This window comes from Mustela putorius, unplaced genomic scaffold (genome assembly GCF_011764305.1).
Source record: "Mustela putorius furo isolate JIRA1106 unplaced genomic scaffold, ASM1176430v1.1 tig00000083_pilon_pilon_pilon, whole genome shotgun sequence".
In the NCBI taxonomy this organism is placed as follows: domain Eukaryota; kingdom Metazoa; phylum Chordata; class Mammalia; order Carnivora; family Mustelidae; genus Mustela; species Mustela putorius.
Window position 1 is genome coordinate 45613924 of NW_025421273.1, and position 60948 is coordinate 45674871.

At 38.5% G+C, this 60948-nt stretch overlaps 2 protein-coding genes across 4 annotated transcripts; both read left to right on the forward strand.

Moving 5' to 3' along the window:
• The first annotated feature begins 26377 nt into the window (after nt 1–26377).
• On the forward strand, nt 26378–27843 carry LOC101681289 (RNA polymerase II subunit A C-terminal domain phosphatase SSU72-like). Its single transcript, XM_045069367.1, has 2 exons — nt 26378–26396; nt 27473–27843. Exons 1-2 carry the CDS (start codon nt 26378–26380, stop codon nt 27841–27843), a joined length of 390 nt encoding a protein of 129 aa, XP_044925302.1.
• Nucleotides 27844–30937: 3094 nt separating this feature from the next.
• On the forward strand, nt 30938–58245 carry TMEM33 (transmembrane protein 33). Of its 3 annotated transcripts, XM_004764075.3 has the most exons (9): nt 30938–31155; nt 31266–31338; nt 35476–35570; nt 36001–36188; nt 41077–41144; nt 42096–42229; nt 47910–47993; nt 52748–52868; nt 53731–58245. In XM_004764075.3, exons 2-9 carry the CDS (start codon nt 31294–31296, stop codon nt 53734–53736), a joined length of 741 nt encoding a protein of 246 aa, XP_004764132.1. In that variant the 5' UTR covers nt 30938–31155; nt 31266–31293; the 3' UTR covers nt 53737–58245. The 3 variants fall into 3 exon arrangements, with proteins under 3 accessions (XP_004764132.1, XP_004764131.1, XP_044932835.1); XM_004764074.3 differs by having other exon boundaries at nt 52748–58245; XM_045076900.1 differs by having other exon boundaries at nt 30941–31085; nt 52748–58245.
• The last annotated feature ends 2703 nt before the right edge of the window (nt 58246–60948 follow it).

The window sequence follows — 60948 nt, forward strand, 5'->3', positions numbered from 1 at the left end:
TAGGTGTTTACGTTTGCTGTAGGTGGGAAGGATTTCAGTGTGACAAAAAAGAATTCTCAAGACTATCCACAGCTGTGAAACTAAGCTGACAACTGAACTGGCGGGAAATACCACTCTGTTGTTGCCATCACGGTTCCAGAAGAGACAGACTTCAAAATGTGGCTGTGGATGTTCAAATTGGATGAAACCATCCAACTTGCTTCCCCATGTGATGCAATTCATAGCCTCAGTTTCAAAGGTGTAATCTCCAAGCAAAATGACAGAATATATCTTAGAGCAATACATCATTTTTTTTGTCTCCCCCGTGATAATGACAGCCTCACGAAAGTCAGGTCTTTGAATATATGTTTCAAAGCACATGTATTCTCAGCACATAGAAGGTACTAGATCAGACTTGTCTAGTAGGAAGAGACCATACTCCCTTAGAATAAAAGAGAGAGTGTATGTGTGTATTACATATCATTTATTTTATTTTTTAAAGATTTTTATTCATTTACTTGACAGAGGGAAATCACAAGTAGGCAGAGCAGCAGGCAGAGAGAGAGGAGGAAGCAGGTTCCCTGCTGAGCAGAGAGCCTGATGTGGGGCTCAATCCCAGGACCCTGGGATCATGACCTGAGCTGAAGGCAGAGGCTTAACCCACTGAGCCACCCAGGCGCCCCTACATATCATTTATTATGCTGACCATATCTTTACAGCATACCCTTCTTGACAAGGAGTACTTTTTTTTTTTTTTAAAGATTTTATTTATTTATTTGACAGAGAGAGATCACAAGAGGCAGAGAGGCAGGCAGAGACAGGGGGGAAGCAGGTTCCCCGCTGAGCAGAGAGCCCGACAAGGGGCTCTATCTCAGCACCCCGGGATCATGACCTGAGCCGAAAGCGGAGGCTTTAACCCACTGAACCACCCAGGTGCCCCACAAGGAATATTTTTAAAGATCAAGCACGTTACTCTCTAGTGTCCATTCCCTTCCATTTCTGGGTAAATGAGTGCTAACCAGCAAGTCAGACCTCAGTTAGGTCTTCCTTATTCTGCACGTCACTTCTCCCTTTAGGACTCTCCACTTTCAGTATTTTTAATGGATTTTTTAAAAAATTTTATTTTTTAGTAATATCTATAACCAATGGAGGTTGGAACTTACAACCCCAAGATCAAGAGTTGTATGTTCTATTGAATGAGCCAACCAGGGCCTCCCTTCCTGTTTTCAGTATTTTAAAAAATTTTTATTTAGTGATTCATCCTTTGCATATAACACCCAGTGTTCATCGTAACAAATGCCCTCCTTAATACTCATTACCCATTTAGCCCAACCCACCACCCACTTTCCTCCATAAGTTTGTTCTCTCTCATCTCTTATCATTTGCTTCCCTCTTTCTCTTTTCTTTTCTTCCCTTCCCCTATATTCTTAAATCCCACACATGAATAAAATCTTTTTCCAACTGACTTATTTCACTTAACATAAATTGATGATCTAGCTCTATCCATCATTGTAAATACAAGATTTCGTTCCTTTTGATGGTTCAGTAACATTCCATTGTATATACAAACCGCATTTTCTTTATCCATTCATCAGTCAATGGACATTTGGGCTCTTTCCATAGTTTGGCTCTTGTTGACAATGCTGCTAGACACATCGGGGTGCAGGTATCCCTTCAAATCAGTATATTTGTAACCTGTGGATAAATACCTAGTAGTGCATTTGCAGGGTCATTGGGTAGTTCTATTTTTAACTTTTTGGGGAAATTCCATATTGTTTTCCAGAGCGGCTTTTCCAGGTTGCATTCCCACCAACATATAAAAGGGTTCCCCTTTCTCCACATCCTCATCAACATCTGTTGTTTCTGTGTTGTTTACTTTAGTCTTTCTGACAGGTGTGAGGCAGTATCTCATCATGATTTTGATCTGTTTCCCTGATGATGAGTGATGTTGAGCATTTTTTCATGTGTCTGTAGTCATCGGTATGTCTTCTTTAGAAAAATGTCTCTTCGGGATGCCTGGGTGGCTCAGTTGGTTAAGCAGCTGCCTTTGGCTCAGGTCATGATCCCAGCATCCTGGGATCGAGTCCCACATCAGGCTCCTTGCTCCGCAGGGAGCCTGCTTCTCCCTCTGACTCTGCCTTCCACTCTGTCTGCCTGTGCTCGATCTTGCTCGCTTTCTCTCTGACAAATAAATAAATAAAATCTTTAAAAAAAAAAAAAAAAAGAAAAATGTCTCTTCATGTCCATTTCTTAGCTGGATTATTTTGGGGGGGGGTGTTGAGTTTAAGTTCTTTACAGATTTTGGATACCAACCCTTTATCTGATATGCTATTTGCAAATATCTTCTCCCATTCTGTAGGTTGCCTTTTAGTTTTGATTGTTTCCTTCGCTGTGAGGAAGATTTTTTTCCCTTTGATGTTCCATTAATTAGTTCATTTTTGCTTTTGTTTCCCTTGCCTCTGAAGACATGTCTAGTAAGAAGTTGCCATGGCTGAGGTCAAAGAGGCTTCTGCCTGTGTTCTCTAGGGTTTTGATTGTTTCCTGCCTCACATTTAGGACTTCCATCCATTTTGAATTTGTTTTTGTGTATGGTATAAGAAAGTGGTCCAGTTCCATCCTTCTGTTCAATCTTCCCAACACCATTTGTTGAAGAGATGGTCTTTTTCCCATTGGATATTCTTTCCTGCTTTGTTGAAGATTACTTGACATATCACTGTGGGCCCATTTTAGGTTCTCTATTCTGTTCCATTGATCGATGTGTCTGTTTTTGTGCCGGTACCATGTTGTCTTGATGATTACAGCTTTGTAATAGAGCTTGAAGTCTGGAATTGTGATGCCTCCAGGTTTGCTTTTCTTTTTCAAGATTGCTTTGGCTATTCTGGGTCTTTTGTGGCTCCATCCAAAATTTAGGATAGTTTATTCTAGCTCTGTGAAAATGTTGGTGGTACTTTTTTTTTTTTAATTTTTAAAAAGATTTTACTTATTTATTTGACAGAGAGACAGAGCGAGAGAGGGAACACAAGCAGGGAGAGTGGGAGAGGAAGAAGCAGACTTCTCGCTGAGCAGGGAGCCTGACGTGGGGCTCAGTTGCAGGACCCTGGGGTCATGACCTGAGGCGAGGCAGACTCCTAACCAACTGAGCCACCCAGGTATCCCTGCTGGTGGTGTTTTGATAGAGATTGCATTATGTATGTAGATTGCTTTGGGTAGTATAGACATTTTAACCATGTTCGTTCTTCCATCCATGAACATGGAATGTCTTTCCATTTCTTTGTGTCTCCCTCAATTTCTTTCATAAATATTCTATAGTTTTTAGAGTACAGAGCTTTTACCCCTTTTGTTAGGTTTATTTTTAGATATCTTATTTATTTTTAGTGCAGTTGTAAATGGAATCAATTCCTTGATTTCTCTTTCTGCTGCTTCATTTTTGGTATATAGAATGCAACAGATTTTTGTAGAGTTTTGTGTCCTACAGCTTTACTGAATTCATGTATTAGTTCTAGCAATTTTTTGGTGGAGTCTTTCAGGTTTCTACATAGAGTATCATGTCATCTGCAAATAGTGGAAGTTTGATTTCTTTTTTGGCGATTTGGATGTTTTTATTTTTTATTTTTATTTTTTAAAATTTATTTATTTATTTGAGAGAGAGAGTATGAGAGGGGTGAAGGTCAGAGGGAGAAGCAGACATCCCAGGGAGCTGGGAGCCCAATGCTGGACTCAATCCTAGGACTCCAGGTCCTGGAATCATGACCTGAGCCGAAGGCAGTGGCTTAACCAACTGAGCCACCCAGGCACGCTGGATGTTTTTATTTCTTTTTGTTGTCTGACTGCTGAGGCTAAGACTTCCAGTCCTATGTTACTCTTTCCAATATTGAACATAGAGGTTATTTATACACAAAAAAACTTGACTTGAACATTCTTGGATTTTTCCACGAACATCAGTATGTTGTATTTTATGATGTGAGAGAATGTAAAGAAACATTTTAACTTAAAAAATGATTCTGGTGAAGTATAAGACTTTAGCAATCTTTGTGAATCTCCAATATTCTCCCTGTGTTTGAGGCAAGCAGTACTTCAAAGATATCTCTTAGACTTTTCACAGTGAGCAGTTTCCATTTAAATTGGCAATTTAGGGGCACCTGGGTGGCTCAGTCGTTAAGATCTAGCTTCAGCTCAGGTCATGATCCCAGGGTCCTGGGATCAAGCCCCACATCAGGCTCCCTGCTCGGTCGGAAGCCTTCTTTCTCCCTCCCACACTCCCCCTGCTTGTGTTCTCTCTCTATGTCTCTCTCTGTCAAAAAAATAAATCTTGAAAAAAAATTAAAATAAATAAATTGACAATTTATTTGTGAGTCTGCTATCCTCCACCTACTTTGCATAATTAATATTGTAAACAATCTTAATAACATTCTTTGATATTGGAGTTGGGAATGAAGATTTCATTTTAAATGTTTTCTGTAAATAATTTGATAGTTGATTCTGTAAATGTCATTTTTAATGTACACATAACTGTTTTCCCAACAACTGCTCTGGCACTAAGCCACACATTGCAGGGAATATTCTCTTTATTTTCTCAGATAAAATAAAACAAAAGGGGCACCTGGGTGGCTCAGTAGGTCAAAGCCTCTGCTTTCGGCTCAGGTCATGATCCCAGGGTCATGAGATCCAGCCCCACATCCTGCTTCCCCCGCTCTCTCTGCCTGCCTGTCTGCCTGCTTGTGATCTCTCTCTCTGTCAAATAAATAAATAAATTTTTCCTAAAAAAAATATTTCGGGGTGCCTGAGTGGCTCAGAGGTTAAGCCTCTGCCTTTGGCTGAGGTCATGATCCCAGGGTCCTGGGATTGAGCCCCATATCAGGCTCTCTGCTCAGCAGGGAGCCTGCTTCCCCCTCTCTCTCTGCCTGCCTCTCTGCCTACTGGTGATCTCTCTCTCTCTCTGTCAAATAAATAAATAAAATCTTAAAAAAATATATTTCTTAGAAGAAAATTTTGGTCTAGCAATCTGACAAGAAAGCTTGAATATGGTTCAGCAAAGCCGCAAGATGAGCCAGGATCATGTTAGTCACAGACCATGTTATACATACCAGACAAGCTGAGGTGGAGAAAGCGGGCGGGTATAGTTCTCTCCTATCTGCTCATGACCCTGCCATCATCTACCAACATTTGGAAGAAAGAAAAATCCAGTACGATGAGGGTTTCCTGATTGCTATGCACTGAATTTTGCCCCCCTCCCCCACAATTCATTAAGTGAAGCCCTACCCACCCCATGATTATATTTGGAGATGGGACCTTTGGGGATACTGAGGTTTAGATGAGATCCTGAGACCTCTTAATCACTTTGCTATGTCGCCATATAGAAAAGTTCGATACTCAAGAGTCAAGCCACTAATCTCTAAGCAACCATGGTTTTCTTCAGTAACACGATTCTTTTTGGTAATAGTATAAATACACACAATGTTTTAGCTAATGCATACCAGAATATTTGAATAATTACCAAAAAAGAACCGTGTTACTGAACAAAATTGTTATTGATGTTTCAGTTATTTTTTGTTGTGGTGGTTGTTTCCGATGTATCAAAACCAATGTCCCAATTATGTTTAAGAATGTGTCCCCCAGCGCGCCTGGGTGGCTCAGTGGGTTAAGGCCTCTGCCTTCGGCTCAGGTCATGATCCCAGAGTCCTGGGATCGAGCCCCCGCATTGGGCTCTCTGCTCAGCGGGGAGCCTGCTTCCCTCCCTCTCTCTGCCTGCCTCTCTGCCTACTTGTGATCTCTGTCTGTCAAATAAATAAATAGAATCTTTAAAAAAAAAAAAAAAAAGAATGTGTCCCCCTTATGGAGTCAGGAAGCACTGCAGGCTGGAAGGATTTTCGAGGCAGTGAGCTGTAAGTTCACTGTCACATCACATCATGACACTGAAAGCTTGACTCATCTCACTTCTTTAGTCGGTAGCTGTTGCATTTGAAAAAGGAGAGGGACTGGGCTAATTGATGTTTGAGAACTCTTTTATTCCAGCATCCTCTGAATTTTACACATGATTAACTATTGATGCTTTTCATGAGAGCAAGTGGTTGCATCATAGCTTTTTTTTTATTTTTCTGTGTTAGAATGTTTCAAATTTCTGAGATTTTATAGTAGCCAAGAAATATATTTTCCTGACGTGAGGGAATGCAGCTGGTGGAGTAATTTGTGTCCCTCTTGGGGACTTATATAAACTATTCCACATGATTGGGCTGCTTCTGAAGACATTAGTCATCTTAAAGAGACAGCGCTAAATCACGGCTAAGTCAAGACCAGACCAAGAGAAACTTCCTTTGAATCCTCAAATAAAACACATAGCATTTTAATATTTAAGGTTTTTTGACTCACCGTACTGGCTACGAATGATTTTCTTACTATTAAGTAGTATTAATTTTTTAAAAGATTAATTAATTTATTTGGGGGGAGGGGCAGAGAGTCTGCAGAGTCAGACATGGGATTTGATCTCCGGATCCTGAGATCACCATCTGTGCCAAAACCAAGAGTCTGATGTTTAACTGACTGTGCCACCCAGGCGCCCCATATAATACCTATTTTGAAGGTTAGGATTCCTGAAAGACATTTCAAGTCATGTCAACATTTGGTGTGAATGTCTCCAGGATTCTTGCCATTCTGTTCAGAATTCCTCTGCCCATTCCAGCTCCCCTGCACACACACACACACACACACACACACACACAACCGACAATGGGTAACTATTCATTACTATCCCTCTGACATACAGGCTCTGAAATGGCTAACTTTAACTCAATTCACCAGGTACTAATGGTCTAGATACTATATGCCCATGTCTGTGGTAGGTGTTACAGATATAAACATATCCAAAATAGGGACCTACCAAGATGAATTAACCACAAATCACTCCTCAGGGTTAAGTAAACACACTGACCTGCTGTGCAGTTTCATTTAACATTGAACACTTAAATATTAGGGAACAACTAGCTTAGTTTTATGTTTTCTGTGGAGTTTTTTTTAGCCTTTTTTTTTCCCCTCAGTTAATGATGATCCTTTTATCTTGTTAATGTGGAAACTTTGTCTTATAATGCTATGACTGATTCATGACTATTTTTCATCAATGGCTAGAAGGACACTCCTACTTACTATTTTAAGAGAGAAAGCAAATGTTTCTTTCCTTTCATCCCAAAGTAATGCCAAACTATTAACATATCCATTAAAGGAAGTTGTGCTGAGACACATTGTTTATAACCACCCTTAAATAATATGGGTCAAGAGGTCAGTCTTGCCCACCTTAATCCTGTAGCTGATATTAGAAGATAAATTTGGCAAAAATATTAATAACCAGAAATCCAAGTAAAGTTTGTACATTCTTGACTCAGGGGTTCCTGTCCACCAATTAAAAGGCTGACGACAGGTCAAACAAAAGTCAGGAAAAAAATTTGAATTTGCTTTGATATATTTCTTCATGAGGTAAAAGAGCATATAGTTAAGTACTCAATAGTTAAGTAATTATACCCGAAATCTGCTTGTGTTTGCTGAAAGGTATCGAACCTGCACTTAACAAAGAAGGATGTTGATCCCGAGTTTGAAGGATGTTGATCCCGAGTTTGAAGGACCTATCAACTAATCAGTCTTATTTCTACCAGAATAAACAGGTTGAGTTGTATAGACATGCGCTGTCTCATTTGGTAGTCATTATTACAAGCACTTAGTAAGCAATGAAAATTGACTAGTTCAGAGGTGCCAGGGTGGCTCAGTCGGTTAAGCATCTGACTCTTGGTTTTGGCTCAAGTAATGATCTCAGGGTCATGAAATCAAGCCCTGTGTCTGGCTCCATGCTCAGAAGGGAGTCTGCTTGAGATTGTCTCTCCCTCTCCCTCTACTGCTTCCCCCTATAGCCTTGCTCTCTCTCTCTCTAAGCATAAATAAATAAATCTTAAAAAAAAAAACAACAACATAAAAAGTGAGTACTTCAAACTAAGATGTGTTCTAATATATACCAGATTTTAAAGGTTTATATGAAAAAAAGGATGGAAAATACCCGATTAATGTTTTATAATATTGATTACACAATGAAATGACAGCATTTTGGATATATTGGTTAGATAAATATATTAAAACAAAATTCATGTATTACATTTTAATCTAGCAGAAAATTTTATTTATTTATTATTTAAAAATCTAAATTTATTTATTTATTTGAGAGAGAGAAGGGGAGGGAGGGCATAGAGAGAGGGAGAAGCAGACTCCCCACTGAGCAAGCAGCCCGACTCTGGGCTCAATCCCAGGACCCTGGGATCATGACCTGAACCAAAGGCAGACACTTAACTGACTGAGCCACCCAGGTGCCCCAAATTTACTAGAAAATTTTAAATTCAATATATGACTTGCATTTTTGTTGGACAGCTCTGATCTATAGCCTACTTTAAAGCATTTCACTAAAGACAATATAATTATGTTAGTTGTTTGTTTGTTCATTTGCTTCTTAAAAGGTTTTATTTTTAGGTAATCTCTACACCCAAGCTAGTGCTCGAATTTACAATCCTGAGATCAAGAGCTGCATGCTCTACCTGCTGCCAGCCAGGCACCCCACATTATGTGTTTGTTAGTCTTAATTTCCCCCAGAAATAGACATTTGAAAGCCAACATTCTGCAGATGTATCTTGCAAATATTCCAAATATCTTTACCTATAATCAATCCCAGAGGGCTAATGAGATAGACCATATTATTATCCCAAATATATGCAGCCATATTTGGAGTCCAACCCTACTGGAGAACTGCACATCCCTCTTCCCCCACTGGCTTTAGGCTTGGTCATGTGACTTAACTTGGTCAATGAAATGTGAGTGGCAATGACATATACCACTCTAAGCAGATGCCTTAAAAGATTTGCCATGATCTGCCAATTCTCTTTTCACTGTGACAAGACCTCATGTTCCATATAGGGACAGGTCCTGTACCCTGGCTACCCGAATGTAAACAACACGGAGCAGAGCCACAGCTGACCCTTGAGGGACATGTAACCTGAGTGAGAAGGAAATCTTCCCCTAAAGGTGGGCACAAGGTAGGCAGAATATAGCCTCTGTTTTCCAACTTGCCCCAGAACCAAGGGTTAAGTTCCTCCAGCTTGGCAGGTGAAGGCCAGAAGCTGATGTAGCTTTTTAGAGGGGACTCTGAACCAGGAAGCTTCTCTGCGAAAATTTTTCCAACCATCTGATATGTAAAGCTAGTAGTAAAAGCTTGGGGTTTCATTAAGACTTGTCAAAATAGAATTTTTCCTCTGTCAGCAATACACACAATAATGCAGTGTACGAAATTAAAAATGTGCCACCATTGGGCGCCTGTGTGGTTCAGTCAATTAACTATCTGACTCCACTTCAGGTCATGATCCCAGTGTCCTACGAGCAAGCCCTGTATCAGGCTACCTGCTCAGCACAGAGTCTGCTTTGCCTTCTCCCTCTGCCCTTCCGCATGCTCATGTGCGCTCTCTCTGTGTCTCTCTCTCTCAAATAAATAAATAAAATCTTTTTTTAAAAAAGTGCCACTGAGGTTTGTTTCATAAACTACTTAATGAAGAGGAATAAATCATATGAATATTTTGGAAAAATATTTAAATTCATATTTGTTTCTTGGACATGCAATGTTACCATTAATGAAGATAACATAAAACCCACAATATCCTACTATAACGAGTCTTGTCAGTGCAAGGATTATATATTGACCCCATAAGAACTCTTATTTGTATAGCTGCTATATATTCTTATAGTTCATGCATGAGTGAAATTTGATTGAGTTTAAATATCTGATTGATATCAGATTTGACAATAATTCTAAAAATTTAATTGCATATAATGTCATGTGAAGCTGAAAGGAAATTTTCTAAGTTACAGGTCATATTTTCTTTTCCATCAATCATGCTAAAGGAAAGACTGAAAAGCTGTGGAGCTCTGTGGAAAGCTGAACCAGGAGATGTACTCAGAAAAAGCAGGGTTGACCCTTACTATGGTGTGTGGAAAGATCCTAAAATCTGTACCTCACTTGCTATGGAAAGTCATCTAGGCCTTGTTAAAGCAACATTGTCAGGTTTCAGTGTCCTGGGGGCAGCTCAACCAGAACATAGGGGTATTAGACTCAAGACATGTTACTAAACCACTTGGGGCCAGGGGATGCCCATAGGATTGACCCTTCCTGAACCTACTGTGCGGTAAGGTGAGATAATGGACCACAGGAATTTATCCATGGCACAATACCTACTGATTGCAGGTTTACTTTTCCTTTAATAAACTTTATTTTGAGGAAAGGATGTTCTTACTAGTCTACAGACTGTCTAGAAGGATAAATTTCTCAGGTTTCTGGCTAATAACAGAAACGTTAATGCTCCAGAAGGTAACTTGGAACTCTTGTTCGAGGGACATCTTGGATTTAAGTTAATACCTGGTTTGTCATCTCTCTTGTGCATACATCAGGCTTCTCTTTCAGGCTTTAACTCTCATTCCCTTAGCCAAGGAACTGCCACTAGTTCCTGTGCTATCCACAATATGCCCTTAGCCTGGTATGTTCTCCTACCTCACCTCTGTAAGCCCAAATCTGAACACCCTCCAAGGGCTTGCTCAAATGCCAACCATGAAATCCTCCCTGATGGGTCATTTCTTTGAACCTTCCAAATGCTTGTGATTTATAACTTTTTTATAGTGCATGTTCCTGTCTTACTTGCATTAGTTTCTACGTCACACTTGGACTATTAAAAAGAAGGTTGAGGGGGCACCTGGGTGCCTCATTGGTTAAGTCTCTGCCTTTGGCTCAGGTCATGATCTCAGGGTCCTGGGATTGAGCCCCACATCAGGCTCTCTGCTCAGCAGAGAGCATGCTTCCCCCTCTCTCTCTCTCTGCCTGTCTCTTTGCCTACTTGTGATCTCTGTCTGTCAAATAAGTAAATAAAATCTTTTAAAAAAAATAAATAAAAAGAAGGTTGAGCATTTGTGGTTGCCCCCCTCAGTACCTAATTTTTAAGTTGATTATATGCTCAGTAAATACCCTCTGAGAATCAATGACCTAAGTGTAAAAGTTAAAATTGTAAAACTTGTAAGAGAAAAAGGGTCACACATTGATTCTAGAAAAAGACTAGAAACGGCTAGAAAAAGCTTCACACATTGGATTAAGGAACACTTTCTTTGATATCAGATCCCTCCCCAAAAAAGCATATATAACACAAGAAAAAAATAGATAAACTGTACCTTATTAAAAAATTAAAAGCTTCATGTATCAAAGGACACTATCAATGGAGTAATAAGGCAATCCACACAATGGAGAAAATATTTGCAGATCATACATCTAAGAAGAGATTAATATCCACAGTGTCTGGGTGGTTCAGTTGGTTAAGTGTCTACCTTCAGCTCAGGTCATGATCTCAGGGTCCTGGGATCAAGCCCCATGTTGGGTGTGGAGACTACTTAAAAAAAAAAAATTTTTTTTTTTTTAAAGTATGATTAGACAGAATGGTGGAGACATAGGGCCTTGGATCTAGCCTCTTGGAATCACACCCCTCACCTTCAGGAAGAGTACTTTTTATTTTTTAATTGAAATATTATTAACATACAATGATCTATTAGTTTAAGGTGTACATAATAGTGAGTTGATGTTTTTTACATAATGAAATGAGAAGTCTAGTTACCATCTTAGCTCGAGTATATTTGAGCAATTTTTTTTTTAAGATTTTGTTTATTTATTTGACAGAGATCACAAGGAGGCAGAGAGGCAGGCAGAGAGAGGAAGAGAAGCAGGCTCCCTGCCGAGCAGAGAGCCCAATGCGGGGCTCCATCCCAGGACCCGGGATCATGACCTGAGCCGAAGGCAGAGGCTTTAACCCACTGAACCACCAGGTGCCCCCCCTTTTTAAAAATTTTATTGATTTATTTGAGAGAGAGAGAGAGAGAACATGTGCACATGAGTGGGGGAGGAGCAGAGCGAGAGGGACAAGCAGACTTTCAGCTGAACAAGAAAACGGATTCAGGACTTGATCCCAGGACTCTGGGATCAGGACCAGAGCTGAAGGCAAACACTTAACCGACTGAGTCACCCCAGTGCCCCACATTTGAGCAATTCTTAAAAATAAGGATTTATCAGGTTCATGAAAATTTGCCAGAAATACATCTGTTGGGTTTGCTAACCCAAGACATTTTTCTAGGGAGCTAAGTTTAACTCTTCTTAAATAGTTTTCTCATCATTTTTCCTTTTCCTTCCTTTCAAAAAGCATTTACTGAGGACCTTTACTGTGTATGGCATTATTTGGGAGATATCATTGAGAAAAAATGACAATATGGAAAGTAATTAAACATGAACATGATGTAAATGCCAATTTTGCCCCCCTATTATCCATGGGCACATTGATTAACCTCTCTGTACCTCAGTTTTCACACCTGAAAAATGGGCACTATACTACCACTCATTTTAGAGTCTTTATGCTAAACATCTTCCATTTGTCCCTCCAGATCCACTACTTTTCTCTGCGCTATTCCTGGCCCTGGGAGTCTGGCCTGTATGGGCTCTATCAATCAATGTCCTTGCTCTCTAGTTGGATGGGGATCCTGGGAGATCAGATCAAGGAGAAAATCAGAGAAAGCTGGGAAAAGAGAGTTTGGTTGTTTCTTTCTTTCTTTCTTTTTTTTTTAATCCCAAGCTTCCTTCTTATTGGGTTACTGCAGTCTAGGACAAGCTGCTGTGAGGACGGCCCTCTCCACAGGACTTCCTTTTTCTGAGCCTTCCCAAACATGCCCTCACTTTATAACAAGCCTCTAGAAGTTCCCACATTCACATTAACCAGCTCCTACTGAAGACACAAGTATCAAGAGTGGGACTGTGCCTTTAGAGTAACTCAGAATGGGGTTCTGATTCTTCACCATGAACAGCCAGATCCCAGAGAACATTCTCTAGACCATGCTAAAGAGTTCGAAGATGGGAGTACCGGCTAAAACGGGAGAATTTCTGCAACTCAAGTAAACCTTGTCAACAATGAAGATCTTGTTTTACTACAGGAAAAAAAAAAAAAGAGTTTGAAGATGATACAGCTAGCCCTAGAATGAAAGCTAATAAAGTCTTTCTTATTACCTATTCCCTCCCCAATATCTGGTATCTAGTTAGGGCTCCTTCAATATTTAATGGATAAATGAAAGAATATTGAAAAACCAGCTCTGGACAGAACCAAAGGGAATAGTGATTAAAACTGGATTTTGTTTTATTTGTGTATGTTTGTTGCTTACTTTTACAGGCTGTTCTTACTAAGCTTGTGGTCAGTATATGTTTATTATTATACAATATGGATAACAATGATTATAATGGGAAGAATTTCTAATTGTCTTTAAAACTAGGTAGACTCGTGGACAAATCTTTTAGTGATCTGTATTGAGTTTTATGGGGTTTTTTAAAAGCTTCTACTGGAGAAATTTAAGAATAAGGAATCTGAATTTTATGTTTTGAAATTGTTAATGTAACTACTGAATTTTGGTTTTCATAAACTTAAATAAATTGTTTAACAAGAAGCAGTAATAAAAACTTGGATAAATATCTTTGAAGCTACAATAAAAGGCAAATATCTATTATAGCCATAAAGATAAGAAATATGCAAATATTACTTAAACTATGAAACACCTACCTGGTGAGAAATTATGTAGCCAATAAAAAATCATGTAGCAATGACATAGGAATTGCTTATTATATTAACTGAGAAGAACAATATAAAAACTTTATAAATGAAAGATTATTACAGTATAAGAAAAAAGCCCAACAAACACTTAGGCATTAATAAAAACCAATGGTTGTCTGGATGTTTATATTGTGAATAACTTTTTCTCTTATTCTTAAAATGTTTTATTCCAAAGTTTCTAATATAAACATATATTATTTGCTTTAAAAAAAAAAGATTTTATTTCTTTATCTGGGAGAGAGAGGGAGACCTCATGAGCAGAGGGAGGGGCAGAGGGAGAAGCAGACGCCCTGCTAAGCAAGAAGCTCCATCCCAGGACCCTAAGATCATGACCTGAACCCACTGAGCCAACCATCTACCCCAAACATATATTATTTTCATAATGAAAAATGTTAAAGCATCGGAAACCTATAATTTAAAATATAAATAATTTTCTTCACTAATAGAGAGGAAATACGAAAATCATATGCAGATAAATGTAGGGGCACTGGGCTAGCTTAGACGGTACAGCATGTAACTCTTGATCTCAAGGTTGTGAGTTCAAACTCCACTTTGGGTGTAAAGATAAACATATTAAAAAAATCTTTACATTTGCTGGGGTGCCTGGGTGGCTCAGTCAGTAAAGCATCTGCATTAGGTTCAGGGGTTCTCTGTTCAGTAAGGAGTCTGCTTCTTCCTCTCCCTCTGCTGCTCCCCGTGCTTGTGCTCTCTCTGTCAAATAAATAAAATCTTTTGGGTGATCTGGGTGGCTCAGTTGCTGAGCATCTGCCTTCTGCTCAGGACATAACCCCAGAGTCCCAGGATTGAGCCCCTCATTGGCCTACGTAGGAAGCCTGCTTCTCTCTCTCCCACTTTCCCTGCTTGTGTTCCCTTTCTCACTGTGTCTCTCTGTCAATCAAATAAATGAATGGAATCTTAAAAAAAATAAAAAATTAAGCTTTTCTTATAAATAAATAAATAAAATCTGTTTTTAAAAAACGAACCAAAGATCTTTACATTTGCAACGATGTGGATGGAGCTAGAGTGTATCATGCTAAGTGAAGTAAGTCAGTCAGAGAAAGACAAATACCATATGATTTCACTCATATTTGGAATTTAGGAAGCAAAATGGATAAACATATGGAAGGGGGAATGAGAGAGAGGGAAACAAATAATAAAAAAAAACTATTGCTAGGTAAAAAAAAATGCATATTGATAAGTAAAAAAAAAAAAAAAGAAAGAAAAAACTCTTAACTATGGGGAACAAACAGAGTTGATGGAGGGAAGTGGGTGGGGGATGAGATAGGTGGGTGATAGTGTAAGGGCCTACTTAGCCAGAATAGCCCCACCTCGGCACAACAGCCATTTGGTTGTTTATGCAGTGAACTTAGATTGACCCTGTCCCCCAGAGGAACTCACTTAGAAACGGGTCTGGGAAACAACCATTTCTATATGGCTGACCAGCTCCTGATAACAGAGCCCATATACCAGGACGTGTCAGGTCAGGGAGAGATAACAGAGCCTAGAAGGCAAGGATGAGTCAGGTCAGGTGGAGACATCCAATCAGTAAAGCATACATACCATCTCCCTAACTACCAAAGAATGTGGGCCCTGCCTTTTGTGTGCCTTTTGGGCGCCAATTCTGACCAGAGTGATAGGCTGGTTCAAACAGCTACTATAGGCTGAATTGTAATTCAATTGGCCACCTGTGTGTGGCCAGGCTCAACCACATGGCCTTTGCTCTATAAAAGTTAGTCTGTAAGGCAGGGAGGGGTCGCCTCTTTGCGAGAGTGGCCCCGAATGGTTGGTTTGATTCTTGATGCTTGGCGCGAAATAAAGCTTTGCTTGACCTTCGCTCTCTATCAGTCTCTTTCCTTTGACCATGGGCCCAACAATGGTTATTAAGGAGGGCACTTGTTATATGATGAGCACTAGGTGTTATATGTAAATTATGAACCACTGAACTCTACTCCTGAAACCAATATTGAACTGTATGTCTACTAACCAGAATTTTAAAAAAATAATAAAAGAATAAAAAAAAACTTTAAAAAATAAAATAGAATACAAATAATTTTCTTTGCTAATGGAGAGAAAATATGTAGCTCATAGACAAATAAATATAAAATTATTCTTTTGAACTTTGATCAAAAGGATATATACAGGGGTGCCTGGGTGGCTCAGTTGGTTAAGTGTCTGACTCTTGATTTTGGCTCAGGTCCTGATTTTGGGATTGTGGGATTAAGCCCCAGGAGGGGTTCTGCAGTCGTGGAGGAGTCCGCTTCTCTCTCTCTCTCTCTCTCCACTTTCTCTCTCTTCTTCTCTCCCAGCTCCTCCCCCTACTCTCTCTCTCAAGTAATAAACACGCTCTCTAAGTAATAAACAAAATTAACATTTTAAAAAAAGGATAAATATAGCACTCAAAACTGACTCTTTCAGACTTCCAACAAGCTTACAAATCCCATTATATGAAAAAAAACCCACAGCTAATATCATCTTCAATGGGGAAAAACTGAGAGCTTTTCCTGTAAGGTCAGGAACAAGACAGGGATGTCCACTCTCACCACTGTTAAACATAGTACTGGAAGTCCTAGCCTCAGCAATCATACAACAAAAGGAAATAAAAGACATCCAATTGGCAATGAAGAAGTCAAACTTCCACAATTCACAGATGACATGATACTCTATATAGAAAACCCAAAAGATCTACAACAAAAAAGTGCTAGAACTGATCAATGAATTCAGTAAAGTTGCAGGATACAAAATCAATATACAAAAGTCTGTTGCATTTCTATACAGCAAAAATGAAGCAGCAGAAAGAGAAATCAAGGAATTGATCCCATTTACAATTGCACCAAAAACCATACCTAGAAATAAACTTTACCAAAGAAGTAAAAGAAAATTTAAAAAACACTGATAGAAGAAACTGAAGATGACACAAAGAAATGGAAAAACACCCCATGCTCAAGGATTGGAAGAACAAATATTATTAGAATGTCTATATTACCCAAAGTAATCTATACATTTAATGCAATCCCTATCAAATTCTATCATATGTTATTTATTTGTTACTGTTCACATTTTTATTTTACTGAAATTTTGTTATAATTTAAGCATAGCTGGATAGCACAATCTTGATCTATAGAGCTATTGGCCAGCTCCTCTGTGATAAAATAGCAAATGAAAAGGATTTGGATTGGTAATAAGGAAGCTTCAAGTCCATTATCTTCAATTTCTTTGCTTCTTCTAGATTACTGGACATTTTGATCTACTGGATTCAATAGAGAGGGTAAAGCTTATAGGAAGCTATTGCTCTGGGGGCTGGTTGAGAGCTTCAGGTGAAAGAAACAAAGCTAGGCTGCTTGCTGCATCAGAAAAGAAACAAAACTCCAACTTCTTTGTGAAGATTAACTGGATACTTTGCACTTTCAAGCAGAAATGCTTCAAATTTTCACTTCATCTCGCAAAAACACTATTTGTGGGTCAATGATTGGAGTTCATTGGTGGAAGTTCACTCTTAGCTTTCTTTTTAGGAAGGAGATTGAAAACTTCTGGAATCCAGTTAGGGTAATAAACAGATGACCTTAGACAATTCCCTTGTATTGCTTGGGATTCAAATTTGAGTTTCTAATGTCAGAAGGAAGTAACCTGATCTCTGACTTTCAACCAGTAGCTGTTAGAGTCTCAGCCAGGTCTGTCTTCTGCTTATGTTGAAATCTGTAAGAAGATGGAAGAGAGTGAGGGATACCCTCATTTTCTGAAGCCCTAGGATGTATCTTGTGTGTGTGTGTGTGTGTGTGTGTATCATATTCAACCTCTAGTACCTAAGCCTGTGATACATTTTCAAAATAAGGTAAAATTATGACATATAAATATATGATATTTATAAACTAAGAAATTACTTTATAGGATTATAAAATAAACACATCAAAGACTTTACATAGTTCATTAAATAATGAGAGAACTGGCAAATTTTCTAAAATTGGCTCAAAGGAGGAGTCAAAGAACTACAACTTTGTATGGAGTAAAGGAATGTTGAAATGGAAGCAAAACTAGATTTTGCTCTAGGAGTGGGTGGTAGAGACCTCGATTCAGCCTCCATCAGGCAGGATTTGTTTGCATGTCTATAGGTGACGGAAAGCAGAATAATGCCTCCTTCCCTCGCCTCCAAATTAGTCCAGCCTAATCCTCAAAACCTGGGAATCTGTTAGATGGTGAAGAGGTATTAAGAAGAGGCAGATGGAATTAAGATTGCTAATCAGTTGACCTTATTATAGAGATTATTTTGGATCATTCAGGTGGGCTCAGTGTAAACACAAGGGTCTTTAAAAGTGGAAGAGAGTAAGCAGGAGGGCCAGAGGGAGCTGCAACTGTGGAAGGATGATCATAAAGATACAATGTTGCTGGCTTTGAAGACAGAAAAGGGGTCCAAGAGCTCAGGAATGGGGTGGTCTCTAAAAACTAGAAAGGGCAAGGAAATATAATTTCCCGTACAGTCTCTAGAATGGAATGGAGCCCTACAGATACCTTAATTGTAGCCCAGCACAACCTGTAAGAGAGTAAAGTTGTGTGCCAAATTTGTGGTGATCTTTAAATTAAGAACAGCTATAGAAAACTAACATACTAGGGGCGCCTGGGTGGCTCAGTGGTTAAGCCGCTGCCTTCGGCTCAGGTCATGATCTCGGTGTCCTGGGATCGAGCCCCGCATCGGGCTCTCTGCTCAGCAGGGAGCCTGCTTCCTCCTCTCTCTGCCTGCCTCTCTGCCTACTTGTGATCTCTATCTGTCAAATAAATAAATAAAATCTTTAAAAAAAAAAAAAAAAAAAAAAAAAAAAAAAAAAAAAAAAAAAGAAAACTAACATACTAGAAAGAAATTAGTTGTATTGCTATCAGTTATCTAGAATTTAGAGAGTTTAAAAATAGCTCAGTCAAAAAACAAAGGCACACACACTTACATATATGTACATACGTAGGTAAGACCTCATACTCATGCTATATCTGCAGAGCTTATGGGGCTTACCTTTGGGGCAGCAAATAAAAGTAGGAATGTATTCCTAATGAGATGAATGACTCAGCACTTAGCAATTGCAAAGATTCCCTATCCAACCTCAGGATCATTAATCACTGATGGAAGCAGAAATGAGCAAATTGATGACTTGATGGTTCAGTAGAATCCCCCTTGGAAACTGGGGAGAGCCAAATCATCAATAACTCTGGAATCAATTCTTGCTCCATCAGCCAATTTCTAGCCAAAAGGAATAATGGCCTTTTAGTGGCCAACAGCTTCAGCTTTGGGGTTGTGTTACAGCAGACTTTTCCGCCTTCAATTAAAATAAGCTGGATAACAGGAACTGATGTTCATCCTAAGGAAACTCTTATCAAGTCAAAATTGATAGACATGGTTTGGGGGGGGAAGCAAAAATATAAAAAGCATCAGATAAAAATCTGATGATTCAAGTGGAATTATATTGTTTTTGTTTCCTGGCATTTATACTTTGTTCTTTTCATAGCAACAGACTTAGAGTTTCAGATGAGACTGATCCCACACATATTCCTCTTACTACTTCATTCAGACAAGAGTGGGTGAATTACCCAAGCCTGGCCCAACTGTCTTAATGATATATTAAGAATTTTTGAGACCAGAGGCACATGACAGCTCAGTTAGTAGAGCATGTGACCCTTGATCTCTGGATCCAGAGTTTAAGACCCATGTTGGGGGTAGAACTTACTTTAAAAATAAAATAGGGTGCCTGGGTGGCTCAGTGGGTTAAGTTTCTGCCTTCAACTCAGGTCATGATCTCAGGGTTCTGGGATCGAGCCCCGCATTGGGCTCTTTGCTCAGTGGGGAGCCTGCTTCCCCTCTTTCTCTCTCTGCCTGCCTCTCTGCCTACTTGTAATCTCTCTCTCTCTCTCTCTCTCTCTCTCTCTGTGTCGAATAAATAAATAGAATCTTAAAATAAAATAAAATAAAATAAAAAACCCCTCACATTCAAGCACACTCTTTAAAGAGGAAAAAAAAAGTGTGTGTGTGTGTGTGTGTGTGTGTGCGCGCGCGCGCATGTGCGCACGCGGGAGGTGGGGGGATCTGGCTGGCTCGGTCAGTAGAGCCTGTGACTCTTGATCTCCTGGGTTGCATAGAGCTTACTTAAAAATAAATTTAAAAAAATCAGGTGCCTGATACCTCAGTTGGTTAAGTGTCTGCCTTTGGCTCAGATCATAATCCTGGAGTCCTGGGATTGAACTCTGCATCTGCTTCTCCATCTTCTTCTGCCCCGCCCCTCTGCTCCCCCATCCCGCTTGTACTCTTTCTTAAATAAATAAAATGTTTTTTAAAATTGTTTTAATTAAATAAATAAATAAATAAATTATAGGGCCAGATTTAACCCATTGAGAACCAAGCTTGGTCTAGGGCCATACCACCCTGAACGCGCCCGATCTCGTCTGATCTCGGAAGCTAAGCAGGGTCGGGCCTGGTTAGTACTTGGATGGGAGAACCAAGCTTGGATCATTACAGTCCTTCCAGTCTTTTCAAGTAGTAAATTATTTTGCCCCTTTTCCCCCACGAGTCTGTTTGGTATTAATTTCTGGTTACTTACAGCCAAGATAGCCCTTACCAAGACAACCATGTATATTTGGTAAGTTATCTCACTATTATTAAAGATAAAACAAAGGCATATTAAAAATTTTAAGAGCTTACTTGAGCAGAAATCGATTTGAATCAGGCAGTGCCAAACCAGAAGTGTAAGAAGTGTTCCACTGACAGGAGCTAGAAGAAAGCCTTCTATTGTAGAGGAAAGGCAGAAGCAAAGCAAGGAAGTTATTTGATTGGCCATAGCTTAAACTTTTTTTTTCTTTGGAAATAAATAAATAAGCCCTGTTTGGAAAGTTTAGTTAGCTCTTTGTGATTGATTATCCATAGATTTTGTTTTCTTAACCTTGAGGCATCTACAGGCTTTGGTTTTGAATTGTTTACTTACACTGATAAGGTATCAGCACCACTTCATTCTAATGGCCTCCTTGACTTAACACTGCCAAACACACTGAAAGAAAAATACACCAGGGGCGCCTGGATGGCTCAGTGGGTTAAGCCTCTGCCTTCGGCTCAGGTCATGATCTCAGGGTCCTGGGATCGAGTCCCCCATCGGGCTCTCTGCTCAGCAGAGAGCCTGCTTCCTCCTCTCTCTCTGCCTCCCTCTCTGCCTATATGTGATTTCTCTCTGTGTGTGTCAAATAAATAAGTAAAATCTTAAAAAAAAAAAAATACACCAGAGATGGAGCACCTGGGTGGCTCAGTTGGTTAGGCGTCTGCCTTCAGCTCAGGTCATGATCTCAGAGTCCTGGGATTGAGTCCCACAAAGAGCTCCCTGCTTGGAAGTGAGTCTGTTTCTTCCTCACCCTCTGCCCCTGTGTTTCCTTGTGCTCTCTCTCTCTCTCTCTCTCTCTCCCAAATAACTAAAATCTTAAAAACAAACAAACAAACAAAAAACAAGGGGAGGGGTTCCTGGGTGGTTCAGTTGGTTAGGCATCTGACTCTTGATTTCATCTCGGGTCATTATCTCAGGGTCAGGAGAGGAGCCCTGCATTGGGATCATTGTTCAGCAGCAGGGAGCATGCTTAAGATTCTCTTTCTCCTCTTCTGTGCCCCCTCCCCCTGCACATTTGCGCTCTCTCTCTCTAATAAATAAATCTTTGGAAAAAAAAAAAGATACACCTGGGGGAAATATTCCAATAGTTAAATAAAAAAAGCAAGGGATTTAAATAACATCTACCCATAAATAAAATGATGCATGATACTTCTTATACAAGAAGAATGATAGATGTCCCCACATTCAATAGTTAGCTCCAACCACTGAAAGCTCTTAGAGAATCAAATATCTTGGCAAAGTGGCTTCAGCTTCTTCCACTATGACTTTAGTATATTTTATATTGTCTCCAAGTTGCCTGAAACACTGTCCTGGAATCCACATCAGGATCTATGGGATGCTGGGTGGCTTAGCTGTTAGTTGCCTGCCTTCAGCTCAGGTCATGATCCCAGAGTCCTGGGATCTAGTCCCAAGTTGGGATCCTTGCTCAGAGGGGAGCCTGCTTCTCCCTCTGTCTGTTTCTTCCCTCCCCCACACCTTGCACTCTTTGCTCTCTCTCTCTCTGACAAATAAGTAAAATCTTAAAAAAAAAAAAAGAATTTATAGTTATATTTGAAGCCCAAGGGAATGACACAGAAATGGAGAAAATATAGTCTTTATGATGTTTCTGTTCTAGGGAGAAACAGCAGCAGAAGAAAATCTGTTAGTTACTAAAAGTGAGCATTATTTGTAATAATAATTATAGTAAACCTGATAAGTTGTTATCTCCTTATTTTCATCCACTCGAAATAAATGATTTCTTTTTTGTAGCATTTCTAGAACCTCCAATGTAGAGCTACATCTGTGGTCCTTTTAGTCCTCGGCACATCTGAGAATGCAGAAGACACAAAAAGAATAAAATAAAAGGAACTCCATTATTAGAATCATATGATTATGCTGGGTCAGTCAACAAAACGAAGTCAAACCACTGAAGAGCGTTTTAATGGGGAATATCATCCTTCATAAATCGGGCAAGCAAACCACGAACCACTTGGAAAGCAACAGGTTTGTGCCCTTCTCATTTACCTTGATTTAACAGGTGCATGGAGCCATGGCCTGGCAGTGTCTAGTTAAGCGTGGGGTCTAATGTTGTGGGACAGATTGTTCCAACATCCTTTCCCCATATATTCACTTACAGTTTTTATTTAGCTTTCAAAGGCAAAGGAAAAAAATTGAACTCATAACAAAGGACTTGTATCAAAACATAACTTTAATATTAAATAGACTTTTAAAAAACCCCAGCAAACCAATAATAATAGATAGCATAAGAGACAAACAATCCAATAGAAGAAGAGACCACAGAATAGAAAACCTGAATGGCCAATTAAGTTATGAAAGGATGCTCAGCTTCACGGCTACTAAGGAACATGCACCTTAGGACAAAATGAAACAGCATTTCCAGACAAATAAGATTGGTGGTAACTAAGAATAACAAATGTTGCCTGGGATTAGAGATGTTATTGTAATCTAAGTACAACCACTAGGAATAAATTTGCAATTATTTTAATATACAAAGTTGAAGACATCCTGACCTACCAATTATAATTCTATTTTTATTTACTTTTTATTATTATATTTTTTAAGGATTTTATTTATTTATTTATTTGTCAGAGAGAGAGAGGGAGAGAGTAAATGCACAAGCAGAGTGGCAGGCAGAGATGGAGAGAGAAGCAGGCTCCCTGCCGAGCAAGGAGCCTGATGCAGGACTCGATCCCAGGACCCTGGGATCATGACCTGAGCCGAAGGCAGCAGCTTAACCGACTGAGACACTCAGGCGTCCCTATTATTATTATTTTTTAGTAAGCTCTATACCCAATGTGGTATTCAAACTCACAACTCACCCCTACCCCCGAGATAAAGTTTCATGCTCCACCAACTGAGCCAGTCAGGACCCCTATATTCCACTTCTAAATACTTATTCTAGATAAACTGTCATGCAAAGCTGTCCATTTCAGAATTGATTTTAAAGGTAAAAATATGTCCTTTAAGATGCCAAGTAAATTCATTTTTGTAATTCATAAATAGGATTCCAGAGGATAGCTAGAATACATGAACTGAACCTAGGTGTAGTAACATTGTTACATCTTAAACACAATGTTGATTAAAAGAAGTGTATTTGATATCAGCCACAGCAACTTCTTTCAAGATATGTCTCCAAAGGCAAAGGAAACAAAAGTGAAGATGAACTTTTGGGACTTCATCAAGATCAAAAGCTTCTGCACAGCAAAGTAAACAGTCAAAAAAACAAAGAGGCAACCCACGGAATGGGAGAAGATATTTGCAAATGACAGTACAGACAAAAGGTTGATATCTAGGATCTATAATGAACTCCTCAAACTCAACACACACAAAACAGACAATCATATAAAAAATGGGCAGAAGATATGAACAGACACTTCTCCAATGAAGACATACAAATGGCTATCAGACACATGAAAAAATGTTCATCATCACTAACCATCAGGGAGATTCAAATTAAAACCACATTGAGATATCACCTTACACCAGTTAGAGTGGCCAAAATTAGCGAGGCAGGAAACAACATGTGTTGGAGAGGATGTGAAGAAAGGGGAACCCTCTTACACTGTTGGTGGGAATGCAAGTTGGTGCAGCCACTTTGGAGAACAGTGTGGAGATTCCTCAAGAAATTAAAAATAGAGCTTCCGTATGACCCTGCAATTGCACTACTGGGTATTTACCACAAAGATTCAGATGTAGTGAAAAGAAGGGCCATCTGTACCCCAATGCTTATAGCAGCAATGGTCACAGTCACCAAACTGTGGAAAGAACCATGATGCCCTTCAACGGACAAATGGATAACGAAGATGTGGTCCATATACACTATGGAGTATTATGCCTCCATCAGAAAGGATGAATACCCAACTTTTGTAGCAACATGGACGGGACTGGAAGAGATTACGCTGAGTGAAATAAGTCAAGCAGAGAGAGTCAATTATCATATGGTTTCACTTATTTGTGGAGCATAACAAATAGCATGGAGGACAAGGGGAGATGGAGAGAAGAAGGGAGTTGAGGGAAATTGGAAGGGGAGGTGAACCATGAGAGACTATGGACTCTGAAAAACAATCTTAAGGTTTTAAAGGGGTGGGGGGTGGGAGGTTGGGGGGACCAGGTGGTGGGTATTAGAGAGGGCACGGATTGCATGGAGCACTGGGTGTGGTGCAAAAACAATAAATACTGTTACACTGAAAAAAATAAATAATTTTTTAAAAAGTGGATTCTTTTTTTAATTAAGATTTTATTAATGTATCTGAAAGAGAGAGACACAATGAGAGAGGGAACACAAGCAGGGACAGTGGGAGAGGGAGAAGCAGGCTTCCAGATGAGCAGGGAGCCCCGTGCAGGACTTGATCCCAGGACTCTGGAATCATGACCTGAGCCGAAGGCAGCGCTTAATGACTGAGCCACCCAGGCACCCTGAAAAAAGTAGATTCTAGGACCATGCATGAAGTATAGCATCATCCATTTTTTAAAAAGATTTTATCCATTGGGGAGAGAGCACAAGTTGGGGGAAAACCAGAGAGAAAAGGAGAAGCAGATTCTTTCCTGAGTGCAGAGCCCAACGCTGGGCTCCATTCCACGTCTCTGAGATCATGACCTGAGCGGAAGTCACTTAACCAACTGAGTCACCCAGGCATCTCAGGACTATCTATTAAAAATGTACAAGGATACTAATCCACACTATAAATTATTTATGGTACAAGTACAGAGATAATACAAATATAATGTAATAAAAGTATAAAAACATGAACAGAAAGAATACAGTAACTTCAGTGAAAAGATAGCTCTGATTGTTAGAATAATGGAATGGGGATGGGTTTGAACTCTATACACTGATTAAAAAAGAAAGAATCGGAAGCAAATATGGCAGAAAATTCACTTCTGTGATACACGTATCCCTGGCAGCACAAACAAATTCTCTAAAAGATGTACGGGTGTTCCATATTTCAATGGAATGAACCAAAGCCAAACTCCCATGTATTTGTTTTCCTAAAACTTATCTTTTTGAGAACTTGTCCCACTGGTTCTTTCCAGATTCCAAAGGGCGTCCCTTGCAATTTTCTAAATCTTAGTAGCTGTTAAATTTTCCAGGGCACGAAACAAAGGGACAGTCTGAAACATGAAGTAAGATGTTGAGAAAGAATGACTCTAACTGGGTAACAAATCCTTTTGAAATCCAGCAAACTTGCCATAGTTTTCCTTCATGCCTCAACATCATCAGAGCTGACAGTTACTAAGAGCCACAGAGACGTTTGTGAGCCTGGGGAATCTCCTGGGAATACTGTACTGTGCTTTGGGATATATGTTAATCCCTCAGATTCAGTCAGTTGCTCCTTAAAATGTAAAATGTTGAATAAGAAGTTCTGGATACAATCGTGAGGCCCCTTGTCCTGACTCCCCTTGCAGACCCCAGGGCAACTTTTTTTCCTTTTACCCATACAGGGTGTAGAGATTACTTAAAAATAAAATCTTAGGGTGCCTGGGTGGCTTAGTGGGTTAAGCCTCTGCCTTCAGCTCAGATTGTGATTTCAGGGTCCTGGGATCGAGCCCTGCATGGGGCTCTCTGCTTGGCAGGGAGCCTGCTTCCCTTTCTCTCTCTGCCTGCCTCTCTGCCTACTTGTGATCTCTGTCTGTCAAATAAATAAATAAAAATCTTAAAAAAAATAAAAAAAATAAAATCTTAAAAAAAAAAAAAGACTATCAACCGAAAGTCTTCCACCTCCTTCTATTCTCCATTGTGAAGCTTCTCATGTTTGCTTCCTTGAAACGTACGACCTTTGAGAATGTAAAGTCATTGAATTATAAGAAAAGATTAAATGAATTCTCTAAAGGAATAAGAATATATGCAGGGGTTTCATTGAGGGATTTTCTTCTGATGGGAAAATTGGGAGATTACGGATAGGGTCACTGAGCAGTGAGATTTAGGAGGCATAGTGGTATGCTGGAACCAGCTCATATTGGCTTGCAAGAGCTGATTGTTAAATTTTTAGAATTTTGTGAGATGGTTGTTATGCCCAACCATTATTAAAAGGATAAGTGTACACGTTTGCAATAAGTTGTATTAAAAAGAGATAACAGAGGGACATGGCTGACTCAGTAAAGTGTAAGACTTTTTTTTTAACTTTTTTTTTTAGATTTCATTTATTTATTTGACAGAAAGAGAGAGATCACAAGTAGGCAGAGAGGCAGGCAGAAGGAGAGGAGGAAGCAGGCTCCCCACTGAGCAGGGAGCTCTATGCAGGGCTCGATCCCAGGACCCTGAGATCATGACCTGAGCTAAAGGCAGAGGGTTAACCCACCGAGCCACCCAGGCACCCTTAGAGTGTAAGTCTCTTGATCTTAAGGTTGTGAGTTCAAACTCCATGTTGGGCACAGAGATTACTTAAAAAAAAAAAAAAAAAGATAATAAACATTTAAAATTCATTCATTCTTAATTTTTTTTTACTACATTTTATCATTATCTATGCCCTTGAGGGCATAGATAATTTATTTATGTCTATTGTATCTGCATGATGGGAATATTACATAATGGTGTGTTATGCACAACTCTTCCCAATTCCACACTCAGGGACACTATGTTGATAGTTTGAAATAGGCGGTGGTGAGGGTATTTACAACATGGCAACACCAGCAGGCATTACAGATCAAGGCTCAATTTATTAGTTAGTTGATTGTGTAGACTTAAAAGTTATGGAGAGAATGTTGATGCAGATTAAACTTAAAAGTGTGTTATGTCTGCAGCTGTTAACATTGTAAATAGCATTAAAAAAATTGAGTGGGAGCTCCTGTGGGGCTCAGTTGGTTAAGCATCTGCTTTTTGGCTCAGGTCATGATCTCGGGGTCCTGGGATTGAGCCATTCATAGGGCTTCCTGCTCAGTGGGGAGTCTGCTTCTTCCTCTTCCTCTGCCCACCTCTCTCTCTCCCTCCCCTCTGCATGTGCTCTCTCTTAGTTGTTTCGCTTTCATTTTACTGCTTAACAAAAATATCAAGCAATATTCATGGAATTACGCTGGTTTATCAAGAGCAACAATATGTTGCTTTGGTTATAAAAACTCAGTAAAAATCAACAAAAGTGTTTTCTGAGAATTAATTGGTTATACGGAATTTAAAGAGAGGACATTTATAAGTTAATATCTTTGTGATAAGAACATTTTTTTTAAGTAGTTTTCAGGCTTGAGACAAAGAACTCTACACGCAGAATGGCATCTTACATATGTTGGACAGAAATAAGAGGATCGAGCCACAGCCAGAAAGATTCCAGAACTGCAGAGACCTGTTCGATCTGATCCTCACGTGTGAAGAGAGAGCGTATGATCAGGTGTTGGAAGATCTGAATTCCAAAGAGCAGGAGACCTGCCAGCCGGTGCACGTCATCAACGTGGACATCCAGGACAGCCACGAAGAGGTCGCCTTGGGGGCATTCCTCATCTGTGAGCTGTGTCAGTGCATTCAGCACACGGAGGACGTGGAGAACGAGATTGATGAGCTGCTTCAGGAGTTTGAGGAGAAGAGCGGCAGAGCCTTCTTGCACACGGTCTGCTTCTACTGACCCAGCTGGCCTGGCGCCAGGTGTGCTGCCCACCCTCCTGAAGCCATCTTTTTGAGCTTCCTTTTGTTAATACTTTTTCCTTCCTGATGCTTGTTTTTACTTTCAGATACTCTGTTGGTCGATGGCAGTGGTACCAATAAACTGTGCATAGGAAACGCAAAGACACAAATGCGTGATTCAAAACAATCACGTTTTCTCTCTCCCACGTGTACTTACAAGTGGGATGTTGATTATAAAGTTTTTTTTTTCCTCTACCCTAAACAGTAAACAACAGTTTATAGTACATTTCCCCCATGAATTTGTGGCTTTCATTGTGGTTCCTCCCTTCCACCCTCCAAACTTGCAGGAATGTACAAATCACCTAAATAAAGCAATGGGCTTTATCTTGATGGGGGGGGTGGGGTTGGGGAAACAAAAACCTTGAACTCACAACCCTGAGATTGAAAGTCACATGCTCTACTGACTGAGCCAGCCAGGCACTCCATAATAGGATTCTTACAAATCAGTAATACATGGGGAGGTAGGTGGGGGGTTGGGATAACTGGGTGACAGACATTAAGGAGAGCCCGTGATGTGATGAACACTTGGTGTTATATGTGACTGATGAATTGCTGAACTCTACATCTGAAACTAATGTTGTATTATATGTTGGCTAATTGAATTTAAATTAACAAACAAACAAACAAACAAACAGGGCGCCTGGGTGGTTCAGTGGGTTAAGTCACTGCCTTCAACTCAGGTCATGATCTCAGGGTCCTGGGATCGAGTCCCGCATCGGGCTCTCTGCTCAGCAGGGAGCCTGCTTCCTCCTCTCTCTCTCTGCCTGCCTCTCTGCCTACTTGTGATCTCTCTCTGTCAAATAAATAAATAAAATATTTAAAAAACAAAGCAAAACAGTAATGCATATGCCTATATGTTGCTATGGACTGAACTGTGTCCTAAAATTCATATGGTAAAGCCGTAACCCCCAGTATGACTGTTTTTGGAGATAACATCTTTAGGAGGCAATTAAGTATAAATGAAGTAAAAGGGTGTGACTCTACTAATAAAATTGGACAGCCCCAAAAAAGGGAAGTGACATCACTCTCCCTTCCTGCTTCCTAGCAGGAAAAGGCCATGTGAGCATACAACAAAATGGCAGCTATGTACAAGTCAAGAGAAGAGACCTCAGAATGAAACCTAGCACCTTGGTCTTAGACTTTCCAGCATCTCATAACTGTGAGAAGTAAATTTCTGTTAAGCCACCCAGCCTATGGTATTTTGCTATGGAAGCCCAGACTTAGACACACACACACACACACACACACACACACACTCTGTTGATAGGTGTGCAAATACTTAAGAAATGTTAAAGAGGGGCGCCTGGGTGGCTCAGTGGGTTAAAGCCTCTGCCTTCGGCTCAGGTCATGATCCCAGAGTCCTGGGATAGAGTCCCGCATCTGGCTCTCTGCTCAGTAGGGAGCCTGCTTCCCCCTTTTCTGCCTGCCTTTCTGTGTACTTGTGATCTCTGTCAGATGAATGAATAAAATCTTAAAGAAAAAAAAAGAAGAAATGTTAAAGAATGCTAAGTGCTATAAAAATATGGAGTAAATGATATGTGAGGAGTGCACTAGAAGTGGCATTTTAGGTAATCCAGGCCATAGATCATGAGGACCTGAACTTGGGCAGTGACCTTAGAAAAACTGAACATGGCTTCAAGAGGGCACCATTTGACTTGTCAGCTACAACTGACCAGCACCTGGACGGCCCATGGATGTTGGATATTTCTCCTGTATGTATGTAAAACGTCCCACTTAATCCCCTGAGTTTTAATTTGTTCCTCTGATCATCCTCTATCCTATTGCCAGAGCAAATGTTCTAAATCTCATGATGTCACATTTCTGCTTACAATTGTATCACGATTGCCTGGATATCAAGGTCAAGTTCAGATCTCCTTCTTAATACATCTGCCTGCCTCTCTCTCTTTAAAGATCTTATTTATTTATTTGACAGACAGAGATTTCAAGTAGGCAGAGAGTCAGGCAGAGAGGGGGGGGGAAGCAGTCACCCTGCTGAGCAGAGAGACCAATGAGGGGCTTGATCCCAGGACCCTGGAATCCTGACCCGAGTGGAAGGCACAGGCTTTAACCCACTGAGCCACTCAGGCGCTCCTGCCTGCCTCTCTATGTCACATCTTTTTCAATCCACTTCTCCCAGTTCCACCTCTATCCCAAACATGCACATCCCTTCATTCTGGTCATACTCAGCTAGTTCCTTTGCTCTGTCCTGTTGCTTCACGAGGTTTCTGTTGCTGTATCTGGAAATCTCTCCTCTGTTTAGCCAACTTCTTGTTCTTCAAAATTTAGGGCCAGAATTACTTTTTCAAAGAAACCTTCCCAGACCCTTTCTGATTTAGGTCCCCTCCTCTGTGCTGTCTGTGATAAACTTGGCCTCTGCATATTACATTGTGCATATTACACAAACTCTGTGCCGTGCTATTGACTTACTTGCCTGTCTTCCCCACAATCTGTGTCATATTCATTCTTTTTATCCTCCATACCAAATATGGGGCCTTTCGCATAGTAGGTCTCATTAAGTGCATGTTGGAAGAATTTATTTAAAAAAAAAAAAGATTTATTTATTAGACAGCGAGCGAGAGCGCGCAAGCGCACGCAAGAGCACGAGCAGGGGAGGAGTAGAGGCAGAGGAAGAAGCAAGCTGTCTGCTGGGCAGGGAGCCCCAGGCGGAGCTCCATCCCAGGACCCTGGGATCATAACCCGAGCCCAACGCAGCCGCTTAAGAAACTGAGCCACCCAGGTGTCCCAGGAGACTTAATTTTGTAAGTAGAGCTACAGGGCTTAGTGAGCCCCTGGAGAAAAACAACAAAGAAAACTTTTCTGAGGCTTAAGAAGCAGACGTTTTGCGGCTTGGACTTTGACGGGGAGGACCACCTGGGAGCCGGAATACAGAGAAAAATTGCTCTGCCAGCCTCTCTTCTCAGCTTACCCAGCCAATCCGAGAGCCGGACAGGTGAAACTGAAACGAGAAAAACTACAGTTCCCGTCATACCTCAAGAACCCGCTCTCGGCGGCTTCTCTTCGTCACCGCCTCTTCCCTACGGAAGTGAAAGGAGCACTTCCGGGTTTGGCAAGAACCTGCGCTCGGTGGCGGCGTTCGCTCGGCCCTGTTGGGTCTTGCTCAGAAGCTCCGCCTCTCCCTGGTTTTTCTAGAAATCCGGCTTTGCTCTTGGTGGTGTCGTGCAGGTTATTTCCCCGCCACTTCGGGTGCTCTCGAGGCAGTGCTCTCCGGAGCGGGCGAGACTTTCCTGTTGAGGTTCGGAGTTCCCGTAGGGCGCGGCGGGCTTGTGGCACGGGATAAGGAAACCGGTTACCGGAATCGCCGCTCCGTGCTGACATCCCCTTTTTTTCCCTTCCCGATTTCAGCGTCCCAGGCGCGCGTGTGGGCTCTCCCATGGCGGATACGGCCCCGAACGGCCCCCAAGGGGCGGGAGCAGTGGTAAGTGAGCGAGCAGGGTCTTCTCTTTCGATTTACTGGAGTTAGGAGGGAGCCGGAGGTGTCGCCAAGACCGTTCTGAGACGTTCCACCTCAGTGCTGCCGGGGGCTGGGATTAGTGATTGAGGTGGGGGTAGCGTAGCGAGGAGGGGTCTTGAGCAGAGATGTAGAGGAAGCTACAAGTTTTCTGTTTCTTGAGCCACTGTGGGCCGGGCTGGAGCAGGTGGCTCTTAGCCCTATGCCAGGGAAGTCGAGCCTTCTTACCCCCCCCCCCGCCCCCGCCAGTTTCTAATTGTCTTAGGTTCCAAGGTTGAAGATGCCAGCTGAGGTGGTGCCGCGACACAGGCCTCATTCCGCACACGCGTGCTCGCGGAGAATGTCTCTGCCCGTTTTATGGGATTATATGGAAATTACGCAGTGGGGGAAGAGCAGTCTTTTGTTTTTTTGTTTTGTGGGTTTTTTTGTTTGTTTGTTTCTCTTTTCGTCATTTTGTCCTTCTTTACGAAGAGAGATAATAGGTTTCTGTTAATATTTTATTTATTTTTTTAAAATATTTATTTGAGAGAGAGGCAGAGATAGTGACGGAGAGCACTAGCGGGAGGAGAGGGGGAAGCAGGCTCCTGATCAGGGAGCCCGATGTGGGGCTCCGTCCCAGGACCCTGAGATCATAACCTGAGCCAGAGGCAGCCGCTTAACCGACTGAGCCACTCAGGCGTCCCTAAATATTTTATTGTTAACGTGCAGATCTGCTTACTAGTAAGTTGTCCCTAAAGCATTGTTGCCCTCTAATTTTAAACACTATGAATATATGTTTCCCCCCCCTTAAACATTTTTTCCACTTGAAACATTTTACAGCATTTCCATTTATAGACACAATTTTCTTTTTCATTTTGTTGAACCCTTTGAGAATTAGTTGCATACACAATGATGGCTAATTCATAAATACTTAAGTATTGTTCAGTCCCACAGTGCAGCCATCGCTGCAATTTTTGCAGTTAAATTTCGTTGATACATGTTATTATCTGATTTATAATCCATATTCAGATTTCCTCCATTGCCTGTTAAAGCTGCTTCCTCCTTATCCAGGATTTAGTACAAGCAAGCATTTTGCTTTTACTGGCATTAAGTCTCTTTAGTCTAGAATAGTTTTGCCTTCTTTGTACCATTTTTGACTCTCAAGAGTTCAGACTTGTTTTGCTTCTCAAACTGAAGTTGCTTGTTTTCTTTCCCTTTATTACTAGATTCAAGTTGAATATTTTGGTAGGAATATTCCATAAGTGATACTTGGTCATTTTCCGAGCATTATATATATTTCAGGAAACATTTTGTGTTAATTTATGTCATCATTGGAGATAAGTTTGATTATTTGGTTCAGGTGGTATCCAGCATACTCTCCACTGTAAAGATACCTTTCTGTGGCATGGTGCTTTGAGACTGTGTGAATAGTTTTTCACCTCAGTAGGTTTTCACCCAACGTTCATTGATTTTTTTTTTCCCCCCCAAACTATAACGTGACTGGATTGTTGACTCTTAAAGTGTTAACTGGGGTGCCTGGGTGGCTTACTCTTTAATTGTCTGCCTTAGGCTCAGGTCATAATCCCAGGGTCCTGGGATCAAATCCTTATATTGGGCTCCCTTGCTCAGCAGGAAGCCTGCTTCTCCCTCTCCACTCCCCGTGCTTCTGCTCCCTGTCTCACTGTGTCTCTCTCTGTCAAAAAAAAAAAAATAAAATATTTAAAAAATAAAAAAGAATAAACCAATATACTTTTTTAAACCTTTTTTATTGTGTACCAAAATGCAGGTACATAAAGGTGTACAAAATAAAATGAACAGATAAGTGATTTATTACAAAATATCCACCCAAGGGGCAGCTGGGTGGCTCGGTGGGTTAAGCCTCTGCCTTCAGCTCTGTTCATGATCCCAGGGTCCTGGGATCAAGCCCCACCTCGGGCTCTCTGCTCAGCAGGGAGCTTGCTTCCCCCTTGCTCTCTCTGTGCTGCTCTGCCTACTTGTGATCTCTCTGTGTCAAAGAAATGAATAAAATCTTTAAAAAAAAAAAAAAACCACCCCAAACCAAATAGATTTCATTTTATTTTATTTTTAAAAATATTTATTTTTATAAAGATTGATATATTTTAGAGAGGGAGAGAAACTTAAGCAGACTCTGTGTGAAATCAGAGCCCAGCTTCAGGCTTGAGCCTGAGATCATGACCTGAGCGGAAACTGAGAGTCGGAGGCTTAACCCACTGCACTACGCAGGCACCCCAAAAAGATTTATTTTTAAATTTTTAAAAAGATTTTATTTATTTGAGAGAGAACAAGCAGAACCAGGGGGAATGGCAAGTAGGGGAGAAGTGGGCTCTGCGAGCAAGGAGGTGGACATGGGGCTCTATCCCAGGACCTTGGGACCATGACGGGAGCTGAAGGCAGCTGCTTAACTGACTGAGCTACCCAGGTGCCCCAAACATTTTATTTTTAAGCAATCTTTATACCCAGTGTGGGACTTGAACACGCAACTGCAAGATCAAGAGTTGCATGCTCCATTGACTGAGCCAGCCAGATGCCCTTAAGCTTAAATTTCAAAGAACATGTTCTAAAATTTCAGACTGTAGTGTAAATTTCTGAATTTTCTAGAGAACCTGTGTACTGTAAGCTAGATTCATTCTTCCACTTGACTGTGGGTGATCATTTAAATTTAGAGAAGTCACAGTGTGGTAGGTTTGGATACAATAAACTAGGCATATTTCCAAAAATTACCTGAATATTGTTAAAAAGACATGCAGTGAAACATCTTTGGATTTTAAAATGTACTTGGATTTTTCCAAAAGGTTTTTCTATCTTTTTTTATTATTAAAGATTTATTAGGCGGGAACAGAGCCTGAGTGGGAGGTGGGTAGGGAGAGGGACAGGCAGACTCCCCACTGAGCAGGGAGCCCTGTGTGGGACCCTGTCCCAGGACCCCGGGATCATGATCTAAACTGAAAGCAGACGCTTAACCAACTGAGCCACCCAGCCACCTTGTTTTTGTATCTTTCAAAAGATAATTAAGTTAGATTGCTTAGAGTAGTGTTTTAGACTCCATGTTAAGATTCATTAGTGAGTTTTGAAATCCCTTTAGTGAAAACACTATTTCTAAACATTAAATAGAGTACAAAGCACCAAAATCCATTACACATTGGGAAGATATTATTTTGTGAAACTTCTTTGTAGAAGTTTATATATCCATGTGTGTTTGTATTGGACTTTGATGTAAAAATTATTAACGTAGATTCTATCAGAAAACATAAAAGCCACTTTAGGATTTGAATACAAGATACATTTTGAAGAGAAAACAGATTTTAAGTGATTCTTTTAGTGTTAATAGCTCCATCCTTGGCAAACATAGCAAGGGCAAAGATAGAATGAGAAAACATGGAGAATCAAGTGGGTTATGGGAGTTTAATTTAGGGCCACTGAAATAGGGTAAGATGTATGGGGCAGCTTCCAAGGGGATGAAGAAAGTCATAAAATTGAAGAGGCAGGGACTCTTTAACATTTGACAGCTATATTTTGAACCCTGAGAGTATGTCGGGCCCTTGTGTTTATGTAAGCAAATTATTATGAGTTAGGTAGTGAATGAGTGTTCCCATGGTTTTACGTTTCTCCTTTGTAAGGTTTATTTAATCCAGATTGGCTTTGTGTGATGCCTTTTTACTCAGCTCTAAAACCTGTCTATTTGAATTTGAGATTTCTAAAAATAGGCATTATGGTTCTCTTGAGAGCAATTAGTCCTTATTTAACGTTCTTTTAAAATAGATGAAGCCAGTATCACAACTGTTGAAGGAATACAGACAATTGTAGTTAAATTTCTGTTCCAATGATTTCTTTCTTCTTAGTCTTTATGTTTTTAAATATCAGCTGGTATTTTTCTATTGAAGTATTTCTGACGCTTTTCTGAATCAGAACTATAGGGTGTTCAGAGGAGTCGCTGAGCGGATAGGTGAAACAGTTGCCTTAGGAGTTTTCACAATTTAATGATCTTAAGTAATCTCTGCAGGGTTGTTAAAACATTTTGAATAGGAATAAGACTACGTGATCTTCACCCTTGGAAAGATAATTTGCAGGCTTAGTTACTACAGTATTTTTCTTTTTTAAATTTAGCAATTCATGATGGCCAATAAACTGGACACGGCGATGTGGCTTTCTCGCTTGTTCACAGTTTACTGCTCTGCTCTGTTTGTCCTGCCTGTTCTTGGGTATGTATCACACAGATTTTCTGCCTTTGATACTCAGTTGTTTGGTGGGTTTTCCCAGACTGCCTTTTATATGCCGGGCTTGTTAAATTGCAAGAGGTTCTGGAGCAGATCAAACACAGGTCTCATGCTTTAGGTGCTAATAACTCAGTAATAGCACCAACTGGAAGGATGTCTTAGGTCCCGTGCTTTGTGAAAGCACATATTTTTTTCATTTTTGATTTTTGCACTTAAAGAAGATGACTGCTTTATAAAATTCAGTTGGGCAGATCTATGAAGGGATGCTTCTAGGAAGTATAATAGAGTCAAGTAGTTCTTTTCTATTGACAAGTAGGAGATTTAGGGGTTGTGCAATTATGATGCAATCCACAAAGGAGGAAGAGAGCTGCTAGTTGTTATGTCTCAGGATAACCTCTCCTCTGGTAATTTGCAGGTTGCATGAAGCTGCAAGCTTTTATCAACGTGCTTTACTGGCAAATGCTCTTACCAGTGCTCTGAGGCTGCACCAAAGGTTACCACATTTCCAGTTAAGCAGAGCATTCCTCGCCCAGGCTTTACTAGAAGACAGCTGCCACTACCTGCTGTACTCACTCATCTTTGTCAATTCCTACCCTGTTACAAGTATCCTTTTTGTGCCTTTTTGACAAGAAGTCACCTACCAAGTGTATAGGAGATCTCTTCTGATTATTTTTGGCAATAGGAGGGGTTCAACGATGAGGGCTTCCATGAACCTAGGTTAGTTGGTTTGTTGACACATTTAGTGTAAGAGTTTCTGATTCTGACATGTGAAATCTAAATTTGAAGAGCAGATTGGGAATTTTAAATTTTGTATCTTTGTTCTTGCCTCTTGTAAGCTTCTGTATTAGCAATGGGTATTTCAAACTTCAGATTCAAAGCACAGGACTATGGAGGGCTTATTTTAGTATTTACACTTTTTTTTTTTTTTTTTTCATTTAATTCACATCTTTGGGAAATTGTCCGTATGTCTTGCTTTAAAAAAAGAGAAATCCTCAGCTTTTTCAACTCCTAGTGAACTAGAAACAAATGGAAATTCAAGAAATAACTTATTTAAGCAGAAAACTAGATAATAAATACAATAAAAATTTAGTATTTACTGCAGATAGAGTAGAAAATAAGGACACGTATAGTCTTTGGAGCTAATGAGAGTGAAATAACTCATTTGAAATGGTATGTTTACACATTTCGAAAGTGTGTTGGGTGAGAATAGCTTTACTCAAAAGGCTGGGGAGGGTTGGGAAGGAGGGGAAGCTCTAGATTAAACAGTTTTAAGTAGATTTCTTTACTACAGGACTTTTGATCTGCTAATGTGCATTGTGAGGCAAAGGGTGACTGGAGTTTCTCAGTCATTTTTAATAGTCTGTCCCCAGTATGGTTCCTCTGTCCCTCCAGAAAGTATTTTGTGCTTTAAGTGCTGCTCTTAAGAGTTTTTAAATGTTTGATATATTCTGATAAATTCATAAGCTATACATGTGTCTACATAACTATACCTAATGGAAAACACAATAAAATCTGTCTCCAGGGCTAAATATTACCTATTTAGATAATACTTTCTATGATTGTGAAGTACCAAATTTTAAATAGATTTTTTAAAAAGTCTTAAGGAAAAAGAGTAGGTAACTGAAATATTTTGAGTACCTGTTTTGTCAGTGCATATGAACTTTGCATACTTAGTCCTTGCAACACTGAAAAAAATCATAGTGAGCATCAGACATATATATTATATATATATATATAATATATATATATATATATATATATTTTTTTTTTTTTTTTTTTTAAGATTTTATATTTTAGAGCACCGGTGGAAGTAGAGAGGGAGGGGGAGAAACAGACTTCCTGCTAAGCAGGGAGCCAGATGTGGGGCTCCTTGATCCCAGGACCCTGAGATCATGACCTGAGCAGAAGGCAAAGGCTTAACTGACTGAGCAGACCCAGATGTCCTGAGCATCATATTGATAAGGGGTTTCAAATAACTTGCCTGACATCACACTGGCAAGTACATAGTAATGCTGACAAGGTCTTTCTGACTTAAAAGATCTACCTAATTTACAGTTAATGTATGTGTAACATTTTTTTTTTTAAGATTTTATTTTTTTGACAGAAGGAGAGATCACAAAGAGGCAGAGAGGCAGGCAGAGAGAGAGGGAAGCAGGCTCCCCACTGAGCAGAGAGCTGGATGCTGGGCTCAATCCCAGGACCCTGAGACCATGACCTAAGCCGAAGGCAGAAAGCTTTAACCCACTGAACCACTCAGGAATCCCTGCATAACACTTTAATATAATTTTGAAATCTTTCTGTCTGCCTGGACAAAGCCAGTCTACACAGCAGGTGGTCACCAAGTTTTGTTGAGTGAATCCTGAGTTGATGTCCAGTGGGGCTCAGGACCAGTTAAGATAACCTCTCTGTCTTCTCTGCAGTTGGTTATTTACTAGCCCCTCCTTTTGGGAGTGTTGAAGAGTAAGGAGTTCGTGTTCCTTTAATTTTTACATTAGAGGTTGGGGAGTGGTGAGCAATAGGAAGAGCCTAAACTAGTAACTGGCAAGAAATACTAATTTGATTCTTAAAGTATTTGAGTATTAGGTTAGTGAATAAAGGGTGATCCCCAAATCATATTACAAAGTTGTGTTCTGATCTTTGGTCTTAAAAAGGTGATGCCGTCCTTGCTCTAATGATGATAGGTACTTAGAGTTTAACTTTGTAGATTTTTCACTCTTTACATTTTCTAGATAGTTTAAAAGTGACAATGAAAGCTAAGATTATGAATCTCTCTTCTAAAAAAATTTTATTTATTTATTTATTTGACAGATCACAAGTAGGCAGAGAGAGAGGGGGAAGCAGGCTCCCTGCTGAGCAGAGAGCCTGATGCGGGGCTTGATGCGGGGCTCAGTCCCAGGACCCTGAGATCATGACCTGAGCTGAAGGCAGAGGCTTAACCCAGTGAGCCACCCAGCTGCCCCCAAATTATGAATCTTTGATCAACAATTTGTGAACTATAGAATGTTAGTGATAAAAAACTCATTAGAAATCTGTAGCTTTTTTTGGTAGTATTTATTTGAGAGAGAGCACACTAGCAGGATTGGGGGGGCAGGAAGAGAGAGAGAGAAATCTCCAGCAGACTCCCTGCTGAGCTTGGAGGCCTGCTGAGCGCAGAGATAGACCTGGGTCGGGGCTCCATCCCATGACCCAAACTCATGACTTGAGCTGAAATCAAGACTTGGGTGCTTATCTCACTGAGCTACCCAGGCATTGCCCACCCCGCCCTTTTAAAAAAATTTATTTCTTTGAGAGGGAGAGAAATCTTTAGCTTTGATGAAACTTAGCCTAGGATATGAAGTTAATGTCAGAGCCATGATTGGAACCCAGATATCTTGTCTGTCCTTTCAGGGTTCTGTTTTCATTACCTGCATCGCTTCTACTGAATCAAGGCTTCAAGTTAGGATATGCGTCAAGGTTTAAATTTAACTATTTAAGAAGCAACAGAATTTTACAGTAGCCTTGGAGAGGAGAGGCTTGTAGCTTTCATCAGTTTCAGAGGGATCTTGATTGATTAAAAAGTGTGAAACTATATATACATGGTCTCCACATGGTCTTCACTGAGGAGATTGGCATTTTACTTAATTCTTGTTAGTGTCAGGGAAGAATTGGTCAAGATATCAACTTGGAGAACTATATTAGGTAGGATTTTCTTAATCCTTGTGTATAATAGGTTACTGTCTTGCTTGCCAGTTGGAATTAGGCATTTTTGGATCCTAATGAGTTATGGTGGTAATGGATTTGGAACTCCTTGTGTTACAATAATCACCATTTCCCATCACACCTAAGCTTTCATTTAGTGTAGAAAAAATACAATGGTTCATTTCTTAGAAACTGCATGTACTTTTTTTTTTCCCAAATGAGGGTAATGTAAACATTTTTTTAAAAATGTAAACATTTTTTGATTTTTTTTTTTTTTTTAAATAAGTAAACTCTACACCGAACATTAGGCTTGCAGTTATAACCTTGAGATCAGGTCGCATACTCTGTTGAGTGAGCCATGCAGGCACCCCAGAAACTGCAAAAACCTTTTTTTTTATTAAGATTTTATTTATATATTTGACAGAGATCACAAGTGGGCAGGAGAGAGAGGGAAGGGCTGAGCGGAGAGCCCAATGTGGGGATTAGTCCCAGGACCCTGAGATCACGACCTGAGCCAAAGGCAGAGCCTTTAACCCACTGAGCCACCCAGGTGCCCCTGCAAATACTTTTAGGACATGTATTTTTGCCATTCATAATGAACTAACAGTTTGTATCATTTTATGAAAATACTTGACAAGTTTTGTTGTTCTTATTAGCAGCCTGGCAGAAATTGGGGTAAATAGGATCTTTTGAGCAATTTTGAGCAATTTTCGTTATTCAAAAAGCTGAATGAGAATTGCATATTTATCCATGACATAAAGCCAAACAGTTGAACTCAAATCATGTATGTAATTATTATTATTTTTTAAGATTTTATTTATTTATTTGACAGAGAGAGAGAGAGCGCACAAGCAGGGGGAGAGGCAGAGGGAGAGGAAGAACCAGGCTCCCTGCAAAGCAGGAGAAGCCCAATATGGGACTCGATCCCAGGTCTCCAGGATCATGACCTGAGCCGAAAGCAGTGGCTTAACCAACTGAGCCACCCAGGCGCCCCTCGTGTCTGTAATCAAACTGATGAGACTCTCAATTAACTGTACTACAAAAGCCCAAAATATATATATATATATATATATATATATATATATATATATATACACACATACACGTATATGCTTTTTATTTGTACAGATTGAGAACACATGAACTGTACAAGCAAGGTAGGTACAGTATCTTGAAATAATGGGAATCCTGTAGGAAAGAAATAATGAAAGATCTTTAGTTGAGGAAAATTGGGGAAGTACTATTTACAAGCTTTTTTTTTTTTAATTTTTATTATTTTACATAAACTCTACTTCCAGTGTGGGCTTGACCTTATCTCGAGATCCAGTACCACCCCAAGATGAAGTCCTGTGCTCTACTGACTATGCCAGCCGAGGCACCCCTGAGGAAGTACTTTCTAAACCATTATCCCAGACTCTGCTGAGCAGTTTCGATGAGGAAAGCAGGACCAAAGACTGCTTTATATTTGAAGGCCAAATTATTCAGGCCAGGATGGCCATTTTGGGGTTAAAAGTGGTAATATTTTGAGGTGGCCTGAATTTTGATAAAATTTAGCAAATGTTCATAATATTTTATTATCTAGTAGAAAAGAAAAAAAACCTTTTCACTGTAATAAAAAAACTGAACTTTAGAATATGAACTTGTTTACAGGTAGAAAAACAAAATTTCATTTGGTTCCAAAGTAAAACAACAGAAGCCATCACTGGAGTCCTTTTAGCAGATACTGGTTCAGATCTATATTGGGCATGATACATAGCCTGTTTTACAAAGTACTTGATAAATGTTAAACATTTTCCTTAATTGTTTTCTCCAGTGAGTATTTTCCCAGTCTTGTTATTTTCTTTGCTTCATGCTGCCACATACACGAAAAAGGTCCTTGATGTAAGTAAAGCTCTGCCATTTTTTTGACTCCTGCGTTGCAGATTGTTGACATGAATTTGAATTCTAAGACATTTTGGTATTTGTCAGGAAAGTTTCCTTCAATCCCTGCAGACTTGTTGTAAATTATTAGTCATTTGAAAGTCTTAAGTTTGAAATTTTTTATTTAAGTTTCACAAAGTACACTTTATAGGTAAATGATTATATTGCAGAATACTCCCAGTCCCCAGAGAATTTCTGAAATTTGAAATAGATTTGTTTTTTTAAAAAAATCATTTAGGTTTGGTAAGTTGTCCGAGATCTCTTGTTCTGTCGTTGCTTAATTTTAACATACCAGGTAAGTAGAGTATTCTGAATTTCCTTTACTTTAGTGTTCAGAACTGCTGTTTTCCGAAAATATTTTCTTATTCCTAGGTTCGAACAGGAAGCGTCATTAAGTGTGCCAGGTGGATTGACTGCATATGCACTGACAGTTGAATTAAAATATCCAAATGTTTGTGCTCGCTTCGGCAGCACATATACTAAAATATCCAAATGTTTGACTTGTGTTGGCCTGTTTCTTTATTCATACAGTTCTTTGGTCACAGTAGTAATGGGATACTGTAATTTATTTAGCTAAGGACTCAGAAATATCTTAACTGTATTACTAGGTAGTTTGTTATGGTAAGGTTGAAATAATCACTATTTTTTTGTGAAATAATCTAGTCTTTTTAAAAAAAAAAAAAAGCATGGAAATGACTTACTAAAGTTGTCTTACTTTTCAAATACACAAAATCCAGCAAAGCAGGAAAATATACACTAACTTTTACATTATTTTGTAAACTTTTATATTACCATTTCCAAAATGTCTTTTAGTTGTATTACCTGTTGGATATGCTGTTTGTTTAAAGAAAGAAGATATTTGAGTAATCAAAAATGCTTCATTATTTCTGATACTGTTTTCTTGTGTTTTAGGCAAAGGGTTCAAATAGTTTACCTCTGCTGAGATCTATCTTGGATAAATTAAGTGCTAATCAACAGAATATTCTGAAATTTATTGCTTGTAATGAAATATTCTTGATGCCTGCTACAGTTTTTATGCTTTTTAGGTAAGAATAAAAATACATTTGTTTTGGGAGGCAGATGACTAAGTTAATGTAATAAAGGTATTATTTCATCTTGCTTAAATCTTGTTAGATACTGATATGCAGAGCTAGATTGATCTTAGCAGCCATTTTTTATTGTATCGTAGAGAACCTGAGATGTTATGGTAAACCTAGGAACTTGCTTATTTATCATTGCTTGTGATTTACCGTTTACTGTTTTGAAAATTTATTTTAGAATTGCTGCCTTTGAAAGAATCTTAGGAAGCCTCATTTAATGTGTCTGCCATTATTTAGATGGTTTTTCTTTCAGAAAAATTACGGTCTGATACTGATAGCTGCCTATTATCACATCCGTGTTTTGTATCTTTTTTTTTTTTTTTTTTAAGATTTTATTTGCAAGAGAAAGACATAGTGAGAGAGAGAGCACTAGGGGGAGGGGAGCTCGAGCTGGGAGGAGAGGGAGAAGCTGGCTCCTTGCTCAGCAGGGAGCATGACCTGAGACTCAATCCCAGAACCCTGGGATCCTGACCGGAGCTGAAGGTAGATGCTTAACCAACTGAGCCACCGAGGCGTCCCTTGATTGTTTTTAATTATAGCAGTAAGGCATGAATAAGTTTCTGTCCTGTTAGAAATTAAAACAGGCTAGTATTGACCCTCCCCATCAAGATTCTTGCATTTAAGTTTTAAAAGCTCATTTCTGGGGAGATGGGTGGGAGAATGGGTAAAAAAGATGATGGGGATTAAGGAGTGCGCTTGTGATAAGCACTGGGTGATTAAAATGAAAACTTGAAAAAAAGAAGAAAATGGAGGAGCATAAGCTTTGGTTACCAAGTCAAAAGTTCTTTTCTGTCTCTGTTAATGTGTTTATCTTCTTTGTTGTGGAAAGAAAAAAATTACTAGCTTCAAAGCTAAATTGGAGAAAAATTCAGATCAGCAGGAAAAAAAAAACTACATTTCTGCCTGGATTATTGCTTTTTTAGTTTTTCCAATAAGAGGACATTACAGATAAAAGCTAAAATACCATTTGACTCTGAGTTGTTGCAGTTCTGTCCTCTTCTCTTACATCTTTGTGCATGTTAAAAATATTTATACAGATACATAGAAAATACATACTATGGGGGCGCCTGGGTGGCTCAGTGGGTTAAAGCCTCTGCCTTCGGCTAAGGTCATGATCCTGGAGGGTCCTGGAATCGAGCCCGGCATTGGGCTCTCTGCTTAGCGGGGAGCCTACTCCCACCTCTCTCTGCCTGCCTCTCTTCCTACAAAAAAAAGAAAAGAAAATACATATGGGTGCAGGATTTTGGGGTTTTGGTTTTTTTGTTTTTTATTTTGCGTCAGAAGTGCCATAATCCATCTGTTCTCTGCATCTTGCTTTTTTCCACTCCTCCAGTATGTTTTCGTGCCCTATTCATGTTGATAGATACAATTCTTGTTTGTTCCATTTAATGGCCATGTACTGTTTGGTCATATGCTGCATTTTATTACCTGTTCCATGTTGATGGAGAAACATGTGTTTCCAAAGTTTTGTTTTTCTAAATATTGATGGATGAACATCTTTTTATCTTCTTAAAATTTTTTTTTTATCTTAAATAGTCTCTACTCCCAATGTGGATCTCAAACCCCAAGATCAAGAGTTGTATGCTGCTTCGACTGAGCCCTCTTTTTACCTTTCTGCTTATATTTTTGTGCATGTGTTTTCTCTAACCTAGAACTGATTTTGCTGAGGCTAAGCTAAGTGCATTTTATACTTAATAGACCATGCCAGACTTTAAGATGTCTGTATTTGCCGTTTTCCATGATCTCATTAACGCAAAAAACTTATTTTTTATGAAATATTTCATTTTAGTGTGCATTGCCTTAATGAGTGAGATTTTTGCATGTCTGACTCTTTAGCAGTCTGTAAGCCAGTAACAGTTTTATAGATTTCCTCATAAATGCATTCGTTCCATTCTTTTAAGTAATGTTTTTCTCTGGAAACTCCAGGATCACCACCTGTTGCTCAGGCTGTAGGATCATAAGTTAGGTAATATAATCTAAATAAAGTCTGAAATGGTAGAGTGGAAAGACTTATTGGGCGTTAGAGACCTGGATTCTAGTTGATGTGATCATTAACTTAGCCTTTTGAGCATTGATTTTTTTTTTTTTCCACATTTAAAAAACTTAAACCTTGGGGCACCTGGATGGCTCAGTGGGTTAAGCCTCTGCTTTCAGCTCAGGTCATGATCCCAGGGTCCTGGGATCGAGCCCCACATCGGGCTCTCTGCCTGCTGCTCTGCCTACTTGTGATCTGTCAAATAAATAAATAAAATCTTAAAAAAAAAAAAAAAACTTAAACCTTAAACTGATTTTAATTTTCAAGATTATTGTAAAAGAGATGAGAATTTACCAGAGATATTTAAAGAGAGAAATCACCTTGTTATTTTAAAAGTCTAACATAAGATTATAAGCTTTCCCTCATAGGAAAAGCTCTTGATGATTTAATATCATTCGCATATAACACAAACTATAAAATTAACTTGAAGTCATTATTCCTTAGATGGTCCGTCCATGATAGAAAGACAATCTAGGGGCGCCTGGGTGACTCAGTGGTTAAGCCGCTGCCTTTGGCTCAGGGTCCTGGGATTGAGTCCCACATCGGGCTCTCTGCTCAGCGGGGAGCCTGCTTCCCTCTCTCTCTCTCTGCCTGCCTCTTGGTCTGCTTGTGATCTCTCTCTGTCAAATAAATAAATAAAATCTTTAAATAAAAAAAAGACAATCTAATATTAGAAGCCTTCATTACGTTATATTTTTCTGAGCAATGCTTCAAGCTTTGTATTTTAAAATGAAGGTAAAGTCTGTGAGTTTATCTTATGTATACATGGACATGAGTGTAAAAAAAGATAAAAGGATGAGATCTTGTAGCTTTATTCGTTAGTAGAGAGCTTGTTACATAATAGTAATGCTAAGGTGAACTGGTTGAAGCTAAAAAAAGCACGAGGGAAATTTATGTGTTGTGCTGGGGATAATCCTCAAGATAAAGAAAATTTAGAAATTTGTTAAAGGGCGCCTGAGTGGCTCAGTTGGCTGAGTGGCTGCCTTCGGCTCAGGTCACGATCCCAGGTTCCGCAACGGGCTCCCTGCTCAGTGGAGTCTGCTTCTCCCTCTCCCTCTGCCTGCTGCTCTGCCTGCCGCTCTGCCTACTTGTGCTTTCTCTCTCTCTCTCAAATAAATAAATAAAATCTTTAAAAAAATTTTTTTTTTATTAAGAACTGTGTAGGGTGTTCCCTTTTATATTTTGGGATGTGTTTGTATATTTAAGGGCATATGAATGTTTTTTTCTGCTTCAGTTTCTTCATCTTTGAAATGGGAGTGATAATGCCACTTCCCTCTTGGAATTGTTAAATGGATTCAGTGCATTGTATAGTGAGCACTGTATCAGTGTCAGTCATTATATGCCCTTGTGTGAGGGAATTTCTGGAAGGATTAATATTAGAGACTGAGCTGTAATTCTGAGGAAGGAGCTAACTTGGATGATGGAAAATTTTTCGTTGAATATTCCTTTCTGTATTTTCCTTTTTTTTTTAATTTTTAAATTAAAATTTTTTAATTTTTAAATTTAAAAAAATCATTTATTTATTTGACACAGAGAGAGAGATTACAGTTAGGCAGAGAGTCAGGCAGAGAGAGAAGGGGAAGCAGGCTCCCCGCCGAGCAGAGAGCCTGATACAGGGCTCGATCCCAAGACCCTGAGACTATGACCTGAGCCAAAGGCAGAGGCTTAACCCACTGAATCACCCAGGCATTCCTGTATTTTTTTTAGTATGTGTATTTTTCAATTTGAAGAGTTAAAGATTTGTCACAGCAGTTTTTGGGGAAAGTGGATGTGACATTTAGTTTAGTGATTAGTTTGTAACCATAAATTTTTATTATGAAAGTAATATCTCAGTTCAGAAGAAAAGGTAAAAATTAAGTTTAAAAACCACGTTAGCATCTTTAATGTATTTCTTCAAAAAGTTTTAATATAGAATTATAATATGTATAGTTTTATGCTCTGCATTCTTCAAGGTTGCTGTGTGGTTTTCATAATCAATACTTTACATAGTTGCATATTAACTCTATCAAATAAAGGTAATATATATAGCCTTGCTATTAACTATCCAAATAGTGATGCATTTAATTTGTAATTATTGCTGGTGAATGTCTTAATCCAGATGGTCTTTCTAGGAAGAAATTCTTGACTTAGAATTTCATAAATATATATATGGCTCTTAGGTATTAAAATTATGTTTAACCAAGCAAAATAGTAGAATAAGCTATGTGAATTTACTAGGGAACCTGTGTGATTTTATTAGCTTTTTTGTTTATATAAAATGAACTGGGGCACCTGGGTAGCTCAGTGGGTTAAAGCCTCTGCCTTCAGCTGGGGTCATGATCCCAGGATCCTGAGATCGAGTTCTGCATCAGACTCCCTGCTCTGTGGGGAGCCTGCTTTCCCCTCTCTCTCTCTGCCTGCCTCTCTGCCTACTTGTGATCTCTGTCAAATAAATAAATAAAATCTTTAAAAAAAAATAAGTAAAATGAACCACTTTTCATTTGCTATGTTGTAAAGTTTCAAAATTTGATAATCAGTTATTAGTGGTAATTATGGAAGCATTTATACATTTTCTTCTTTTGAAAGATTTTATTTATTTGAGAGAGAGATGGGGGAGGGAGAAGGAGAAGGAGAGGGACAAGCAGACTCCCTGCTGAGTGGGGAGTGCAACAGGGAGAGTTGGGACCAATCCCAGGACCCTGAGATCATGACCTGAGCTGAAGTCAGAGGCTTAACCTTCTGAGCCACCCGGGCACCTGTATACATGTTCTGGTTCATTTAATAGCATTTAAAGTTTTTAAAAGTAATATATACATAAATACATGTTTATAAAAATTTAAGCAATAACATTTTACTTGTTAGCAATCACATATATTCTTTTATTTCTTTTTCTTTCTTTCTTTCTTTCTTTTTTTTTTTAAGTAAGCTCTCTGTTCAACATGGGGCTTGAACTTAAAAACTCCAAGATGAAGGGTTGCATGCTCTACCAACTGAGCTAACCAGGTGCCACTCTTTTACTTCTTTTAAGAATAACTTTGATTTAGGGGTGCCTGGCTGGCTTATGTGTCCAGCTCTTAATTTCTGCTCAGTTTATGATCTCAGAGCTGTGAAGTCAAAGCCCCATGTTGGGGTCTGCACTCAGTAGGGAGTCTGCTGCTCTCTCTCGTCTCTCTCTGCCCCTTCCCTTGCTCGCACTCTTGTTCTCTCTCTAAAGTAAATAAATAAATCTTAAAGAAAAAAGAGTAACTTTGATTAAGACTTGATAGGTATTACAATGACCATTTTTTATTTTATTTTATTTTACTTAGGGTGTACACACATGTGCACCAAGCGAGCCGAGACGGTCGGAGAGAGAGGGAGATAGAGAATTTTAAGCAGGTTCTATGTCCAGCACTGAGCTGGATACAGGGCTCAGTCTCAATGATCCTGAGATCATGACCTGAGCCGAATTCAAGAATTGGACGCTTAATGAACTGAGCATCCCAGTCGCCCCTACCATGACCATTTAATGAATGAAGACACACACAGGCACTGGTTAAATTGCTTTAAGTTTTGAGAGCATACATAAGAATCGATAATGTGTATTTCTTGCCCTTGATTTGTTTATTTCAGTGGCCAAGGAAGTTTGCTCCAGCCTTTTATATACTATAGATTTCTTACTCTTCGATATTCCTCTAGAAGAAATCCATATTGTCGGTAAGCTGGTGATTAGTTTAAATGTCTTGTTTGTTGAGAGTATTGTGAGATACAATATTTATAATTTGTAAGAGTTGCCTAGCTTCTTTTATGTTAGAATTTAGAAGCAAGTGATATTTTTGTAAATTAAAGTTCCGGGCCTTAGTAGGATTGGTGAGGAGGTGGTTGTATTTCTTTTTACAAGCTGAGACCAGATTTACCTTGATCTCCACTAAAATAGTAAACCAGTAAAGCAGTATTTAAGTTTAAGGAATTTAAAGATGTCTAAGACATTAGTTCCAAACTCAAGGCACTCTCCTAATTGAAGAATCAAAACTGTATGTCAAATAATAAGGATGGGTTCACAAACGCATGTATGATGCATTGTTATGTTTTGCTTTATCGTATCAATACTGTAGTCCACAGGAAGGAGAGATCAGGAAATAAAAAGAGTCCATGAAAGTTTCACAAATCAGAGGTTTTAATTTGTTCAAGAAAGATTAAAGCCTTCAAATAAGACAGAATAGGTGAAAGCATTTTAGGAAAATAGTAGGAACACAAGTTCAGAGCCAAGAGGTAACAAGCTGTATTTATGACACAGAATAGACCTGTTTGACTCTACCAGGGATTCTGAATGGTAAGTGGTTACACTTAAGACTAAAAATGTATATTGGAGCCATATCATAAAATTTCTTGAATTTCAGGATAAAAAGTTTGGAACTTATCTTTTAGATGTATGAGAATGATGGTTTGGACATGGTTTGGACCTGATCATATTCTTCGGTAGTCCTGTGCAGAATAGTTTGGAGTGGAAAAATGAGGAAGCAGTAATATATATATATATATTTTTAAAGATTTTATTTATTTATCAGAGAGAGAGAAGGGGAGAGAGCAAACACAGGCAGACAGAATGGCAGGCAGAGGCAGAGGGAGAAGCAGGCTCCCTGCCAAGCAAGGAGCCCGATGTGGGACTCGATCCCAGGACGCTGGGATCATGACCTGAGCCGAAGGCAGCTGCTTAACCAACTGACCCACCCAGGCGTCCCAGAAGCAGTAATATTTTAATAAGTTACTATAATGTTCAGGAATGGAGGCTTCAGTGATAGCTGAGTTATGCATGTGGATCTCAGAAGTTAGAGTAAAACTGAAAAGAATAGCTGTTTTTTTTTTTTTTTTAAGATTTTATTTATTTATTTGACAGAGAGAGATCACAGTAGGAGAGAGGAAGGGAAGCAGGCCCCCTGCTGAGCAGAGAGCCCGATGTGGGACTCGATCCCAGGACCCTGAGATCATGACCTGAGCTGAAGGCAGCGGCTTAACCCACTGAGCCACCCAGGCGCCCCAAGAATAGCTGTTTTTAATAGCTTCCTGGATATGTTACTGAGAATACTAATGTTAACACAGTTTTTGTTTGCAAATTTAAAATAAATTCATTGTATAGTAGAATTCAGTCAGAAATCCAGTGAGTGTTTTAGCATGATCTTTATTTTCATGAGCAAAGTAAAAAGAACTGAAATCAAATGCTGGTCCATGTTTTTTAGATTAGGCAGGTTTTATAGTTTTTGTTTTATAGATTTAGGCAAGTTTTTAACTTTAGGCAAGTGACTTAAATTTTAATTTTTTCATTGGTAGAGGAGAAAAATCTCCTGGGGATGAAATGAAGTAATAACGTGCTTAGATTCGGTTGTGTTTCTAATACATCGTTTATTTTCCTTTTTCTGTGATTCTAATTATCCTGGAGGAGCTTTTATGTTCTGTTAGACAATGTCTTTCTTACAGTACTTCCTAAAATAGAGCTAGCTTCAGACACAGGATCTTAAAGAGTCCCTAGTAAGAAATAAACTTTCGGTTTTACTTGATTCCATGAGTTTTTGCCCTTGTTTTGTATCTGGTTCATGTATTCATTTCAGACAATATCTTCTGGTCTCCTGCCCTAGTAATCCATTTTTCATCAGCAGCTTTGTTTTTTTCTGCTTCTTTATACCCTTTTTATCTCTAATCCCATTTTTCCCACTTGCCCTTAAGTCAGATTAGCACGCAGAAAAATTTAGAAGTGTCCAATGGGATAAAAAAGGAAATAGCAGGATCCAGGTAAGACAAGTATGTGCTAATAAGCATTTTCAAGGATCTCCCATAAACACACAAAACACATGAAAACAGTGGAAAGGAAATGGGAAATATTTGAGCTTATAAATATTGATAAACAGCCTATAAAACTACATTTTCTGTGCTACACTTTTTTGTTAGGGATTTTGCCAGCTTCTACCATTTTTACTTACAGTATCCATTCCCATGTTAAAGGTATCAGTCCTTTTTAGATGTCAAGGGTAGATTGTTCAGAACTGCGCTGTCCAGTATGGCAATGGGCAGCCACATTTGATTCTTTTTTTTTTTTTTTTTAAGTAGGCTCCATACCCATTGTGGAGCCCAACTTGGGGCTTGAACTCACTACTGAGATCAAGACCTGAGCTGAGATCAAGAGTCAGATGCTTAACTGATTGAGCCACCCGTGTGCCCCACATTTGACCATTGAAATAAAAACTAAAATTCATAAACTTTAGGGGCATCTGGGCGGCTAAGATGGTTGAAAATCTGCCTTTGGCTTTGGTCGTGATCCCAGGTCATGGGATCGAGCCCTATGTCAGTCTCCTGCTTGGTGGGGGGTCTGCTTCTCCCTCTTCCTCTGCTTCTCCCCCTACTAGTGCTCTCTCTGTGTCAAATGAATAAATAAAATCTTAAAAAAAAAAATAGAATTTGTAAACTTTAAAACCCAGTTCCTGAGTCACATTAGCCAGTTTCACACACTCAGAAGCAATGTCTGGCTGATGGTCACCCTACTTGACAGCATATGGAGACACTTTGATCATCACTGACCGTTTATTGTCCACTGCTCCAGCACTGTGACTTGGTCTAGATTATGCCAAGGACAGCCTTGAATGAAAGAACTGGCCCTGTGATTTTAGGCAAGCCATTGGCCTCTTGAGGCCTCACCTGTAACCTGTGGGGTTTGCTTAGAGTATTTTTACGGTGCCATCTAGTTTTATTCATTAGTCATTTATTCAGAAGACAGTGATTGTGTGTTGGTGAAGTCTGAGTTCTGGCATGTGGGTGCCTGAAAAAGTGCATGTTGCTGGAGTTACTGACGTATATAGGGGAGTTCTGAAGATCAGTGCTTCAAAGGGAAGACGGACAAGATCATGAAAGGGTTTGGAATTTATTTCAAGATAGGAAGAGCATTTGGAGTTCATAAGATGGAGGGGTTGAGAATATGATGAGATCTGATTTAGAAGTATTCCAGAAAATGCATTACATCCTCAGCAAGAGGAAGAATGGACCACTTTGGAGACTGGGAGAGTAGTTCAGAGCCTGAACTAATTCTGTGTAAAATAAAAGAGATAAATTTGAAAGATTTAGCAGGTTGGAGCTTAGGATTTGGGGAAGACTAAGATAAGGAAGCCCAACACAGGATACAGAACGGTAGAACAGGAATTGTGTGCAGGATGAGTCAGCAGATAAAGTGAAAACTCAAAAGTGAATAATGAAAATTACTTCTGGTGGTATATCAGAATCTCTTGTAAATTACAGTTCAACCAACATACATGATTTTGTGTCTGTTAGCCTATACAATGTATGTGTGGTGTGTACAGTATGTAATAAAGAGTCCTTTGGAGGCAGCAAGCACAGTAAAAGTTCACAATGTGTTTCGGGCACAAATTTGCAACACAACTGGAATATAGGGGTCGTGGCAGAGAGTGGGAGAGGAGATGAAGCAGAAAATTCGATTAAGACCAGATGCTGGAGGGCATTTGATGTTAAAGAGTTGGACTTAAAGTCTGAAGGTAGACAAGAACTGGTTTGATCAGTGGGATGATCCAACTGGGAAGTGGCCTTTCTTGAGTAACTTCTGTGCTGTCTCACTCAAATTACTCTACAGCTGACTCCCATGAAGTACGTATGCCTGTTTTGTAGATGAGGAAAGCTCTAAGAGACATTATGTGTTTTGTTTTGTTCTTTAAGATTTTATTTATTTATATGACAGGCAGAGATCACAAGTAGTCAGAGAGGCAGGCAGAGAGAGAGGAGGAAGCAGGTTCCCTGCTGAGCAGAGAGCCCGATGCGGGGCTCAATCCCAGGACCCTGAGATCACGACCTGAGCCGAAGGTAGAGGATTTAACCACTGAGCCACCCAGGCACCCCTAAGAGACATTATATTTAAGGCAATAGTGTTTTTTTGTTGTTGTTGTTGTTTGTTTAAGATTTATTTATTTGCGATGGTGTGAGAGAGCATGAGAAGGGAGAGGGTCAGATGGAGAAGCAGACTCCCTGCTGAGCGGGGAGCCTGACCCAGCCTTTGCTCAACCAGCTGAGCTACCCAGCCTCCCTAAGGCAATAATTTAAGGAAAATAGTAGGTGGGAGTGCCCATAGTATATAGTTTTCACCCTGTTGCTCTCTTTTTTAGAACTAGTTGAATATACCCAAGTTAAATATGAAAATGATGTGCCTCTACTGTAAAGATAAAATCATCCTTTATCTCAGCCCTTGGAGATAACCATTTATTAGATGCTTTTGTTAAATGAACTCCCCCCCCCCCACCTCCCCTCAAAAAAACACATAAATGTTGATTTTGAGAATTTTATTTTGTGTGTTTCCTACAGTGCATTGTAGTTATTACTTTTACTTCAGATTCTTTACTGACTATGGGAAATCCTTCCTCGGCATTTGTTTTGTATTCTTTTTCCTTTTGTGTCTGAACGAAAACTGTTTTATCTTGCAGGACCTTGTTTAATGAACTGAGGATTGTTGTTGAACACGTAATAATGAAACCTGCTTGCCCACTGTTTGTGAGAAGACTTTGTCTCCAGAGTATTGCTTTTATAAGCAGACTGGCACCAACAGTTGCGTAGTTAAACATCCAGCTAAGTTATATATAGTAGAAATAAGCATTTTTAGCAGTTGGTACTTCTGCTAAGGGTTGTTAATTCCAGGTGTAAAACTGACCTCAATCCAATTTACATAAACGCATCTCAATGGAAAGTTCATCATTTTCCTGGCATGTTAAATCAAGCCTTTTAAAAAGTTCCCAAGAAAATTTTATTGTGCTGTGTTATTAATGGTTAAGGAAGTTTCTTTCCTGTGATCAGTGTATCAGAAATTTTTTTAAATGCTGCTGTGCCTTTATCATGAAGTACTTTTATTTCTCTTGTAAAAGTAGCTTTAAAATTTCTTTCAACCTAATTGGTACCCTAAATTTATATCTGGCATGATTCCATTATAGTAATATTAACATACATGAATTCATCATATTTTGAGACAGTATTCTTTTGCCATTCAGTAATTTTGGTTGATGATTTTAAAAGAAACATTTACCACTATATTTGATTTCAGATTGTTATTAAATTCATGTTCTGCTGCTTTGTTAGGATTTGTTTTGGATATATCATTTTAAGAGGAATTCTGCATGCATCTTGTATCTTATGCTATGATCTTCCAAATTTTATTTCCATAACTACTGAATGTGGCTTTGAATATTTTTTAAAAGGCTGAACTGTAAGCGTGTTAGCCAACTGGGTCACTATCTGGGGTCACTGCTGTTCCACGTCAGAAAGCCTTAGTGGTTATATGGCTTTCCTTTTAGATACCCATCAAGGTACCTTTCTCAAATTGGAAACCCTTTTACAAATGTGGACACATAGATGATTAGCATTATTGGAGTTTATAGAATTAGATTCTTGACTGCCAATTTTCTTGGTTTCTTAGGCTTGAATTTTCATAGACAGTTGCAGCAGTTCAGATGTCTTTTGAAAGGAATGTAACTGAAGATTGAGCATATGCCTGTGCTTGGGTCTGTTCTGAAATAATAATGAAGATTATCCTGTAGATTACATACTTGCCCATCAAATATGACTTAAAAGGTTAAATGGAAAGATTGATAGGTAAGATAATTGGTGGGGAATGGGGCTGGAAAATGAATTGTGGGGGATTAGTGTGTATTTTAATTTCTTAATGCATAGGTAAATTTGGGAGTCTTGGGTGTATTATGCAGCTGTGATTTGAGTTGTATAATATGTTAAATCCTGTTTGTTGAGCTGCTCTCAACTTCTTTATAAAATTCATTCTGATCTTTAATTACTGTTGCATGGTTGGGAATGTTTAAAACACTGCAGAAGTTTTAGTACACAGTGATGTAATGGTTTTTGTAACCAGTTTTCTTCTGTCTGCATGTAATTGGATTTCTCATACATTTATTAGTAAGTTGTCAGTAACATCAGTTTTCTTTTTGTTCAACTTTCCCATCTTTGGAAATGTGATGTCTACTTGATAGCTCAACTGTAGCCAACTGTTTTTGTATTTTTTAAATATTTATCTACTAAGTTAGAAAAGCAGCCTCATGCAATACAGTTGATTGGGGTGGGTGGGTGGGTGTGTGGCTAGCCTCATTATCACTATATATGTAATATGATGGTTTTAAGAACTAATTTTCTAGAGCAATAAAGTGACTATAATGTTAAGTAAACATATTCCTGATTTCTAATGATGTCTTTAAAAATTAAGTCTTGAATTATATCAGGAAATCTTGGCAGCTGAAGTCATATTTATTTTTAAGTTACGTGTTTTTTTGTTTTCTACAATTTTTAAAAATCGAGATAATTTTAGATTTATAGAACAGTTGCAAAAATAGAGTTCTTGTATACCTTTTACTCAGCTTCCCCTTATATTAATACTTTACATAACTATATAGCATTTATCAGAACTAAGAAATTAGCCTTGGAACAATACTATTAATTAAAGTATAGAACTTACTCAGATTTCACCATTTTTTCTGTTAATTTTCTTCTTGTGAGCTGTTTTTACTGATTGTCTTTTAATGACCTATGAGTGTGCCTCTGTTCTGAGTTTTTCCTCTTTAGTTTGGGAATTATTGTTGGTCAAAAAGATTTCCCTAGAGGGAATAATTTCATGTTGGTTTTGATGAAAAGAATCTTAATATTAAAACTTAAAAATGTAGAATACCCTGTGCTTGAAAAGTTGAGGCTTTTTATCACATAACAGGTTTATATTTCTCATATGCTCCTGTTGGACTATTCTTTAATGGAAGATTTGATTTTTAAATAAAAAACTCCTCAATTCATGAAAAAGTAAACTTTACAATTTGAGTGTTATTGGATGTTTAGTTTGCATGAGCTAGTACCTAGGAATCCCATGATATGTGTATGTACAACCAGCTGATTTTACATCTGGAATTACAGTTTAATATGTACATCTATCAAATTAAAATTAAGGAAATACAGTAGCAGTATATGGAATGAATGAAGTAGAAGAAATTATAGCATAGCTGAACTTCATTTTACTTCCAAGTTTAAAAAAGTCAGCATCCAACAAGTGCTGTAATGCTATTCTAGGACTTTTAGATATTAAACCCTCTGGGACAGGTGGAAGCCTAAAATAAAACCTACTTTTATTATAACAAGAATTCTGTATTCCTTTTGTATACCTGATGCCTTGTGAATATAAACTCTATTTAATATCAGTCCCAAACTGAAATTTCTTAAATAGTAATTTTGCTCCTGGAAGTAAGCAAGTAATTTAGGTATTTAGGAATTTCCCTTACAGAAAAATTAAGGCATGCTGATATTAAACCAGAAGTTTTTATGAAAGACTTAGGAGGTCTCTTTAATAACTATGAATTGTAAAGCTGTTACAATACCTTTTCTTTCTAAAAATCAAGATCAAAAATTCTGATTAGGTTTGTAAGTTTAGGACATGAATATCATTCGATGTGGAAAGGAAGATGAGTGTATATGTAGTAAGATAAGTGGAACTGAGATTGTGTGTGTGTTTTTTTTTTAAGTTTGAGATAGAGTGAATGAAATTAATTTTGAGGGATTGTGGTTAAAGACTCTTATCTAATCCTAAAGAGTTTATTTTGATTCATATAGTTATTCTGAAACTCTTACCCCACTCATGCCTGCCCAGATCCCCTTAAGATCTGCTAGCCTCAAAGCTACCACCCAAACTTAGATCAATTTTGATTCTGACTCTTAAGGAAACAAACCTCAAGGGAGAAAGTAATCCCAGTCAGTTACGGATGTGATCAGTAGATGGCACTCTTTCCTCAGGTCATAGGCCCAGTTGGAAGGTTAAATGCCACCAAAAGTGCGGAGTCAGCCATAAAACTAAGGATCTGATTTCACCTTTTTTAATATGTAATTACTCAAAATTCAATAAATATTTAGTGAACATTTAGGGTGAGTACATAGTAATGAATTGAAACTACACTACTATGTATTGAATTATATTGAAATCATAGTAAAATATTGAAATGTTGAAAACCTGGAAGAGTACCCTATTAATGTTTACCCTATTAATGTTTAATTATTAATGTTCTAGTCAAATGGTAATACAGGCCACAGTTTAGGGCAGCATTATTCAGATCATGGACTCTGTGTTGTTGTTTTTTTCTTTATAAATAATGCCTAAATCACCTAAAAATACATGAATTACAAAATTGTTCTTTGTCCTTAATTTTCAGGTGTATAGAAAAATGGTACTTAAAATTTTTTCATGGTCCTTTTGTAGGTACACAAGATAAAACCAGTTCAACCTCTTAAAATTTAGACTTCTCATGGTAATAATGTAAAAGCATATTGAGATTTTTGGTTATTTTATCAAGAATAATATCTAGACTTGTAAATTCAGTTTGAGTTGCATTGACAGCTAGTTTCTCTTTCACACCTCATTGGAATTTCTCTACGATCAGGAGAATTCTGCAGAGGCTATATGATCATGTAGTTCAATAGATAGTGTGCCAAAGATGTGTGTTTATAAATCCAGGAGTCTTTTCCAGGGTTTGTTTTAATGAGCAGCCCTCTTCTAATGTGCAGAATGGAAAAGTATTACTGGATCTGGTATTAAGGGTAAGAAAGGAACTGCTAAAAGTTTGGAAGGATTCCTGGTAGTAATTATTCTAGGACATTTGTACCTTCTAAGGTGGTGTTCAGGTGGGTTCTTAGAAGGAACCTGGTTTTCTCTGTGTGTGGTATGAACTCTCTAGAACACTCTTGTGCAGGGCAAATAGGAAAACTGCTTTGAGTTTGAGTTGATGTGACAGGAGATAAAGTTCAGTATTTTTTAGAATCTAAAGCAGATTCTGTTTCTTAGGAAAGTGATAAGGAAAAAATTGGTAGATACCTTTGCTGGAATCTAAAAATTAACTCCTACTAAAGGAGAAGGAAAGTCTCCAGAGTCATTTCACATTGTCCTTCATAGCGTTCTTAAAACTAACTTTTTGATATGCTCAGTCCTCTTAAACTAATTTTTTTTCTTGGTTCATGACAGTTGAATTCCAGATTTTCTTTTGTACCTTTAAAGCAGAACAATTGCTTTTGACATGAATTTTTGCTTATATCATAAATATATATTTGTAAGTTGAGACCAAATGGGCAAAGTCTTGGGCAGGAAACATTTGTGACGTGTCTATATTGGAACAAATGTAAAAGGGTCACAAAGATTGGAAAGAGCCATAAAAAACTGCTTGATTTATAAATGCATTAGTTCTGGTGCTCCATATAATGGGATATATTGAACTAAAAAATCTGTATATATAGTATGTCAGCATTTCTTAGTAACTTCTCTTGAGTCCATTTTTAATATCTAATATTGTACAGGTTGGGGAGTTATACTCTTCAGGCCAATACTATCCAGACTGTATAAATTTATAAAATAAATTGAAAAATTCATCATTCTCCTATATTCAAGACCAACACACATAAATGCTAATGCAGGGCTCAGAGGGGAAATATATTTCTCCTGAATATTTGAGAAAATGTGAAGTCCTTTCAAGAAAATCTAATAAACATAATAATCATAGCCTGCTGACACTAAGGAAAAAGGACCTCATTCGCTCTTTCTTTTATGCAGTGATTTACTGGTCCCTACTGATTTCCAAATTGGATCACTGTAGTAAATTATCTATGCTGGTACCTGTGAAAGTAAGCCCTGGGATCCATATTTGTTTTGTGTTCTGCTTAAATCAGCAAGAAAGATAAATTTGATGGTGTGAAATTGAAAGTGTCAAGGGCTTTCTTTGGTGATTGAACAAAATGATGTCTCCACTTTAATTTATTGTGACCCTTTTTCACTCTGTGTGCTTTGTATATCTAATATTTATTTCAATACAAATTAAATTCTTGTTCCTTCATCTGTATTGTTATATATCTAAGATTTTATTGATGTAAAAATCGAATTGTGTAATAAAAATCTCTCTGGATTTAAGCAGATTTGAAAATGTTATGTTGCAAAAAAACATTTACAGTTAGAATTCAGCTTTCCATTGTGCTTCCATTGCCTTATTGTTAGAATAAGGTGAATATGAACACTTCTGTTGTCCTCAGCCCATCACAGATAATAGAAATGGTGTAAATTTGTGGTCTAAGGTGAAACTGGAAAAAAAAAAGTTATAGTGGATCTCTGAGCTGTTTGAGTGCTTTACTTCTGTACCTTTTTTTTTTAGTGAGATTTATTGCCTAGTGGATAAGTTATTTATAACCCTCAAACTATTTACAATATACAATATGCAGTTGATTTATTTATATAATAACTAAATCAACACAGGGTAACAGAGGAATGTATTTTCCTTAGGTGTTCAGAATTGGCAGATAGTTTCTGTGGCAATTCTAACAACTTGTACTAAGCAAAATGCTGTATAAGTAAGTAGTTTATGGTTTTTGTTTTGTTTTGTGTTGTTTTTTTTGGTTGAATTCTTTGAATTTGGACCTCTGCAACCGTTATGACCAAGAGTTCCATAAGTAACAGGTCATTTCATTTAAATAACCAAAAACCCTCAAGACAAAGAATTGAAACTTGCAGTGATCCAGAATAATATGAATGTATTTTTTTCTTTTTGTCATTAACTCCTAAAAGATACAGTTGTTAAAAAATAAAATAAAAAAGATACAGTTGTATGTGCAGGTTTCTCTGATCTGAAATAATGGTCATTGATGCAGTGAACTCTCAGATTCATGTTTTACAGTTCATTTTGTTAATATCCAAAGCATATAGTTCATCCTATAAATAATCCTATTTTGAAAATAGAATTTTATTCCTTTATCTAAAAAGCTAAATTCCCTTTTGGGGCTTATAGTATTATTGGGCTTATTTTGAATTAATGTTTTATATATGAACTTAATATTTCTCTTTCCCAAAGACAGTCCTCAATTTAAAAAAAAAAAAAAAAAAAAGGCAGAAGTACATTCTTTAAAAATATCGCAAGGGGGCACCTGGCTGGCTCAGAGGGTAGAGCATGCGACTCTTGATCTTGGGGTTGTAAGTTCAAGTCCCACATTGGCTGTAGAGATTACTTTAAAAAAAAAAAAGTCTTAAAAATGGGAACACCTTTTAGAAAACTATTTTAGAATTTTATGTGGGCATATTGCTGGGAATAAAATATATTTGGAAGGGAGTAAACATTTACCCTAAATAGAACCTACCAGAGGGTTAGTTTGTTTTTGCCTTTTAATATTATAAAGTCAGAGGATCTGTAAAGCTTATTACTGTTTGGGTTTTTATATTTATTATAGTTTCTCTAAAATGGTTTTGTGGCAGTTATACTTGATATTTATATAGCACTAATAGCTTTCAGTAACATAGGTATTTTTTAACCCTTTGACAGTAAAGTGCCCAAATTTGAAGCAGGGTTGTAAAATCATTCTTAAGTCTATTGTCTATATACTAGGAGTTACCAGATCGTCAAATTTTAAAATATTAGAATCTTATTTTAAGTACAAGCACACTGCCCCCTATTGGCAAATTTTCTGAAAAATTCTAATGGCTTAGTTTGCATGTAATAAAAATCATAGCTTGACTCCTGATTTAATTATTTCCAGTTGGTTTTTACATTAAATGCTAATTTGGGTCATGAAGGGATTTTTATTTATGATTTCAACCTTTTAATGTTATGAAGTGCTTTTAGACCATTATCATTGGTTAATAATAGCTATTTCAAGATGCCTGAATTGAGCTGATGAATTTTTTCATTATATTTATGAGACAGGTAGACTTTTTGTCTGTGTTTTAAGACTGTGAAACCAGAATTCCAGATAAGCCCATGGAAATTCCTGACTGATAATTTGTGAAGGAAATCCGAGTACAGCTCTCACTCAGACCATGCTCACTGAATGCACATATTTATAGTCTAAATGATAGTCTTCAGAAACAGCGGACCATGGCTGTTCTCTGTGATACCATCATAATTTGGGTATTCGTACAGTTCTTTTTCAAAATTTGTAGGATAAATCATTCAATATTTAGGAGATGCTTTTAAGCATTTGCTCTTTGCCCCACCTCAGAAGGTCATCTTAGATACCTCATATGTCTTCAAAGTTTTGAGCAAGGAAGGATAAGAGGAGATAACTTCTCTAGTAAATGAACATTTTTTTATTATTAATAATGATTCTCCTATACGTGGACCTCCTAATTACCATGCCAAGAAAAATATTATATAACCATTTACACCAAATATTTAAAAAATTTTTTCCCTTGAGATAATGTTTTCACTCTCAGACATCAGTAGAACTTACCACTGGTTAAGTATTTTAGTGTCGTTTTGTATAATCTTATTGATAAGGCCTGTATTTTCACATTTTGTTACCACCATACATGGAATATACAAAAAGCCCTTTGAAAATACAAAGAAAGTTTGGGTTGTAATTAGCTACTAGTAAATCTGGTTGTAAATCATGGTACCTAAGTCACACAGAATCTTTTGAGGTTTTTTTTTTTTTGCCTGAATGTTGATCAAGGCTCTTAGAAACATATATCCAGGAACCCAAGTTTTCAACTATTTATTATTACCCAAAGAAAATAAACTGAAAGGATAATGCCACACAGGCCAACATCCACAGGAGTTCTAACAACAGAACAATAGAATAGTTGTCAGTGAAGGACTGCCGTGAGCAGTGGGAAGACGGAACTGAGCAG

Excerpts from the sequence above, each read along its gene's own strand:
- TMEM33 (XM_004764074.3), top strand. The coding sequence starts at position 31,294 with ATGGCGGATACGGCCCCGAACGGCCCCCAAGGGGCGGGAGCAGTG. Across the intron at positions 35,571-36,000 it reads TTTGTCCTGCCTGTTCTTGG|GTTGCATGAAGCTGCAAGCT; the intron begins GTATGTATCACA and ends GGTAATTTGCAG. Across the intron at positions 47,994-52,747 it reads AGAAGAAATCCATATTGTCG|GACCTTGTTTAATGAACTGA; the intron begins GTAAGCTGGTGA and ends TTTATCTTGCAG.